Source organism: Homo sapiens, chromosome 3, assembly GCF_000001405.40.
Source record: "Homo sapiens chromosome 3, GRCh38.p14 Primary Assembly".
Classification (NCBI taxonomy): Eukaryota; Metazoa; Chordata; class Mammalia; order Primates; family Hominidae; genus Homo; species Homo sapiens.
The window spans coordinates 42,351,060-42,422,546 of record NC_000003.12 but is presented as its reverse complement, the minus strand read 5'-3'; the positions used below and the strand labels follow the sequence as shown (position 1 = coordinate 42,422,546).

Sequence of the window (71,487 nt, the reverse complement as noted above, 5' to 3'; positions counted from 1 at the left end):
CTGGCCTATACAGTGGCGGATGAGCAAACATTGGGCGGCCAGCAGAATCCCTGACTTCCTGAATGTCTGCAATCACAGATTCATTGAAGTTTAAACGCACCGAGACCTACCACAATTGCCCTTTGCGTTCGCCAGGAGATAAGGTTATCCATGAGCGATCATTGTAAATAACCACCCCTTATTTCCCCTCCAACTTGCACTTTGGATTTTAATCAGGTTCAAAGCCTGCCTGGCATTTTGCTTATTTTCCTTATCTGTATGACTCAAAGGCTAGCCCAGGGATGCTTAGACTTTAGTGTGTATGCCAGTCACCCAGGGATCTTGTTAAATGCAGATTCCGATTCAGTCAATCTGGATGGAGCCTGAGATTCTACATTTCTAACAAGCTCCCAGGTGATACCGGTGCTCCTCCAAGGTGTGCACGTCCTGTGGCCAATGGCTTTCCACCCTGGCTGCACATCGGAGTCACCTGGGGAGTTGTAGAAAGACTGACTTCCGGGTCCTACTCTCAGATGTTCATTCAGATCTAGCTGGTTCAGGGTGTGACTCCCCAGGTGACTCTCAACAGTCAGGCTTGAGAACTGTTGGGCTGACCTGCTCACCCTTCAACCTCTGCCTACTGGCTCCTCCTCAACCTGCCAGTGTGGCCTGCTCATACCCGCTCCGCACTGCACCCCTGGGCGCTCTTCTTCCTTGTCCTTGGCATTCATGGAGAGCTTGTGGTGGACCAGGAACTTTCCATACGACCTGAAGAGGTTAGCGCCACTTTCAGCCCCATTTTGCACGTAGGGATACTGAGGTTTGGAGAGTGATGTTTCTTGTCCTAGGTCACACGGGCTATTAAGAAGCAGCATCAGGACCCAGCCATATCTCTGTCTCTGGAGCATAAAAGCAGCTGAGTGCGTGTTTAAAAGGATGACCTCTGGAGGAGCCATTACTTACTAGTTGTGTGACCTTGGGTCTTCCTCTGTAAAATGGGAGGTGGTACAAGTGCCCATTTCTCAGGACTCTCAGGAGCATGCAATGAAATGACCTGTGTAAACCATGGCCCCAGGGCCTGAACCACAGGAAAGGTTTCACTATTTCTCAACACCATATGGCTTCTCCTTGGTACTTCCTATGGGCCCTTCTTCCTTGGCACTGGGGAGAAAGGTATGAGTATGAGATGGGTGTGATTTTTTTTGATTCATGTTTTCGAATGTGTTTCCTTTGCCCCATGGGGCCTTGCAATGGAGGTGGTGGATTCACCAGTGTCGGTCAGTTGATAAAATTTACACTTTAGTCACTGGAAGATAATCATATTCTGTTTCATATTAGAAACAGAAGTGTCATATACATATAAGTAATTACCCAGTTGGAGTCATTCATTCATTTACTGGTTGACTTCTGTTCGCTTAGACCTCATAAGTGATTGAAGACCACTCAGCCTGAATCCCCCAAACTGCAGGCCAGGCTTGCTCAGCTGCTTATTTTCCCCATGGCAGCTGTGTGAGGGGTGAGGAGGTGGGGGCTCTATCTCAGGTGTATCTCATGTATTCATGTAACTTTTTTTAGAGGCTCCACAACCAAGACATTCCCATTTTTAAAGTCCACATCCTGAGAAACCCTCAGTCCCAGATAAACTGGGACAGTTGATCACCATAGCCACATAGGTCTGGGGCTATGTCCCTTCTTTTCTTGACCCTGACTCCTTAGTGCCTTTCAGCCTTCTTTCCTCATGGAGGTCTCTTTGGGGTGAGGTGGTTCCTGCAAGTTTTTCTCATCCCCTTTGTGATGTGGGCTTATAAGCCCCTCATGACTGGGCACGGTGTTTCTGCCTCCCCCAGGCTGGGACCTCTGGGCGGCGATGGGTCCCTGCTTGCTCCTTCACAGTATTTCTCTTGGCACAGCCTGATGTCTTTCTCCATTTCAGGGCACTGGGGGCAGCTGAGGGTGGCTTTGTCTTGACATGGGTGACAAAGAGAATGTTCATAAAGGTAAACACCTCCACTTCCCTCCTTTAACTGGTTTTTTTCAAGGCTGCGAACAGGCTTTGCTTCTGACAGGCACTCAATGAATACACAGAAGCAGGGCTGTTTTCTTTCTGATGCCAGTGGAATATTTTAAACTAGGCAAGCAACACCACAGCTGAAAATGCTTAGATTAGAAAATAAACATGTTGCAGACTTACACAAATCCTTAGAGTCAGTCAGCAATGCTTTCAGTAGCAAGGAACAATAGTGACCAAAGGAGGCTCACACAACAGAGCTTTGCTTTTCTTGCATAGGAAAGAGTCTGGAGGTAGGTAGCTGCTGATATTGGCTCAGGGGCTCAGTGATGTCAGGCTCTGAGCTGGTATCAATGCCATCCTTAGACTCCTTATGTCAAAAAATGGTGGCAGCAGCTCTAAACATCATGCCTCAGGCAGCTGAGTTCCAAGAGGAAGCAGGGTTGCCTAGAACAGGGACCCTCTCCTTTCTTGTCTCTCTTTTACCAAAGAGGAAACCATTGCCAGACGCTCCCCTCCCCAGCACAATTCTCCTTACATCCTACTGCCCAGAACTGGGTCATACACCCACCCATAGGCCAGGGGCAGGTCCTACCTTCTTTGAGATTAAGGAATCTCTGCCCTGTACTTAAACAATTTTGGGGTTCTTTTAGGGAGGAGTGGCTTTGGCTGTGTGAACAAAATTTATTTCCAGCCCTCTGTCTTTGGGACCCAGAAGCCTTGGATTCTGGTTCTGGTCCTATGACTGCTTTGCTCATGTGTGAACAGCAAGCTGGACAGGATGCATCATCCTCAAGCCCTGATATGGCCCCTCTGGGCCACTTGGAAAGGAAGCAAGGAGGATAAGCTAGTAGTGAAAGATTCTGTGTGAGACTGCTTTTTTTATCAATGGCTTCACAGCAAGAAATGATTTTGAAACATGTAAACTAGATTGTTTTAAAGGGGACCTTCTACCTCAGATGTTTCTGAGTGTCTGTAGGATTGGCCGACCAGCAACTTTTCTTGTCTCCAGGCATTTTTTACAGATATTGTACAGTTATAGATGCAAATACAAATGTAATTATAGACTTCAGTGTCTGTTGATGTCTGTAGAACAGATGTAGATCCATCTGCTGGGGATGTCCAGCTAAGGCCCTAAGCCCTGTGACAGCAAGTGAGACTCAAGCGTTCAGGGCTGGCTGCATATCCCCAAGTCAAAGGTGGCTGAGCAGGGCCCCAATTCAGGGCTCCTGACTTCTGTAAGAAACTTGGGACTTGAACCAGCCAACTCTATCTCACTGTTGAATTATAGCTGACAAAAGGTCTTTTTTTAAAAAAAAAACAAGCTATGCAGGAACAGCTAGTGGGGTCCTCCTTGTGCATGCATTTCCATATTCTGGAGCTAAAGGCAGACTTAATATATATTCAAGTGCTCTCTGCTTGTAGGAGAAGGGGTCCCCTGAGCTTTGCTGGTGGTCTTAGGAAAAAGGAGGTTCATGACCGATGACTTTCTCTGGGATGTCAGGCCTGGGGAATGGAAGCTGAGCAGCCAGTGGTTCTGCAGCTGACAGTCATCTGCCCTCTGGTATTTCCCAAAAAAGCTTGAAGTTAGGAGGTCAGTGTGGTGGTCACCGAGCAGCTTTTGTTTAAGGCTTTGCTAAATGTTTGGCCTTTATAACGTAGTCACCTTACCCTGAGAGATTTGAGACAAAACCTTTCCCCTGATCTTGATTGTCCTGTCTGTAAGAAACCGGCCCACCTTTCCTGGCAGCGTCCTCCTTCGGTTTTTGTTCTTTCCATAATCAAATTATGTCACATGAATTGAGGTGGCTGAATGCTACTGGTTGGAGAGGGGAAGGGGAAGCAAATTCTGTTCCTCCTTTTTCTCCCTCTTCTTCTTCCCCTTTACCATCACCTCCTCCTCCTTCTCCCTCTCCTTTTTCTCCTCCTTCTTCTACCTTTCCCCCTTTCCTTCTCCCTCCTCCCTCCTTTTTCTTATTTTTATTTTTAAAACACAATGTATTGAACATTTAATATGTGTCAGGCACTATGTTAAGCATTTTACATATATTTATCTCAGTTAATTCCCCCAACAAGCTTATGAGGTAGATTCCATTATTATCCCCATTTTGCAGTGGAAGAGTTGAAGCTGGAGAAGAAAAATCATGTGCTCAGGGTTGCACAGCCAGGATGTGGGAGCCAGGACTGGCTGACTTTAGAGCCCCAGTTCTTTTTTTAAACTCTTAAAAAATTCACTTATTTTTCATGTTGAAAGGGTGGTGTGATGAGCACCTCTCTGCCCCCTGGCCAGGTTTGCTGGCTGAACATCTTGGCACTCCTGTTCCATGTGTCTCTTCTTTTCAATATATACAGACACTTCCTTTTTGCCAAGCCACCTTGGCAAAACACTTGTTTGCAGACAAATAAAATTTTACCCTTAAACACTTCAGTTGGGTCTCCCAAAAATAAGGACAATTGCCTTCCTAACCTCAATACCATTATTAACCCAAGAATATCAATTTTATTTCAGTTGCACCACTCAATGCATAGTCCATACTTGGATGCCCTCAGGTATTCCCCAAATGTCCTTGATAGCTATTTTTAAACATTAAATCCAGAATTCAGTCAAGGTTTGTTATGAATTGTCTTTGGCTATTATGAAACTTTGGCTTCCCCTGGTGAAGTATAGTCCCTACCTCCCTCCGTTCTTCATGATCCTGAGTCCTGTGGACAGTGAGTCTTTAGAATATCCAGTTTATAATTCAGTTCTGCAGTTTGTCTCTTCATGATTACTGAGGTTAAATGTTTCTGGTAAGAATGCCCCAAGGTGATGTTGCGTGCGCCCTGCATGACATCAGGGACACATAAGCTCAGGCTCTCCCACTACCTGACATCCTGGTCAGAGGGTGTCCTCCAGATTTCTCCATGTGAAGCACAGCTCTCCCTTTGTAATTCATACAGGCTGGGGAGGGAACAAAACTGTTATCATTTGGGTGTCTTTGGTTGTGAGTGACAGAAAACTCTTTCAAACCTGCTTCCACACAAAATGGGAATTTATTGTCCCAAGTAACTGGCAAGTACAAGGAGATTTCCTGGCTTTAGTTTGCTGGATCCAAAGGTTCAACATCATGTCATCAGGTGTCAGTCTTTTTCCTCCATCTCTTGCTGTTTTCCTTTCTATTGGCCTCACATACAGGCAGGCCCTTTCTCCATGATGGAAAAAGTGATCACAGCTCCAGGCTCACAAATCCTTACAGTTAGCCATGACAGGAAGAGACAGCTCACTTTAAAATGATTCCAGCCTCCAAGGCCCAGGGCTGCCACTGGCTGGGGTCTTATCCTATCTCTGTCACTGATTGGCTAGGCCTGAGTGATCACTTCCTATCCTTGGAGCTGGAATCAGCATGCATAGCCTAATTACTTCGTCTTCTCTGTGTCTCACCCTGAAGGGGGTAGGAGTATGAATGAAGGCAGTTGCCTGTGTGGCTGGACATGCGGAGCCTCGGGGAGATCCCCTGCCCCCAGATAATCCCAACCTTGGGTAGTTCTGGCACCTGCACCTGTTGATCTGAAGCTTAGGGCTCCGGGGCATGGGGGTGTATGTGTGTATGGTGGTAGCAAGGGGGTGCAAACAGTGTGGGCCCATCAGCAGAGGAGAAGGACTCAATGATTGCAAGCACAGGGTTTGGGTTGCGGGTTCAAGGCCTGGCTCCCCGATTTGTGGCTCTGTGGTCCTGCTTGTGCCAACTCTCCACATCTGTCAAATGGATCTAAGAGCACTTGTTGTGCTTTTTTCTAGGTCCACTCTTGTAAGCATCCAAAAAAATTGTGGGCATGTGATACTTTGTAAATGTAAAGGTCTTCTAGGTCTGTAGGGATATGGCCCTTCATTCTACACAGAAAGCCTGGCCATTGGTCTTGTGTTTCCAGAAATCCTTCACTCTCTTCCCATGATAACCGTAGTCAGCCCCCTTCAGGTCAGGTAGCAATCTGAGGGCTTAAAGAAAGGTGGGGTGGCATTCTGCTGTGTCAGGTGAGGAAGCTAGAAGATAGGAGCCTGATCCACCACTGTGTCCCTCACAGAATGAGTTCCCAATTTCACTTTTCAATTGAAAGTATAAATCAGATTCTTCAATTTGTCACTCTGGTTGGAAGGAACTCATTAAATTATATTGGAGATTTTCAGGGCTGCAGTTTTTACTTGTTAACAAATCAAGCAAGTTAAGGAATTATTATTTTTTAGTTACAATAGACGTCATTTGATAAAGACTCAGCCAATTAAAGCAGGGCATGGTGCTGATTACGTGCAGCAGGCAGGGTATAGGGCAGGGGACTTAAGCTGGCCAGTAGATGGGGCGTGCCATCCTGGGTCCTCTGGTATTCAAGTTTTCCCAGACACAGGAAGAACCTGCATGAGAATAAAGCTAGCATGAGGGAAAACAGAGAGATAGGGAGAGGAGATTGCTCAAAGTTTTGAGTTCTTGCATCCAGCCATGTTAAATCTGCTTTGGATTGAGTTTGTGTGTGTGTGTGTGTGTGTGTGTGTGTGTGTGTGTGTGTGTGTGTGTGTGTGTGTGTGTGTATATATAGTTAGTTAGTTTGTGTTGGGTTTCCTATCACTTGCAATGGAAAAGCCTAAGGCACTGGTTATATTTTGATTCCAGATGTAACAAAAATTTCCCAAATGATAAAATCCATAACTCCCAATTTAGAGTGCCACTCATGTACACCTTCCTCCTCCTCCTCCTTTCCTTCCTTCCTTTCGTTTTTCTTTCTTTCTTTGTTTTTCCTTCTTCTCCTCTTCCTCCCTCTCCCTCCCCTCCTTCTCCTTCTCCTTCTTCTTCCTCTTCCTCTTCTTCTTCCTCCTCCTTCTCTTCTTCCTCCCCACAATGATCCAATCTTGTGAACATAAAAGAATCTCAGGGTACATGGTTTTAACATGTGTATGTTAATATTTTAGTTTAAATTTGCATTTGGAAAGTATCTTAAGAATAAAAATGCAACACAAAAGGAGAAACATTTCCAATTATCTGAAAGAGGCAATCTCTGTGCAAAATAGTATATATAAGGCATCACCCAAGCAAGGCAGCAGGGTAGTTGGGGACAGTAACCTCTTAAGTGAGGCAACTGGTTTCTTGCAGCTTGTAACCTTACAGAAGTCATATAATCTCCCTGAGCTCAATATATTTACCTATAAGCTGTTGCTGAGAAGGTTACTGTGAGGATTACATAAGATGAGACATAAAAGACTCAGCCCAGAGTGTAGCACTCCGTAAGTATATAATAGATGCTGGGCATTATTTTTGTAAGTTGTTTCTTTTATGCAGGGTAGTAAGATGCTACATCTGTGTCTCATAGTATGGTAGACTGGGTAACCAAATTGATCCTTCTGTGGAACAAAACCAAAAATGCTGCACAAAAATTTTATGAGAAAAAGACAAAAACAAAACACTCCAGCCTAAAATTCAGTGACAGTGGAATCCCGAGAGGTAAGTGGAATACCGCAGCTGGCTTTTGCCTTGAAGGCACAGCCTTGTGATGCTTTGGGGAGGAGAGGTGGGACCCAGCCGGAGACCCCCTATAAACCTGGGGCTCCAAAGCACTCTATGTTCATGCAATGTGAGCTAGTGCCTGCCCTGGGGACTGCAAGGATGATTGCTTGTCTTAAACCTGGGCGCTGAGTGACAGCAGAGAAAGAATTTTTGTTTCTTCTGAAAAGTCTTTACCACCAGCTAGCCTGAACAAATAGACCATAAGATCGTACCCAACGGCAGACCTCAGATATTGGAACAAAAAGTTGCAGGATAAAATATGTGTGTTTACTATGGTTTCTAGAAAATAAAGCAAGGTTGAAAACCAGAGTAAAGAAAAAGCAGATTGGAAAAAGAGCTAAATGGGATGTATAAAAATGAACAATCAGATTAATGAAACAAAGGCAGGGTGTGGTGGCTCATGCCATCCCAGGACTTTGGGAGGCCGAGGTGGGTGAATCGCTTGAGCCCAGGAGTTTGAGATCAGACTGGGCAACATGGCAAAACCCTGTCACTACAAAAAATACAAAAATTAGCCAGGCATGGTGGCATGCACCTGTAGTCCCAGTTACTCAGGAGGTTGAGATGGGAGGATCACTTGAGCCCAGGAGGCAGAGGTTGCAGTGAGCCGAGATTGCACCACTGCACTCCAGCCTGGGTGACAGAGTGAGACCCTGTCTCAAATAAAAACAAAACAAAACAAAACAAATCCCAAAAAACAAAAAACAAAAAAACCCCCCACAAATTAATGAAATGGAAAACTCAATTCGTGGATTTAACCGCAAATTTAATATTCCTGAAGAGAGAATTCCTGAGCTGCCAGGTAGACCTGAATACATGATCCAGGATGCAGTCCAGGGATACAGACATGAGAAATATGAGACATTGAGACATGGAGGGTAGAGTGAGGTGACAGTGCCTGAGACTGTCTCAGAAATAATGGATGTATCTGATCGACAGATTCAGGGAACTCGACAAATTTCAGGATAGATAAGTAGAAAGAAATCCACTGGAGCAAAGGACAAAGAGAGGAAGAAGCAGCGTGCCCAGAGTATCACACGGAGTGGCATCATGGCTCTTGAGAGCAGGCAGCAGGGGCTGAGAGCACAACTTCTGGAATGGAACCCTTGCCCTGTCACCTGCCCTGATTAGACAAGTCATTCCTGAGCCTTAGTTGTTTCCTCATGAAATGTGCATAATAATCACAATAATAGTTAACTGTTGGGAGGATTGTGAGGATTAAACGACCTAATTCATATGATTCCCTTAGCCCTATGCCTGACATGTTAACAAGATTCAACAAATGTCAGCCTCCGTTCTCTGTTCTCCAGGAGGTGAAGTTTTCAGTATCTCCAAAGGCACTGAAGGGTGGGGGTGCTGGTGGGCAGGGGGCAGAGAGAACCAAAGAGGGGCGGGGCTGTCTCCAGCACACTCCACCCTGCCCTGCTGGTAGCCCCCTTGCCCATCCTCCATAGCATTTCCACATCTCTTGCTCAGTGCAGGCTTCCTTGCCCCACCCTGCTGCACCCTGGCAGGTGGGGCTTTCTTCTCTTTACCCCTACAGAACTGTGAATGGACTTCTTTTATGGTGTTTCTTACAGGGCTGCTGATGATTATTTTTTAACCTATGTAAGTACCACACTGTGCTATGAGCTCACTTTGATGTGCCCAACACTTGCCACAATTTCTAGCACATTTTTTAGGGTCTAAGAAGGATTCTCAGGTGCTTGGATGTGGCCAATATAATAAGCCATAGCTCTAAGAAAGAGAGGATTCTGCCCAGTTTACTCAGTGTATACAGCCAGTGCACTAAACCCCATTGGTAACAAAGCCTATTGCATCCAGTCACACCCAGTAACTCAACAGGGCAAATAACAGGGCAGCAAACCCTGGGGTTTTTGCCTGAGGAGGCCCCTGCACCATGAGGGCTCCTAGGTCAATTTTTCTGGGAAAGGTAAATGTCATATCGGGAAAGAAGGGCAATTCCCTTTCCTCTGGGAATAAGACCTTTGCTGGAAGTTGTGTGATTGCGGCACAGCTTGCCCAGTTGATTCCGCAGAACAGTTGGTGCTTGTCAATAGGCTCCAGAGCAGATGGCCCGTGTGCTAGGGGCCCAGACAGATGGTTGCCTGGAGGCGCAGACCAAAGCAAGAGCATGGAGCTGAGGGGATGTGTCCGTTATCAATTGCTGTGTAACAACCTCCTCACCCCAGACTTACAACAGTGGCTAAATGCAAGAAATATTCATCATTGCTTACTAGGCTGAGGGTCAACTGGACACTTCTGCTTATCTTGACTGGACTTGATTGATCATGGCTGTCATCATTCATGTATCTATGGTCAGCTGGGGGCTGGCCAGCCTAGGGTGATCTTCCATGTGTGGCAGTTAACTGTCATCCACTGTAGCAATAGGGGTGACTGGTGCCACTCATTTCTTGCAAGATGAGGCCAGGCATGTTCATGTGGTGGTGGCAGAGCTCAGGGTGAGCAGAGGCCATCAGGCTTCCTGAGGCCTAGGATTAGTACTACCTCATTCCACTGTGATCTATTGTCAGAGCAAGACAGGCCAACCCAACCCCTGGGGTGGGGAGTGGATGGCATCCCTTGATGGGAGCAGCTAAGTTGCAAAGCCAAGGGGCACAGATACAGAGAAGACTGTAAAATTGTGGCCTTTTTTTTTTTTTTTTCAAACTGTCTACCGCTGTGGATGAGGAGAATATTTCCACTATTATGCCTTCAGAGGTGGGAGTTTCTGCAGATGGAATGTTTCTCGATTAACTGATTTCTGTGAAAACACCTTAGTTTTCTGCCAACCAGCCTCCAGCTGAGCCAACACTAAAGACTGTTGAGAAAATAGGCATGTATGGATTTAAGCCTCAGCGTTTATGGCCTGGTTTTAGTTTTTCTTTTATGATTCTTTACATTATTAATTTTCAATTAATCGACTAATTACCAGTTCTAATTGAGTCAGCCAGACAGACTAATGTGTTTTCAAAAGGCCAATTTGCCCTCAATCATCTCAATATCTCTTAACTTTTGGAGCTGAAAAGGACCTTAAAGATAACCCAGTCTGATGCCCTCAAGTCACAGATGAAGATGCCCAGGCCCCAAGAGAGGATGTCTTTGACCATGGCCCTCTGGTGACTAGGAAAGCTACATAAGGGCTTCTCCCACTGTTCCACCTAGAAGGCAGTCCTATGAGGGCCCGGAAGAATGCTGTAGCAGGCAGAATACTGATCTCCCAAAGGTGTCCTAATGAAGCCATGCCCCAAAGAGTTAAAAAAACCAATGACTAACAGAAATTCTTGAGTTTGCAGGATGGCAGGTAAGAAAAGAAACAACTTGCTGAAATACTGAAACTCCCTCTGCTTATGAGATATAAGAACTGGCTGAAATCAGCTGGAACCAAGATGGCCGACCAGAGTCTAGGCAGAACCAGCTTGCTGATGTCACAGACTAAATTTCCACCATGTGCTTTATACTAACTTTCCCCATAATTGCCCAGGGGACCCATAAAATAGTATGAAGAGATAACTGCATATGACCCAGGACTTTCCAGCCCTTCCCTTTCTTCCACCAAATCACCTACTAATCTTAGAATCCCCTAAACTTTTTCTAATAAAAATACTGCATCACAGGAGACAGATTTGAGGTTGACACTGCTGTCTCCTTGAAAATCGACAATATATTGATTATATATTTAAAATTAAATATTTATATTTCAATAAAAAGCCTTTTCTCAAACACCCAGTGTCATAGCGTTGGCTTCCAATGCATTGAATCACTTTTGTTCGGTAACACTCACCCCTGGAACCTCTGAATGTGTTAGTTTGCATGGCAAAAGAGACTTTGCAGATGTGTTTAAGGTTAAAGACTTTGAGAAGCAGAGGTTATCCTGGATGGTCCGGCTGGACCAATCTAATCATGAGTCCTTAGACAGGGAAGGGGAGGAAGAAAAGAGGGTCAGAAAGATACAATGACAGAAGAAGAGGCAAGAGAAATTCAAAGTGTGAGAGGGTTTGACTCACCCTTGCTGGCTTTGAAGATAGAGGAAGGCAACAGAGCTAAGAAATGCAGACAGTGCTTAGCAGCTGGGAATGGCCCTTAGCCGACAGCCAGCAAGGAAACAGGGAACTCAGCCCTGTGACTGCAGAAACTTTATTCTGCCAACAACCTCAATGAGCAAGGGAATGAATCCTCTTCTAAAGCCTTTGGGAAGGAGCACAGCCCTGCTGACACCTTAATTTTAGGCCTGTGAGACCCATTTCTGACTTCAGGGCTATAGAACTTTAAGATAATAAATTGTGTTGTTTAAGCCACTAAATTTGTGGTAATGTATTTCAGCAGCAATAGAAAACTAATACAAATGTGACAGTGACAGACCCTCCCTTTTTCAGAATATCCTGGTGCATAGCAACTGATGTCATAGAAAGGATTCTAGAAGAGCATGTCATGGAGAACTCTTGGGTGCAGACAAGTGGATGATTAATGAAGTAGCATCTGAAAAACCCAAGGAACCAAATGTAGGTGGAGCAACTTCCCTGCAACACACGTCGAAGCTGCTGCAGTGGCTGTTCTTCCCCTCCCCTTGGAAAGGCACCAAAAGCCAGCCTTTGGAAGGGCTGGTGGACTGGTAGGCGGGTATATGGTGGGCAGGAGGGTAACGGGCATGACAATACCCAGCTGCAGGAGAAGCTCATCAGCAAATTCACTTATTGCTTATTTGATGACAGTTCAGTTGGGAAGAGGAGGTTTTTGTTCATTCATTCATTCAACAAAGTTTCATTGAGCACCTACTCTGTATTAGGTTCTGTTCTGAGTTCTGGGGATAATGAAGAGAAAAAACCAGACCAGGTTTCTGCATTCCTGGTGCTTACACTCAGGTATGGGAGAGAGAAAATAAGCAAGTGAACAGATAAATGAGCAATGGAATTCCTGATATTGATTAATGGTATGAAGAAAATAAAGACCGTCTTCTTTGATGGGGCAGTGATCAAGGAATCTTCTTTGAGGTAGTGAGCTCGTATGTGGTGGTCAGGGCAGTCATGTTCCAGGTAGAAGGAATGGCTGGTGCAAAGGACCTGTGGTGGGAATGAAATTGGCATATTCAAGGAAAAGAAATGTGCAAGGTGACTATGGCAGAGTGAAGGTGAACAAAGGAGAGAGTGATGTAAATTCAGACTGGAGAGGTGCTCAGTGGCTGCATCAGAAAGTCTTGTCAGCCAGGTTGAGGAGTTGGGACCTTATTCAAAGTGCAAGGGGAATCCACTGGAGATTAGTGATGTGACTGGACACATGCTTTATAAAATGCCTTTCCAACTGCTGTGTGGGCAGTGGGTTTAGGGGAACAGAGAGGAGTATGTAGTAGAGGAGTGTAGTTAGAAAGTCTCCACCTTAGAGGTGATGGTGGTCTGGATTAGGATGATGGCAGAAAAGATGAGAGGCGAATAGGTTCTGGAAGAACTGTAGATGGCACACCCTGATGAACCTGATGAACTGGCTTCTGGGGGAGAGGGGAGGAGAGGACTCAGTATGCCTTCTACGAGTTGAGATGATGCCTGCCCTGTGGAAGACAGACATTACCAGAAAATGTTGTTTGCTCTGTTGGGAAATGAAACATGCATTGAGATTCACTTTTTTTAATTATTATAATTTAAGTTCCAGGGTACATGTGCACAATGTACAGGTTTGATACATCAGTATAAAAGGGCAGGGGTGCAACCAGAGCTAAGAAAAATGTCCATACAAGTAAAATCTAGTGCTGTGCATATTTAATTCACTTACTCTTCAAATCAACACAATTAATTAAGTACTGTTTTAATCTGTGTTACAGATGAGGAAACTGAGGAATCAAGAGGTTGAGCAATTTGTCTAAGATTACTGCTGGGATCACTGATATCTCAGCCACTGAGGGGTAAAGCTGGAACTTGGACCCAGGCAATCTGATTCCCAAGTCTGAGCTCTTAAATGCAAGGCCCTCCTAGATACTGTATTTGGTGTACTGGTCATGTCTGCAACTAATCATACAGCTTGAGAGTTTGAACAAACGTTTGAAAGTATGATTCTTCTAATTCATGAATACACTTATTTCTAACTTTTGCCCAAGTTAGACATTTCTCAACAGGGGGCAATTTTGTCCCATAGGAACATTTTTGTCTGACATAATTTGGAGGCAGAGCTACTAGCATCTAGAGGCCAGGTGTACTCCTAAACAATCCAATGCACAGGATGTTCCCAGAACTAAGCATATTCCAGCCCAAGTGCCAAGGTTGAGAACCCCCGGTGTAGGTGTATACAGCCAGGAAGACATGCACCTGTGAACGGTGACAAACAGGAGGGTGCAATGAATTGTCCAATTGATATATAACGATGGAGTGCTAGGGGCTATGGGGTATTCCAGGAGGAAGATGAGTTCCAATTTCCAATTGCACATTCTAGTCTGAGGAATGGGACAGAGCACAAAACAGGACAATCATCTGCAGTGTGTCATGGAAGAGACTCTGAGAGCAATAGGGGCTCAGAGGGAAAATGGAACTTTTATGGAGGATCCATCAGGATTCAAGAAGTTGGCACCCGGGGTGAGGCCTCAAGATGCAGCAACATTTGAATGGGGAAAGGCATGGTAGGGCCCTGTGCATTGGGAAGAACCATGCATGAGGGCACAGCTCCCTGGAGAATGGAGTGGGGAGGTGCAGAGGCATCCAGAGAGGGAGTGCCATGAGAATTCTGAGTTTACTTAATAGATTCGTCCTGATAAAGGGTGGATGGGGTAAAGCCAGATCATGGAGGGCTTGGAAAGCCAAGTGTGGGTTTGCTGTGGTAAGAAGAGGGGATTAGCAGTGTTCTCCAAGTGATATTTTGTACCTGCTTTGGGGACATTCCTCAGTCATGGTAGAAAACACCACCTGCATGAGTTGGCCCGGGGGGTTGGAGATGAGAAGGCTGGGCTATGACTCAGCTTGCTGTGAGGAGGTGGTGGGTTTAGATGGTGGCAGCCACTTAAAATGGAAAAGAAATGGAGAAGGTTAAACTCAAGAGTCCATTCTCTGAGTGCGCTCCCCTCCCAAGTGACCCCACTTTTAAAGATAAGGAAGCAGAAGCACTGTAAAGCTAAATGACTTGTCTGTTGTCTGGCTAGTATGTGGCAGGTCTGGGCTTGTCTCATTGCGTGGACGGCAGGGAAAAACTCAGGGGAGTTTGGTTTGTAGAAAATCTGGGGACAAGACTGTGTAAAGGACAAAGACACAACTGGGAATAAGACGCATAAGAGGCAGTAATGGACATAATTCAACAGGTCGGTAGTGGTTCTGCTGCAGTGGTGGGGCCATGATGCTTTTTTTTTTTTTAATTTCTCTTTTCTGTTTTCCAAGATGTATTTAATCACCAAAGTCTACTTTTACAATAAAGGGAAGAAAGGTCTTGAGCATCTGTATCTAATGTCAGAGTGAAATGAGTGAGATACAAACCCAGAAGGAGCCAATGGGTTTTGCTGGATGGAAAGAATTGGGGTTGGGAGGGGGCCTCAAGAGTGCAATTTCCTTAGAAAATAGGAGGTCAAGAGGAGGAGAAGGGGCAGAGTTTCAGGTGTCCCAGATTTGCAGTGACACGAAGCAGAGAATTAGGATGGGAAGAAGTGTCATGGCTTACCAGGTGAGACTCCCATTTTTCTGATGACACTGAACTGTGCTCCACCCCCACCCCCACAGTGCCCTTCTTTCCCTTCAGAGAACCAGTGTCCCTGTGACTCCACCCACTCATCTGGCCACCGTTGCCCTGACCTGCCAGGAGCCTGGAGAAGATGAAGGCATCCGTGGTTCTCTCCCTCCTTGGCTACCTGGTGGTTCCAAGTGGTGCTTACATCTTGGGGCGTTGCACAGTGGCTAAGAAACTCCACGATGGAGGCCTGGATTATTTTGAGGGCTATAGCCTTGAGAACTGTGAGTAGGCCCCACTTAGTGCTCCCTCCTCTCACCTCCTTGCCCTCCCTTCTCTGGCCAAGCATCCCCAACTCCAGCTGTCCTCAGAGTCACACACCTTCTGTTCCATCTTAGGGGTGTGCCTGGCCTACTTCGAGAGCAAGTTCAACCCCATGGCCATCTACGAGAACACACGTGAGGGCTACACTGGCTTTGGCCTCTTTCAGATGCGTGGCAGTGACTGGTGTGGCGACCATGGCAGGAACCGCTGCCATATGTCATGTTCCGGTAAGTCCCTCTTTCCATTCCGTGCGGGGGCACTGGAGGCTATGGTGCTGTGTTAGAGGCCTGCCTTCCAAATGGCCAGAGTTTACAAAGTTTTACAAAGAAGAGGGTGTGGCAGGAGCCATATCCAGGGTGGGTCCCTGGGAGGCTGAGCATTGCACTGCTGGGGGTACAGTGAGATCAGGCTGTGGGGAGTCAGGCAGGCTAACCTAGGATGGAGTGATGGAGACCCCTGTCCAAATGGGCAGAGAAGGTGTTGGGGAGTTGAGAGGAGGCTGCAGGCATCAGAGCCTGAAGGGCGGGAGCAGAGGGCACCAGCTGGCCTGATTTCACCCACGCTCGGCCACCTCTCCCTTTTTCTTTCTTTCTTTTTTTTTTTTTTTTTTTTTTTTTTTGAGACGGAGTCTCACTGAGTCGCCCAGGCTGGAGTGCAGTGGCGCGATCTCGGCTCACGGCAAGCTCCACCTCCTGGCTTCGTGCCATTCTCCTGCCTCAGCCTCCCGAGTAGCTGGGACTACAGGCGCCCGCCACTATGCCTGGCTAAATTTTTTGTATTTTTAGTAGAGACGGAGTTTCACTGTGTTAGCCAGGATGGTCTCAATCTCCTGACCTCGTGATCTGCCCGTCTCGGCCTCCCAAAGTGCTAGGGTTACAGGCGTGAGCCACCGCTCCTGACCCCTCTCCCTTTTTCAAGGGGGCAGTTGCTGCCACTTTGAAAGGCAGAACTGGTTACTGGGAGGAGACAGGAGCTGGGCATCCCAAGGGGAGCTTGCCCACTGCTCTTAGGCGGTCCCAAGTACCTGTGATTAAGGGGAGGTGGTTGCCAGGATTCACTAACTGCGTGAGCATTTATTGAGCACCCACTAAGTGCCAGGCCTTATATAGTTGCCATTCTTGTGCTTGTTAACTGCCAGCTACTCTTTTAAGCCCTTTATAAGTATTCATCTAATTAATTCATCTAATCAATCTAATTAAATACCCATGAGGTGGGTACCGTTATCCCCATTCTATGAATGGGGAAACTGAGGCCCAGAGAGGGTAAGTATATGCCCAAGACCACACAGCTGTGGGGTGGTAGAGCTGGGAGGGAAACCTAAGCAGTGCGGCTCCTGAGTTGGGGCTAAACCAAGAGGCTACATAGCTGGGCCAGGTCTCCCTCACATCTGAGGCGGTCTTCCTGCCTAAGCACCCCAGCATCCTCCCTAATGAGCAAACCTCTTTCCACGCTGATGGGTGAGAACCATTCCAGAGCCTGTGGCTTCTGAGCTGGGTCTTTAGGAGACAGAGTGGAGAGGTTGGAGTGAAGGCCTGCAGCCTTCTCATGTGGCCTGGGGAGTACCTGTCTGTGTTGGGCCCCATGATTGGCCTTTAGCTCCAGAGAGGAGTAAGAAAGTTGTCTGATTCAAGGAGAGGCAGGACTGCAACATAGGAGGAAAAGGCACAGGAACTCTGTGGGAACCTGGTGGGAATCCTAGCTGCTGCCATTAAGAATGACATGAGCGGCCAGGCGCGGCGGCTCACGCCTGTAATCCCAGCACTTTGGGAGGCCGAGATGGGCGGATCACGAGGTCAGGAGATCGGGACCATCCTGGCTAACACGGTGAAACCCCGTCTCTACTAAAAATACAAAAAATTAGACGGGCGTGGTGGCAGGCGCCTATAGTCCCAGCTACTCGGGAGGCTGAGGCAGGAGAATGGCGTGAACCTGGGAGGCGGAGCTTGCAGTGAGCCCAGATCGCGCCACAGTACTCCAGCCTGGGAGACAGAGCGAGAATCCCTCTCAAAAAAAAAAGAACGACATGAGCTTGTGTAAGTCACTTCTAGAGGTCCTCCAAATGGGGACATTAACAACCACTTACGGTTTCTGTGAACATAAAATGGAATAATGTATATAAAATGCCAGGCAGGGCCCTTAGTGAATTACAACAATCACAGTCTAGTTGGGGAGACATACACATTAAAAGTGTAAGTTAATAACATTTTTAAATTAATTAAATTGATTTAATTTAAATTGAAATGATGGTACATTCAATGTCATCCAGAGCTTCCTGGTAGCCAAGGCAAAAAGAGAAATACAGTAGGCCTGTAATTTATATTTCATAGGCAGAAATATAGATTGATAGATATCTATAAACATAGATAAATATAGATATCTATCTATAAATCTATCTACCTATCATCTATCTATCTATATCTCTATCTCTCCAGAATCCAATGGGAGACACATACAATTTTCTGTCTGTAATAGAGGTGGTACTGTGTATTGTGATGAAAATATGGTGGACTATATATCCTGAAAAACTCTCCCATTAGGTAGAATGCAAACAAAGAAAACAAAAATTCTTTTAAAGTCCCAGACTGAGTTGGCAAGAAAGTAAGAAAAATCCCTAGAGGCTAAAAGGGGAACAAGGATCCAGATAGGTTAAGTGAAGGGTTAGAACAGATCATGATCCTGGGCATCAGCTGATTCTCTGTAGCCTAATCAATATATTTTAATGGAAAAAATTTTATAAGAATTACAAGTTAAAAAATCAATAGATCTGGTAAAAAGATGACTCCATCCTGCTACCTCCTTAGGGTTGTCTAATAAAAATCTAAGGATAGATTTATTCTTGGAATTCACTGGAAGACTCTCTGATGTGAGTACCCTGTACCTTCCCTGACATCACTCTAACTTAACTGTCATATGGCAGCATGGTATCTTCCATTTTCTTTTCCCCACAGCTTTACTGAATCCTAATTTAGAGAAGACAATTAAATGTGCCAAGACCATTGTAAAAGGAAAAGAAGGGATGGGAGCATGGTAAGTCTTACATTTTTATGTAGCCTGTATTAACGACTTTCACTCATGATCTCTAATCTGAATCTTGGCTAAATCTTGGCTGTTGCGCACGTGCAGTGCCAAAACTAAAAGGCTCTGACTCACCAAGGTAAGTAGCAGAAAACCACAACCTCAAGGCCACAGAGGGAAGGAAATAATTATCAGAGAAATTGCCTTGAATTGTACTTTTTTTCCCCCAAATCTTGTTTAGGGTTATATAGAAAGCTAGGATGAACATCTTCAAACTAAATCTGTGTTTATTATGATAATCTCTGATTATTTCTATCCTTTAAGTTCCTACAAGGTTTTTGAATACGTTTAAGGTTCTTGATGCATGTTGTGAAATCCAGCAGGCCCATATTTGTTTATATTTCTACAAAAGGTTTAGTAAAATGTAGATTTACTGCACCTTCACCAATCACAACATTTTTGCGATTTAAAGGTGAATAACTGGCTGGGCATGGTGGCTCACACCTGTAATCCTAGCACTTTGGGAGGCTGAGGTAGTTGGATCACCTGAGGTCAGGAGTTCGAAACCAGTCTGACCAACATGGCAAAACCTCGTCTCTACTAAAAAAATAAATAAATAAATAAAATAAAATAAGTCGGGTGTGGTGGTGTGTGCCTGTAGTCCCAGCAACTCGGGAGGCTGAGACAGGAGAATCGCTTGAACACACAAGGCAGAGGTTGTAGTGAGCTAAGATCACACCATTGCATTCCAGCCTGGGCAAAAGAGTGAGACTCCATCTCAAAAAAAAAAAAGGTGGATAATAATTTTGTCTTATCTTCTTTTGTCTTTTATCATATCCCATTCGGGTGTTTCCCCCCATGTTTGTTATATATTACTATTGTTTTGTAATTTTTTTCTTCTTTGCTCTTTGCCTATTTTAAAATTCAAGTTATATTATTTGAAAGAGCTCTTTGTGTATTTGGTACATTAACTGATTTTTGTATATTTATTGCCAAAATAAATGCAAATCTAGTTTCCTCTTTAGCCAGATATTTGCTTAGAAGAGTCTAAAATTTACAAGTGGTTGGCCTATGTCTGACTTCTTTCACTGAGTGTTGCATTTGCTTATGTTTTTGTGTGTGGTTGTGATTCATTCTCATTGCTATACAGTATTCCATTGTGTGGATTCACCGCAGGTTACTTATGCATTCCTCTATTTGTGGGCATTTGGTAGTTTCTTCATTTTTAGTGCTGCCATGGACAGTCTATACTTAACTTTTGGTGAATATGTAAAAGGATTTCTGTTGTTTTTACTGAGGAATAAAATTGCTAGTCATAGGATAAGCATATTTTCAGATTTGGCATATTGTGTCAAACAGTTTTCTAAAGAGATTTTTATCAATGTACACTGCCATCAGAAATTATGCATTTCAGTTGCTTCACATTCTCAACCACGCTTGGTAATTTCCAGTTTATTCTCATGACTGTGTTGTGGTATTGCATTATGGTTTTACTCTGCATTTCCCTGATGAGGTTTCAAATGTTTATTGGCCATTTATGTATCCCCTTTGGTGAAGTGCCTCTTCAAATCTTTTGTCAATTTTTCTATTGTGCTGTCTTTTTCTTATTAATTTGTAGGAGATATTTATATATTCTGGATAAAGTTTTTTTGTTGGATATATGTATTGCAACTATCTTTCATTCTGTGAGTTACCTTTCTATCTTTTTTTTATAAGAGACATCTCAAAAAAAAAAAAAGAAAGAAAAGAAAAGAAATGGGGCCTTGCTCTGTCACCCTGGCTAGAGTGCAGTGGCATTATCATAGCTCACTGTAGCCTGGAACTCCTGGGCTCAAGTGATCCTCCTGCCTCAGCCTCCCGAGTAGTGAGGACAACAGGCACATGTCACCATGCCTGGCTCTTTTTTTTTTTTTTTTTTTTTAACCTTCTCAAGAGTGTCTTGATAAACAGAAGTTCTTAGTCACAATGTAGTCTAATTTATTATTGCTTTCCCTTTATGGTTATTTTAACAAATATCTGCCTATTCCTTGGTCTTGAGGATATTCTCCTTTTTTTCCTAAAAGCTTTATTGTTTTATCTTTCACATTTGGCTCTGCAATATCCTTTCTTTCTTTTTCTTTCCCTGTTGCATTGGCTAGGATCTCCAGTGAAGGTTGAATAGAAGTGACAATAGTGGCAGCCTTGTCTCATTTCTAGTCTCATAGGTAAAGAAGTTTAATATTGTGTCATTACATCTGATGTTTTAAATTTCTGGAGATACTCTTAATCAGATTGTGTTCCTTTCCATCTCTAGTTTGTTAAAGTTTTTTTTTAAATCATGAATGGGTGTTGAATTTTGGTTACCTTTATTTTTTTGCAATTCTGTGTTAGCTTATCCACCTGACTTAAAAATTCAAACTATTGTCTTTTTTTAATCTCTCTTAACTCCCATGACTTTTCCAAAGGTCATATCTGGTGACATCTTATTGAGGATGTCAGTTTTATAAAATTTACTTCTGGATCCTGCAGTATGTTATTTTCATAATAAATTTTATTATGATGTGCTGGGAGCGGTGGCTCATGCCTATAATCCCCAGCACTTTGGGAGGCTGAGGTGGGTGCATCACCTGAGGTCAGGAGTTCAAGACCAGCCTAGCCAACATGGCGAAACCCCATCTCTACTAAAAAAAAAATGCAAAAATTAGCCGGGCGTGGTGGCATGTGTCTGTAATCCCAGCCACTCGGGAGGCTGATGTAGGAGAATCGCTTGAACCTGGGAGGTGGAGGTTCCAGTGAGCTAAGATTGTGTGACTGTACTCCAGCCTGGGCAACAGAGCGAGACTCTGTCTCAAAAAAAAATATTAATAAAGAAATTTTATTATGATGCCCCCTTTTCTTTTTGTGATATTTCCGCATAGGTCCCGTGTTAGCTTTATCCTCTTTACCCTTCCTTGAATAAGGACAGAGTTACCCATATTCAGTATTTGCTAAATGGACAGGTTGTGTGGCTTTTTCTTGTCTCTGTTCACTGTTACTTGGATTATGGCCAGACCCTTTTCTCTGACGTCTACTTGGGGGTAGATTGGTGTGCACATCTCTTGGCCTAGTTTCCAGTTTGTAGATTTTGCTGGTGTGAGTGTCTTTCTGATATGCTGAACCAATGGAGTGCATGAAAATCCTCCATTTCCAGCTTACACTGCTACCATCTCCATCCACGCTGTTTATGATGGCAGGCCTACACTACCCAGTGAACTCTGCACCACCACAAACTTCCTTCTTCCCCTACCTTTTCTCCCCCCGTCCCACATTTTATAATTACCTGCCTGGTTGATTCTGGACATTGTAATCTCCAGATAGATCTAGAAAGAGTGTCATATTTCCTAAGTCCCAGATGGCACAATTTTTCAGATCTTAGTATTTCTGAAACTAGGCTTTATTTTGTAACCAATGTATTATGCCCCCAAAGCTGTTATTAAATCATTGATGAATCTTAGAATAGAAGATATCTTACAATAGAGGAAATCCTATAATAATAGCTGCAATTTCTTAACTGATTGCATTTATATGCACATCATGATTGAATCCTCACAAATCCCTCTGCTATGAGCATTCTTATCTTCATTTTCAAAATGAGAAAACCAAGGCATAGAGAAGTAGAATAACCTACTCGTGGCCACAGCAATATGATCAATCCTGGATCTGTGCTATTCCAAGCCTCAGGTCACCAGGTTATACTCAAAGAGATGGGGATGGGTGACACAGAAGACCTGTGCTGTGGTTATGTAGAAGGCAACCAAAGGACAGTTATCCAGTACTCCAGTGAGTCCAAACTCAAGGTTTCTGAGCAGAGTCAGTGTAGGGTGGTGGGGGAGAAAGGACAGGCCTGCAGGTGGACAAATTTCACTAGTGGAAGCGTAGGTGGTGTTCCTTACTATAAATCATGTGCCCTGAAGGCAGCAGAGACTTTGTCCAGAATCTGATCCAGAAGGTTATGTCTGTCTCAGAGGCTGAGCCTTTTTGTTGTTGCTTTTTTTGTTTTGTTTTGTTTTGTTTTCTGTGTCTTCAAGGTATTTTGGAACTATTAGGTTGTTGCAAAAGTCATCGTGGTTTTTGCCATTAAGAGTAATGGTGGTTTTTGCCATTACTCTTAATGGCAAAAACTGTGATGACTTTCACACCAACCTAAAAAATTCAATCAGAGATTGTTTTTCCTGCTTCTATATCTCCAGCCTCTAGCTCTGCACCTGGCACATAATGGAAACCCCCTATGTGCTCGTTGAAAAACTGAGGCTGCATTTGGGGCCACTAACCTGAAGTCATTCATAACATTTTTACTTTTAAATTTACCATTTATTATCTTTAAAAATGAAAAATAAACCATTTCCCTCTTATCAGCAGCCTCCTCAAGGGCACCAGTGTTAATATTCTTAGAAATCAGAGAAAAATGTACCCACAGATATTTTAAAACACACATGGAATCCCAGTGTCCACACTGAGCTGCACCTTGCTTTTTTTCAGCTATTAATAGAGCTCATGAATCTTGGCATTATCACTACTTAAAGGTCTCTGCCATCGCTGTAACAGCTGCTAGTACCCCACTGTATAGATGTTGCAGGTAATTTATCTGCCAGTTCTCTAATGAAGAAAATTTAGTTCGTTCCATTTTTGTTGCTGCTGTTGCTGTTTCAAAATTCTATCATGAGCATCTTGCTTTTAGAACTTTTATGTTCTTTCAATTGTATCCTTAGAGAAATCCCTTGAAGGGGATTTATTGAGACCATTTGGTGCATTTAAACGTTGGAGAGACCAGTTGCTAAACTGCCACTGGGAGAAGGGGCCCCTCCACCCACACTGCATGAAGGGGCCTGTTTCTCCTCAGCTCACCAGCCTGAGGTGTTAAAAACCTGTATGGTTTTAGAAAATTGAGATGTGTAAAGTGATGTCATTCTGTTTTGCTTTGCATGTTGAAATTACAAAGGAAGTTGAACATGTTTTCATGTGTTTATTGGCTATTTTTCTGTGAACTGTTTACTTATATTCTTAGTCCATTTTTCTATTGGGTTGATAATGGTTTTTTTCTTCATGTTGACCTTTTATGTGTCCTTTATAAATTAGGCTTATTAGACCTTTATTCATTTTATTTGCATAAACTATTTTTTCAGGTTTGTTATTTGTATTTTGATTTTATGGTATTTTTATCCTACGAGAGTTTCACAGATTCACAGAATCAAATCCCTTGGTTTTTTTCTTTTGTGGCTTCTAGATTTATGTGAAATCTCTTTCTTAGAAAGGTCTTTTGTACGCCAAAATTGTAAGCCATGTATTACAACAGTGCTGGCACACACACAAATTAAGCCCTATATTAAATTTTTGTTAAATAAGTTAAAAATAGAATATGATTTTATGTTTTTAATGCTTAAAATTTTGGCCTTCTTGGAATTTATTTTGGTATAAAAAGTGAGGTGTAGGGACTCAGGTTTATATTTTTTAAATGGCTAGTCATTGATTTCAATACTATTTATTCAGTAACCCATTTTCATCACTAATTTAATAGATTGTAATTTTAAAGTGAAAGTCCCCTTATTAATGTTAACTGACTTTGGAGTGTTTGAAATACCTTTCATATATGGTCCGAGTTTCCAGTTAATGTGGAAGCTTGGCTGATTCTTTAGAGTAAGCCCTAATGAACTAAAACCATATTTAGTGTATGGCACTGAGTGGAGCTATGCTAAGCCAGGCAGATCAAGGCCTTCTTATTGCTGAGGTTCCCAGTGAAGGAAGCTAATTAAGCTAACAGGCAGCCACGTGTTCTCCAAAGCTCGGTTGGTCAGCTCTGCAGGGTTGGGGCAGACAGGAAGGGAGAAGACTAAGATCACACATGGCCCCAAGGAGTCCCTTCTGCAATGTCTGCCCTGAGCTATGGAGAGCCTTGGGATTTCTGAAAATACCTGTGTGTATGTTTCCCTGCCACTCTGTAACTATGAGGGGCCAGAGGTCCACAGCCCTGTCTTGCACTGTGGGACCTCCTATCCTGGAAGACCCGTGGAAACCGGCCCGCTGAGGGGTGGGATGACGAAACAGGATTTCTAATGGCGTACAGCTGGCCTGAGTGACTCCCCACCCTGCAGGTAGGGACTGGAGAACCTGAAGTCTGGGTGCTGGCATGGGGACCCAGAACAAGGGAATCACTTTGACAGGCACCAGGAGAAAAGGTTAGAGAAACTCAGTGCAGCTGACTTAGGTGGGGCTAAAGAGTTGGAAGGAATTTTGGAAGGTGAAGAGCGGAGCAGGTACGTGGAAAGGTGAAAGGGGCCCTGGCCCAGGGGACAAAGGTTCTATTTGCAGGCCTAGGGTCTGCCAAAGACTCATCATGTGACTCTGGGAAAGTCACGGAACTTCTCTGAAGCTTACTTCAGAGAAGCAAATGATACCTCCGTTGCAGGGTTGGGGGAGAATTTCACAGTTCACAGTTCAGCCTCCTCATCTCACCATGTGGGGTTTATGGAATGAGTTGGGGGCTGATGTGGGCACTAGGATGGAGGAAGCACCAGTATTCAAGCCAGGATGTGATGAAGACAGCACTGGAGATGCACAAAAGCCTTCAGAATCGTGCCCACGGCAGAGGTGGAAAACTCAAAGGCTCCAAGGGGCAGGCAGGTGTAAATGGCCTGAATGGGGCTGTGAAGCCCTGGAGACCCTGAGTTCTGACTTTGAGGAGCCCTTCCTGTTCACTTCTCTCCACAGGCCCACCTGGTCCCGGTACTGCCAGTACTCCGATACCCTGGCACGGTGGCTGGATGGTTGCAAGCTGTAGCCACCTGCATGGCCCCTGCAGCACTCACCAGTTGCATCTTGTGAATGAAGGTGCTTTTCTGCTTGCTGCTTCAGTCAATCCTTTTGATGATCTCACCACTTTAAGAGTTCCAGATGGAAAAAGACAAAAGTTTGCTTCATCCGGGGATGCAGGATGCAGAATAAACCAAACTAGTTACTCAACTTGGGCCAAAGGTCTCTGCTTTGATTATGATTATTTCTGTAATCACCATTATTTACTATTATTGTGATTTATTATTATTTAATCTCATATGGAGGAATTGAAGGAAGGAAATTATCTGAAAAACAAGATGTGTCCATGAATGTCAATACTAAACAGGAAAAGGAAGAACAGGTACAGTGGAACCAAAGAGGAAAGAAGAGAGGAAGAGAGGCTGGCACAAGCAGGGCCTTCAGCCAAGGCGTGTCCACACTGGGACACACGGGGAAGGGAGAGACCACAGAATCCTCTTTGCACGTCTATGAAGGGAATCAAATGACAGTTGCTCATTTCTTATAAAAAGTCTCTGAAAGTTATAAATAACACATATTTGCATTAGAGAAATTTGGGAAAATACAGAAATGTTAAAAAGGAGAAAAATTTTCCTATAATCTCAGTACTCAAAGACAATTGCTGTTATGTTTTGGTTGCATTTCCTGCTGATCTTTTTTCTGTATAGGTTTTTTATTCTTTTTCAAAAATGCCATGATAATGTTGTAGTTAGAGAGTTTTGCATCTGACTTTTTAGAAAGAAAACAAACAAATAAGGTAAGACACTTTTCCCCTACATCTGTTTCAACTTTAAGTAGCAAGGGGCTTATTTTAAAAGCTTAGTGGCTTACAGCTTATTTCATGGGATGGAGTACAGCTGTCAGCCTGGGCTTCCTGGACACACCTGCCTGAGATCTGGTAGCAGCAGCAGCAAGAGCACAGGTATCTGCTCAGCAGGTCAGGTCACCTATGGGACCCACACCATCATGGGGGTTGGAGAACATAGTTCTTCACCTTTCAGTCCTCATACAGGAAGAAAAGAACTAGAGTAGTATGGAGAAAGCCTGTCAGTCACATGTGCTTCACCATGGTGTTGTAGTTCTTCAAAGTGAAATTTTAGTGCCAGTGAGTATTTCAGTATATGACACACCATATTTTATTTAACTTTTGCTCTACTCTTAGATGTTTTCTTTTTTTCTTTTCTTTTTTTTGAGACAGAGTCTTGCTCTGTCACCCATTGCTGGAGTGCAATGGCGCGATCTCGGCTCACTGCAGCCTCCACCCCGCAGGTTCAAGCGATTCTTCTGACTCAGCCTCCCGAGTAGCTGGGATTGCAGGCACGCACCAACAACACCTGGCTAATTTTTGTATTTTTAGTAAAGACGGGGTTTCACCATGTTGGCCAGGATGGTCTTGAACTCCTGACCTCAAGTGATCCACCCGCCTCGCCTCCCAAAATGTTAGGGGTGTGAGCCACCGATCTTGGCCATGTTAGATCTTTAGGTATTGCCATTTTAAAAACCATTACAAAGAGTGCTGAAGTCCCTGTTTGGGGCTGCCCCTTTTTATTTCTCACATTTTAAAAATTACCCCAACAACATATATTTAATGAAGAAAACCTGGGTAGCATAAGTAGTCATAAAAAAGGAAATTAAGAATATCCCCTCACTGGAAACAGAAGTTTTCATCATTGTCATGTTGCTAAAGTGGGCAATCCTGACTTAGGAAAAGAAACTTTTCGTGTGTATATCTTCCCTGCTTTCGTGTGTGTGCACATTTTTCCCCTTACAGACATGGACTACTACTAAACATACAGTTTTGTATCTTCCTTTTTTCACTCAATATTTTGTGATCTAATATTTCCAGGTCTACAGCAGGGATCCTAGCACCATTTTTAACAACGGCACAGCTTTCCATTATATAGACAAACTATGATGTATATAACTCTTTATTGTTACTCTTTGTAATTTAGAAAAAAATTGAAGAAATTAGGTAAAAAGTGGCTACGTGAAAGGCAGGCAAGATCCAAATCAATTCAGCCTTTCTTTTTGTCTTAACCTTGGTTACTTTCAGAAGGAAGAAATGGCTGTAAGTTAGAATTTCAGAGACAGAACTTTTACTCAAGTTCAGTAACGACTGTTGAGCTTAATCAAACAGTTTTGTGTGGCTTTCCCTCCTCTCTAGAGAAGAGGGTATTCTATATTCCCCAACCACACAGCATGAATCATACAGTAAAATTACTGGCAGTGGCACTTGCAGTTGAGATCAATGTGAAGCTTTGATCAACTTTTTTATTGAGCTGGGAACCCCACATTGCTTCCGAGGGTAGGTCCAAGAACGATAATGCACACGACCTCAATCCAATCTTAACCCAGAATTAATAACCTGCAATTGATGAAAACACTATCTCCTCGAGTGCCAAATCCAGCGCGCTGCCGCCTCTTTCCAGCCCATTGCTTCTGCTGCGGCTCACCATCCTCTAATGGGCACTTGTGTCAACATGGGCGTGAGGCATGAGGACAAAGCAAATGTTAGTGTATTGATTGGAACAGCCTCTCTCGGGTTGCCCAAGCCCACTGATAATGGGTGTTCCAGTGAGCACTCATTCTGGGGGCAGATCTCCTTGTCTGGTTTACAGAATGATCCAAGCTGGATTAGGAAATCTCAATAACAACAACTCCTATTATTATTACTTCTGTTACCAGCAGCTATCATATTAACTCCAACCATATAAATATTACACAGACCTTTACACGATATTTCCAAGCCTTGCAAAACCTCCTAAGGTACTTATGAAATATACCCATATTACAGATGGTGAAATTGAGGCTTAGGGCTAAATAATGTGGCTTTACTCCAGTTTGGTAAGTGATGAAGTTGGGATTGGTATCTCCTCAAAACCTATATCCCCACACAGAGCTCCCTTCCAAACCCTGGTACTATATTGGTATTAATTTTCTACTCCATTAGCTGGAAAATTGGGTCTCTAGTTTTTTAATTAAGATGCTGCACTTAAGAGGTATTAGGCAACTAGTGCAGGACAATGGTCATCGTGTTGGTGCCCAGTTCACAGGCTGGGAAATTGAGTGAATTTTCTCAACTGCACAAAATAAATCGAGAAGACAGTGTGGAAATCTACAGCATTTCTAAGCTTCTGTCATAGTAAAAATCACTTGGGGCAGGCCGGGCACGGTGGCTCATGCCTGTAATCCCAGCACTCTGGGAGGCCGAGGTGAGCGGATCACCTGGGGCCAGGAGTTCGAGACCAGCCTGGCCAACATGGCCAAACCCCATCTCTACTAAAAATACAAAAAATTAGCTGGGTATGGTGGTGGATGCCTATAGTCCCAGCTGCCCGTGAGGCTGAAGCATGAGAATCACTTGAACTCAGGAGGTGGAGGTTGCAGTGAGCCGAGATCACGCCACTGCGCTCCAGCCTGAGCGACAGAGCAAGACTCTGTCTCAAAAAAACAAACAAAAATCACCTGGGGCGACTGTTAAAATGCTGATTCCTGGGCCATGTGTCTGACCTACTGAATCCATATTTCCAGAGATGTGGTCCAGGGAATCTGTGTTTTCAAAGCTTCTCCAGATAACTCTGATCTTGGGGAAACTTGGAAGAAACCGGCTAGTGCAAAGAGTACAGGGTTGGAAAATGTCGGAAGTCACAGGGATCGTTCCTGGCTCTGCCACTTATCATTGAGCCAGTTAATTCCTTGAGCCTCATTTTTCCTACCGCAACAAAGTGAGTGACCCTGGCTGCGCTAGCTACACAGTGGTGATGTTGAGCGGGCAGCAGTGAGGCCATGGGGGTCTTCTGATTTCTGGGCCCTTCGCCTGCTTCCCAGCACCATGCTGACTTTATGAGTAAAAACGCTGCTACAGATCTGCCACCAGGAGGGCCTGGTTGTGTGTGTGTGTGTGTGTGTGTGTGTGCACGCGCACACGTCTGGTGCCATGTGTATCCTGCAGCATAGCCTGTCCAAGTCCCTTACTGGAGTAAGAAGATTGCATCTCATGCACACTCAGGACACTGCTTTCCACGATTGTCCCTAAGTTGTGGCTGGTTTTGCTTTGTATTTCAAACCCTGCACACTTCTGAGCTAAAGGTGAGCCAGGCAGCCTCTGCTCCCCATTGCTGCTTCCTCCTTCCTCCCTGAAGTGCTCTAGCTCCTTTGAAGCAAGTGTTCCTCCTGCATTCTCCTGTTCCTGCCCCTCATTCACTGAAGATTTTGGCTTTTGGCTCACTATTTTTCCACCACTACTGGAGTCATCATTCTTGGTGGCTTCAGTATTTATTTAGGCAAGTCACCAGCACCCTGGCATCTTGGTTCCTTGAGTTCATCACCTGGAAAGATCTTGTCCTCCACTTCACTTCAGCCTATCAGCCTTGCCATTACTAGTAACTCCACCACCTTAAAAATCTCAATTCTAAGACCCCACTCTTTGAACGCCACCTCATATCTTTCCATTGCATCCCTCAAGCAGCTCTCTGATGCCAATAATTCTTTGGCTCCACTGGAATCTCTAAGGATTGGTCCTATCACCCTCACACTGTCTCTCACCTCATGTCCTCACTTCTCTCCTGCCCTGGCTTAGATTCCACAGCCACCATCATAATGATGTCATGCATGCACCCTCATCCCCTGTGCTCTTCCCTCCGACATACTCACCTGGCTGCCCAATCCTGGTTACAACCAACTTTACCTATTTTGTGTTTGCACCCAAGTAGCTGTACATATTTAAAGAAGAAAAAATCCCACAAAATCCTGTTGACTAGTGTCACTTTAAATTCTTAAAAACCATTATCAAGTGCACCTTTACATTTCTGACCTCTTAGATGACTGTTTCATGCTTTCTCCTCTCTCTTTAACTCTCCCACACCTCCTTCTTCATTCACCTTTAGCTGCTGCTGCTGCTTCCTAGTTCACTGAGGAAATAGAAGCCATCAGATAAGACCATCTGCAGCCCCATCCCCACATCTGTCTACCCCCACACTCTGCCATTCCCCATGTGGTTATGAACTGCGGGTGCTCCCAGCTAAGGCAGGCCTCTCCACTTGGTTCCTGGATCTCAATTTCCCTTGCCTTGTCTCACTGATAGGCCAGGTGCAGTGGCTCATGCCTGTAATGCCAACACTTTGGGAGGCCAAGGCAAGCCAATCACTTGAGGCCAAGAGTTCAAGACCAGCCTGGGCAACATGGCGAAACCCTGTCTCTACAAAAAAAAATACAAAAAGTTAGTTGGGTGTGGTGGTGTGCACTGTAGTCCCAGCTACTTGGGAGGCTGAGGTGGGAGGATCGATTAAGCCCAGGGGCAGAGGTTGTAGTGAGATCGCACCACTGCACTCTAGCCTGGGTGACAGAGTGAGACTCCATCTCAGAAAAAAAAGAAAAAGAGAGAGAAGTGATAATATACTATCACTTTCTCCCTCCCTGCTTGATTGCTTACACCATCAAAAAAACATATTGTAATATCTCCTACTTAAGGCAATCTCTCTCGGCCTCTGATTTCCTACCATTTCTTAAAACTGATATTGTAATATCTCCCACTTAAAACAATCTCTCTCGGCTTCTGATTTCCTACCATTTCTTTAAAAATTCCTCAAAAAACGTATCCAAGTTTCCTCTCTTCTCTGTATTACCTTCCCCTCTCTGTTCAATCCACTTTATTGGAAGCATGTTTATTATAAGTATTATGGTCTCATATTGCAAAATGCTGTGATCAATTCTTAGTCCACATCTTAGCCCTCAGCAGCATTTGACATGATTGATCATTCCCTCCTTGAAACACCAGATTCACTGTCTTTTGGGCCACCTATATTCCTGGTGTCTCCCCTCTTTCTGGTCACTACTCCTTGAGCTCCTTTATTGGTGTCCCCTCCTCTTCCTGGTCAATGTTGGAGGGACCTCGGCTCAGTCCTCAGATTTCTTCTCTGTTTTCATCTACTCCTATAGTTTCAAATAACATCAGTGTTTTTATGACTTCTAAATATGTATATATTTCTTCCCCAATATTTCCCTCAAACTCCAAATTCACATACAAAAATACCTGTTATATGTTTCATTTGACTATTGAATAGACATCTGTACATACAGTACAATAGTAGCAGAAAATGGATATGCATTGAAAGGGGCCCAGATAGCTCAGGTGCAGACTTCTTTATCCTCACAATGCTGGGTCACACTGGACATGTATTGTCTCCAGGTCTCTTATTACCATGGGTACGTATGTCAAACATCTCGGTAGCGGAGAACCTGGTTGTGGTTGGGGTATCTTAAAATGAGCTGGTCATATAAGCATGCTGTAGCTATGTGGCCAGCCTTAATAATTGAAATCCCCCTTCCAAGGCTCCACCAAAACCAGGTGCAAACTATCAGTCCAATTATTCTGGCATGCTGATTCATCTTGTTCCAAAGTAACTCACTGACCCAAGGGTACAGAACATCAGTCTTAGTTAATACATCCCATGGTATCAGCCAAGGGTTATTTGCCCTAGAATATAGGCATGTAGTCAATCTCCACCACTTGCAATTAACCTATGCTATGCAGATACCATAACAATGGGTAAAGCCATGGATGGTGGAGCTGGCAGAAGTATTGCAAGCAGGGCAGGCACATATTCCAGTAAATATAAAAATAACTGCTCCCCTTTCAGTGAGCCGAGATCGTGCCACTGCACTCCAGCCTGGGTGACAGAGCGAGACTCCATCTTAAAAAAAAAAAAATAGCTGCTCCTGCCATGATGAAAGGGGTCCAGTGTAATCCACCTGCCACAAAGTGTCCAGTTAGTCCCTCTGGGGATTGATGTTATATTAGGGTCTTTGCTATTGGTAGGTTGGGCAGGCCAGTCTTGGAGAAGAGAAATCGTTGTTGTTGAGAACATGCAAAAACTTCATCCTTGTCACCATAGCCACTTCGTTTGTTCACCAGGTGTGGCTAGGGAAAGAGGCTGCTGACATCTATAGCTCATCTTGTCCATCAGATTATTAAAAGCCTTGCCTGCTGTGGGCATCTTAAGGCAAGCATTCACACAGCATACAGATATCCTCACGCTGTGCCCATTCCAAAAGGACTATCTACAAATCCCTTTTCCAGACCTTATAGCCACCAATCTCTTAGTCTTGTTCCTTCTAAATCCCTGACCATCCAGCCAAATCATTAGCTACCTCCCATAAATCAGCATAGATCTCTACCTGTAAACATCTTTCTTTCCAGGCAAAATGAACAACCAGTGGTCTTTTTTAAAGTATTGCCCAGAGGGAGAATTTCCCTCCCCATTATGTTCCGTATAATGTGTAGCACTCTTCATCTAGTTGGTGCAGCACCCTGTGCAGATCCATTCGTGAACTTTGTCGGAGCTTTTTCTTCCTCAGTCAACTGATCATAAAGAACTCCCCATGAAGCCATAGGTGAAGACTGAGGGAGTGGAGAGAGGTACTATAGGAATCCCGCTTATGGATTCCTATAAGTAGGAAGGCACCTACTGGTGCCTTCAGGACCTGACTGAGACCAATATTACTTCTGTCACTGGATGATGCCATGCTGCTGCATACATAAAGCCACCTTTGTGACTTGGGCATCAGAGAACATCTAGTTCACAGTAGCCCGTTCAGATCATGTGGTCTCCTACAGTCAGCCCTAGGAGCGAGGTAGGAACTGCTTCTCAAAAGGAAAGTAGTTATTTCTGGAATAGGGCACAGCTTTGCTTTAAGACCCTACGGTGCTATGCTGTGACTCTCCTATCAGGGTTTTCCAGAGGCTCCGTGGAATTAGTTGCTGGCAAAATTAACAGAAGAGCTACAGGAGCAAGTCAGCCACCTGTAGGGTTTACCATTGCGCCTGTGGTGCAGGGAGTCAGAAAGTGGCTGCTGCTTCTAGGATGTCTGAAATGTGTAGGAAACTGCTGCCAACTTCCCAGCAACTCAGCAGCCTTGAGTGAGGTAACTGGCAGGGAAGCCATGGCCTACTATAAGAATTCTGGCCTGTGAATCTAGGGTCACATTTTCTGTCCAGAACAGTTTCTGTCAGAGGAAGAATGTCTGTTACCTCCCTTCTGCCTTCTAGATCTCCATGAATATATATCTGTGGTGAATCCTAGACTGTATGCAGAACCCTGTCATCATGAGCACCTCCGAGGGTCCTGGCTCCCACCACCCAGGGGAGGACATAGAAGCAGGTGCAAGTGGAGCTGGATGCCAATAGACAATGTCTTGGCCATTTGCACTTTGAAGTTAATGAATATCGTTTGTTTTGCCCAGGCACAATCATATGGCTTTCAGTCCCTCAGCAGCCTAAGCTTCTTGGCAAGGCACATAGGCCCTCCTTGCTGGGGCTCTCCAATGCCTCGCAGCCACCCTCTCTTTGCTTCCCTACCTCCTCCCCACAACTCACCCCTCCCCAATTCCCAGTCAGGGCAGCTGTCATCACAAAATGTTTTTATTATCTATTGGTCACCCGTTTTGAAGGAAGATGGAATTTTAAATTCACATGTCAAAAACAGCCTCAGCAGGACTGATTGTCATTTTTACAAGAGATCCCATCTCATCTATGCAGACACTCATTAAAAATAAGACTCACACAACTAGCTTAGCAGTTCTGAATGCTTGTTCAGCAAATGTTCAAAAATTTTACTGGTTTCAGTTTATGTCCAGGTTCCTTGGGAGCCGCCTCTCTAGTGCTGAGCATCTCAAGAAGCGTTCAACTCTGCTGGCATTCATGACTCTCTGAGGGGCCCTCTGCACATCCTGTTTAACTTCCTGAGACAGCCTGTGAATAATTGAAAAACAGCTTCTGAATAACCCCAAGCCTGGTAGAAGGAGCTTGGGTTGAATCATCAGATTGATCTGTGTCTGTGCTGTTGCTCACCAGCCGTGAGCATCCACCAAGTTGCTTGTCTTTTGGGAGTTTTTTGTTGTTGTTTGTTTGTCATTTCCACTTTTAAGATCGGGATAAAATCCAGGCGTGCTTGATTACTGGGAGGCTGATACAACATCTGACCCTTGGACTGGGGACTCCAGAAACAGTTCTTTTCTTGACAAGAGTGCGCATAGCTAGGTGAAGGATGTTTCTAACTGCCCACATTTCATTCTACACATTGTTTCCTGTATATGACTCCCCTTTTGTTTTTTCTTCTGGCCACCCACTGTCACAAATGAGCTCTGGGGAAGGGAGTCCCACTTACAGGATGATGAATGAACAGGGGGGAAAAGGAGAGATGGAGCTGTGAGAATCGCTCTCCTGCTCACGACCCCTGGAGGCTGTGATGACCGACCTTGTGGTTGCAGTGTTTGTTGCTACCTTGGAGCCTGGGAGGTGAAGACCACTGCTTGGCTGACAGGTGGGAAAGGTCTCTGTGGCCCAGTGAGATTTGTCCCAACAATCAGTTGTGGAGAGGCTTCCCCCTTTAGACAGAAGCAGGAGGAGATGGAAAAAGAGGGCCGAGCTGGGTGGGAGGGGTAGCCCTGGCTGGAGACAGGAGGACCTAGAGGTGAGGGAGGTAGGCAGATGATCCATGTTGCTGAATTACTGAGGCAGAATTTCTGAGCTTGGAAAGTGAGGCAAGTTTCATGTTCCTGGCAAATTTTCTCTTCCTTTCTCTTTTGTTCTTTTTGAACCTCCCACCCTGCACACCTGTCTAAAAGGAAATCAATGGCAGCAGGGAGAGTTGGGGTGGTGGAGCAGGGACGGCGATGAGGGGTTGGGGGGAGGCGGCATGTGGAGCACCAAGGGACGGCAGGTGTGGAGATAAGGATGCTTCACCCTCTGTGGCTCTCCCTCCACAGCCTTGGGTGAGATCTGTGTTTCGCCTTCACAGAAGTCAAACTGTTACTGTGAGAGGCAATACATGTCCTATCTTCTCTTCGTCTCTCTTATAGTTGTAAGAAGTGACACACATGAAATTCTCTGTTTGTATGAGGCCCACGCTAGGTGGTTCACATAAGTTATCTCATGAAGTCCTTCATTGCAACCTTATGAACCAGGCATTTGGATTCCAGCTCTATGACTTCCTGACCTCGGGCATGGTACTTAATCTTGTTAAGTCTCACTTCCCTCGTCTGCAAAATGGAGATAAATACAGACAACAATAGCAATGCACGAGGGATTGCTGTGAAAGTTAAATGAAATATTGCACAGTATGTTGTTATTATTATTATTGTCCTCAGGTGAGGAAATGAAGAAATAAAATATGGAGTAAAAGTAAAGTGGGTGACTGGAGTAATATTAAGCCTTGAGGTGGTGGAAGTTAGCAGAGAAATAAAACGCAAATATAAAGGCGAATTTAAAAAAATCTTTTCATTATGGAAAATTTTAAACATATAAAGACAAAGCACAGTGAACCCCCACATACTTATCAATCAGCTTCTTCTATTGTCAACTTGTGGCCAACTTGGTTACTTCTATTCCTACTCATTCCTTCAATATAAGATTATTTTGAAGCAAATCCAAGACATCATAGCATTTTATCTGTGAATATTTTAATACATGTCTCTGAGAAATAAGAAACCAAAAAAATCTGAGCCAACCATTATCAGATCCAAAAAATTAACAGTAACTTCTTAAAATTAACAAATTTTGTGGTTCAAATTTTTAAGAAACATTTTTAAAAGGGAGAGAATAGTGAAATCATCTAACTTTTTGTTACTTCTGAAAACCAACTTCATCCTTGTGATAGGCAGAATAATCGGCTCTGCAAAGATATACATGTCCTAGTCCCCCAAACCTGGAAATATGTGACCTTTTATGGAAAAAAAGGGGGGCTTTGAAGATGTGACTAAGTTAAAGATCTTGAGGTGAGAAGATAATTCCGGATATCCATTTGGGCCCAAAGTAACCACAAGGGTCCTTAAAAGAGGGAGGCGGGGGGGGGGGGGGGGGCGTGGTGGCTCAAGCCTGTAATCCCAGCACTCTGGGAGGCTGAGGCGGGCAGATCACTTGAGGTCAGGAGTTCAAGACCAGCCTAGCCAACATGGTAAAACCCCGCCCCTACTAAAAATACAAAAATTAGCCAGGCGTGGTGGCAGGTGCCTGTAATCCCAGCTGCTCAGGAGGCTGAGGCACAAGAATCTCTTGAACCCGGGAGGTGGAAGTTGCAGTGAGCCAAGATCACACCACTGCACTCCAGCCTGGGCAATAGAGTGAGACCCTGTCTCAAAAAAAGAAAGAAAAAAAAAGGATGCAGGAGTGAAGGTCGGGGGGAGATGTGATGGTGGAAGCAGGAATCAGAACGGTGCAGCCTCTTGAAGCTGGAAAAGGCAAAGAAATGGTTTATCCCCTAGAGCTTCCAGAAGGAACACAGCTCTACTGACACCTTGATTTTAGACCTCTGACCTCCAGAACCCTCAGTTAACACAATTGTGTTTTTTCGAGTCACTAACTTTGTGGCCATTGGGTACAGCAGCAATAGAAACCAACACAATTGTGTTTTCTTAGTTCATGCTTTATAATATCTACTATTTATCGGGTGCCTGACCCTCAATATTATAATCCTTTGAAAGCAGACAGGTGTTAGTATTACCGTTTTACAGAAGGGGAAGCTGAGGCTTAGAGCATTTTAATAACTTAGAGTCCACAGGGCTAGAAAGTGGTGAGGGTAGCATTTGAATCCAGGCTCTTTGTGGTCCCCATAATCCCACAGGGCCTCCCATGGTGCTGAGTGAATGGCATCATCTCTTCCTCAGTAGGGGATTTATTTACAGGCATGCCTTACTTAATGATGTGGATACATCCGAGAAGTGCATCTTGAGGCAATTTTGTCATCATGTGAATATCACGGAATGTATTTAACAAACCTAGATGGCATAGCCTACTATGCACCTAGGCTACATGCAATATAGCCTATTGTTCCTAGGCTACAGACTTGCACACCATGTTACTGTACTGAATACTGTAGGCAATTGCAACACAGTGCTAAGTATTCGTGTATCTAAACATAGCTAAACATAGAAAAGGTACAGAAAAAATATGGTATTGTAATCTTATGGGACCACCGTTTGTATGGGACCACCACTTGTTGACCAAAACATTGTTAATGTAATGCATGACTGTCCTTGAAAAGAGGCAAAAGACTTTTATTTATTTTTTTTTTTTGAAAAGAGGCAAAAGACTTTACAAATCCTGAGAGAGGGCAGATTTAATTAGGTTATTTTTTTAAAGTAATTATCACAGGAAAAACATTTAAGTTAATGTAGTTTGTTTCTTTAAATTATTAATTTCCATCAAGTTATATAAGCTCATAATAGAAAAAGCAAAATAGATTTTGTCGTGAAGATCAACACTCCTTCATTTTTCTCTCTTGTTCCACTCCTTAGGAAAGAAAAAAACATATTCAACTCTTTCAGCTGATGCTTTGGGTATTTACCTCCAATTCTCTAAAGAATTTGCTCTTTTCCTACTTCTTGGTTTGTGTGAAATCAGGGTTTGCCTTACACCAGGAAGATGGAGATCCAGCTGTCTTTTGCTCCTTACCCTCATCACACACACACACACACCCCATCCTTCCAGTATAATGCACCTTTAACTTGGGTTCCATCAATGTTTGGCTTTCACTGTGACTGTGAAAATGCTCTTCACAGCTGAGCCACAGAGTGCTCTACTATAACTTCTTTTTCCTGAACAGTGTTTTTCTTCTTTAGCGAAGCATTGTTTTTGCTTGTTTGCTTAGTTTCCTACGTACTTATCATTCATTCAACCCCAAAAGTTTCTGCAGTTGTCTAATTCTCCTCTCAGGATGTTCAGATTCATTGGGTTTTCTTTCAGTTCATCTTCTCGAAGAAACCTCCTCCTCATGACTTCTGACTGCTTGAGTCTTCACTGGTCTCTTCACCTCATGCACACCTGTCATTCTTGAATCTTCCTTTATCACCATCAATTTCACCTCTCTCCTGAGATCCCTTGTTTTCCAGAGCCTATCCCTTCTTTCTTCTTGGTTTATACCCTTGTTTTATTGAAATTCGCCCTCCACAAGCTTTCTTAGAAAGAGTGCAAGGGACTCTTGAAATTTTTTGAGATGTTGCATGTCTGAAATGTCTTCATTCCACCTTGATACTTGAGACTGATACTTCGGTTGGGTGCAGAACTCTAAGTCAAAAATAATTTTCCTCTAGAATATTGATTACATTGCTCTTGATTAGCCATAAGCCATTTTTGATTCTAGTTCTTTGTATGTCTTTTCTTTCTGGAAGGTTGTAGGATTGTCTCTAACACTTTGAAATTTCACAGTGACATGCCTCAATGTGGGGTCTATTTCCTCCAATATAATGGGGCTTTCAATCTGGAAACCTGTGTACTTCACTTCTAGAGAATCATCTTGGAATATTTTGTGGAATTTTCTTTTATGATTTTTGATTCTCCCTGGAATTCCCATTATTTGTGCATTTTGTATTTGTCATTCATTCATTCATTTAATAGTTTCTCCATTTTCTATTTCTTTCACTTTTTCCTCTACTTTCTGGGAACTTTTCTCAATTTTCTCGACTTCTTTCAAACCTTCCATTTATTTTTCATTTCTATTTTCATGTTTTTTATGTCTAAGGGCTTTCTTTGCTCTCTGAATGTTTCTTTCTCCCTTTTTTATTAGCATCCTATGTTGTTTTGAAGATGCAATTCTGGTTTTTTCTTTTTATGATACATTTTTGTTAGTTTCTTCTGGCAGCAGTCTCTTTCTTTCTACCTATTTATTTTATTTACAGTCTTCTCTAAGATGTGTGTTGATCCCTGTTTGGTTATTTATATTTAAGAAGCTGATTGGAGCTTTCAGTTAGTCAGGTTCATCAAGTTATATAAGCACATAATATAAAGAGTAAAATAAGGTTGGTTTTTTTTTTTTTTTTTTGGTGGAAATCAGTTGTTACTGGAGATACTGGAGATGATGGGGTTCACCATGGAGCCATCCGGCTGGACAGTTTCCCTGCAGGCATCACTGATGTCAGGTCTTTCACTCTGCCCTCCTAGGCTGCCCATGTTCCCCAGAGAAGGTTGCTGCAGCCTCCCACCTGGAGTATATAGGCTTGGCTGCCCCATTCTTGGAGCCAGTTTGGGAGGAAGGTTGAGGAGTAGGCTGGGTCTCATCTTTCACATGTATAAATGTTTATTTAAACCTCTTGTTTTCAGTATAATACTCCTGCCCTAAACTGTGCCTGATGCCCCCAGTTCAGAAACCCCCAGCATTGACCTCTTCAGATAACTGAATGATAGTTTTCTGCTAGAGTAGTGGGGGACAAGCACCTGGTTGTGTGGAGTGGAAAGGAAAGCTGGGGCCTAACTGACTCTTAGGCAGACTTTGAGCCACTTAGCCTCGCTTTACCCTCACTGCCAAGCATCACTGCTGCCGGTTGTTCCTGAATCTCTGAGGCCGCCTAGGGGCAACTCCGGCTGTGTCTGTTCTATGCTGGCCAAAGAGTCAGCTTTCTAGGGTCTGCTACAGCAGGTGCTATGCATGCTCTGCTTTCCCATTTCTAGCAGGCTGTCCAGTTGTCTCTTCTGCTTGTCCTTGAAAGTTTATGTATTTAAAAAATTCCTTTAAGCTAAAATGGAGGCCATTCAGGGAGGCTGTTCAGAGTAGGGACCTTGGGGTTCAGTGGATCTGGGCTCTAGTTCCAGCCCCATGGTTTACTAGCTGTTGGATCCCCTGGAAAGTTGGTCATCTCCATTTCCTGATCTATATAAACAGGGCAATCAGTAGAGAAATTGGGAATTTAATATAATGATTGGGGTTATATAAGGATTAAATGAGATGTCCCCAGTGCATGGTATACACTCAATAGTCAATACACGCTAGCTAGTGTACCTCAATAATAGCAATAATATTTTTCTTGATAAATATTAATATGACATATTAATATGACATATACTCTGGAATAGATTGGAATCCTGGTAAATAAAGATTTGTCAAAGACTGTCTCTTCCCTGGAGCAAAGACTATCTGTCAAGACTACACGCACACACACACAGAAACACAATTTCTATATTGTCTGCTATGGCCTAATTTAGCACATTCTATGATTAAGGAATATCTTTCTAAAACTTTGTTGAGCAAGGGAGAGAAATGGGTCAACCACTGGAACATTGCACAGCCCAATCCACCAAAGCAGGCTGCAAATATCAGTTGTAGTTATTAGTGAAAGACTTTGTATATACAACACTGAGCACCGTTTCTGGCAAACAGTAGGTGATCCGTATGTGTCCTATGACATTGGATCTGTGTTCTTACTTCTTCTCCTCTCTAGAATTGGCCTGCTCTGTTTTGCCATGGTGGATGCTTTAAAAGTTTTAAAGTGCTTGTTGGAATACAGTGTGATCCCTAGGATGTTTTTCCCCCTCACAGAAAGCTACAGTTTTTAGCTCATGTGCTTTAGAATAAGATGCGCAAGTCAGAGTGTAATCCACTTAGATCCTAATGAAAGTCACTGGCCAGGACTCCGCCTTTAGGAGGGAGGTCTCTCCCACTGAGTGTCTTGAAGGGTAAATGTAAATAACAGTTTCCATGACTAAAAGGTAGATTTATTTCTGTAGAATTTTATATTTTACAGTGATCTCCACCCAGTGAAACGGGGCCTAGCAAAGAAGCCAGGAAATTGCTTACCCTTTCCCATGAGACTTGGCCTTTAAAATACTTACAACTTTTGGTCACTTTTTGCCATTTCAGATAGATTTTCCTTCCAGAACATTCCAATTTATTACCTCGGTGGTAAATTCTTGCTCCTTCCGGATGTGCTGTCGTTTCAACGCTGGCTTTCATTTTCTGTAGCTTTTTTCCGAGTTCAGGATCATATGTCAGTTTTAAGCCAGTTGACTTTGATCACTTTACACAGCCGGCAAAGAATATGGCCTAGTTCATCCCTTCTTCATTATTTTTAAGTGAAATTTTAAAATAATCTCTTGGTTTAGTTCATTCCTGGGGGGCAGGGGATGACTTTCTTTCGATGAATTGATATAGATTGAAATACTAAAATCTGAAAAAAATTCAAAATTTCATGCAGGTCTTGGTATAGGCATTTATGAAATGAAGGGGGTCAAGGAATAGTTTAAAGAACAGGAAAGGTCCAACATCAGTCACTGCATCAATTAGCTTTTATCACAACAATGCTATGTAACAAACCACTCTAGACCTCAGTAGCCTACCATAGCAGGCATTTATCTTTCTCTCCCATGTCTGCAGGTGACCTGATCTAATTTGGGCTCACTAGGACTTGGCACTAGCCAGTATTGGGTTCAGGTCTGCAACATTGAGTTTTTCACTTTTCTGGGACCACTGAGCTACCCTCAGAAGCACTTCTCAAGGCAGAAGCATAGGAAGGCAAACCCAACCACACAACTATATTTTATGCCACAGCGGCTAACATTCCATTGGCCAAAGCCAATAACATGGCCAAATACAAAGTTGGTAGGCAGCAGGGGTAGACATCAACCATGGGGCCAAAATAAGACCCAGGGCCCAGCCCCACATTGGTGGAGCAAGGAAGCACACTTCCCCCATGGAAGTGTGGTGGGAAAGTGAATATTTGTTAGCAGCCATCCTTGACTAGTTTACTCCAGAAGCTCCAATAAGAAGAAATCCTGTAATGTAGATGTCTGTTCTTTTAGATCAGTGGTTCACAAAATATGGTCCCTGGGCCAGCACCATCATCATCATCACCTGGGAACTGGTTAGAAAGCTGGTCTCCGGGCCCCACCCTAGACCTACTGAATCAGAAACTCTGAGGGAGGGACAATTATGTATACAGAGAACACTCTGCTGTTTTGATTTTAATACAAAGGGATTGAGTTCACATTGACAAGGGAAGTATTATTTAACATGGTTCAGCTGCCCACTAACCATTTTCACCAAGAGAACTTGGTAAATGCAAGGGCTGCTTAGCTCCAACGTTTTATTTACTCCATGGCCCTTTAGAGGAAGCAGAAAGATCATGAACATAAATATAGGATTTACAATTTATCAGTTATGTGACTTTGGGCAAATAACTTACACTCACAAGATTCCCAGTTACTTATCTATAAAACAGGGCAGTAAACACTGTCCTTTTTTGGGAAAGTGCCTGAAATGCAGACATGGACCCCCTAGCCATAGGTGATGAATCCAGGATGGACAACTGATCTGTCTTAGGTTCCAGCCACTGTTACAGATTACTACAGGCTGGGTGGCTTAAACAACAAACATTATTTCCCACAGCTCTGAAGACTTGAAAGTCCAAGAGGTGGTGTCCGATGAGGGCCCACTTCCTAGTTTGCAGACGGCTGTCTTCTGCAGTTGCCCATCAATTGCTTACACTTTCCTGTGAGACTTGGCCTTCAAAATACTTACAATTTTCGGTCACTGCTCATATGGCAGGAAGGAGAGAGAGAGATCCTGTGTTTCCTTCCCTTTTTGTAAGAGCACTAATCCCAGGATAAGGGTCCTACCCCCATGAGCTAATCTAATCCTAATTACCTCCCAAAGGCCCCACTTCCAAATACCATCACATTGAGGATTAGGATTTCAACATATGAGTTTTGGGAGGGCACAAAGATTCAGTCCATAAGAGGATCGGAGTGAGTCAATCTGATTGTCTTTTTGAGGAGTTTGGGATTTTGCAATGAGAAACACAGAGGCTGGAAGACAGCAGAGCTGAGTTTCTTTGATGGCAGAGTTCTGGAGAGGAGAGACATAACTCCCAGTGATGAAGCAGCTGGGTCTTCTCTTGGTTCCTGGCCTTCTGGAATTTGTGAGATAACATGAGGGCTTCTAATAAACTTCCCTTTTGCTTGAGCTAATGTAGTAGTTTGAGAATATGGCTGGCCACATTCTTTGATATCCCTCCTCTCAAGAGGCAAGGTCAATGCCCCTCCCCAGATTCTGTTAATTGGTAATTGAATAACTATTAGAATACAGTGGAAGTTACATTGTGCCATTTTCCAGGCCCAGGCCTTAAGAAACTGGCACTCACACTTTCTTTCTCATGGTGCTTTTCTCTTAGAACCCAGCCCCTATGTTGAGGAGATGTCCGAGCTGCCCACAGGGGCACCCAAGTGGAGAAGAATGAACAGCCAGCACTGACTAACCAGCAATATGAGTGAGGCAGTTTGGAAGTAGATCTTCCTGCCTCAATCCAGCTGTCCCAGTTGATGCCATGTGGAGCAGGCATAAGCTGACCCTGCTGAGCCCTGCCAAATCACAGACTTGTGAGCAAACAATCATTGCTATTGGTATAAGCCACTCAGTTTGGAGTGGCTTGTTATGCAGCAATAGGTGAATAGAGTCACCAGCTGCAGTTTTCTTTTCTGTTGCTCACAAGCAGAAGAGCAGCAGCACAGAGATTAAGCACTTAAGCTCTGGACTCAAATCCTGCTTTGCAACTTGCTAGGTGCGATTTTTGGGCCACCTGTGACATCTTTATGTAATTCAGTTTTCTCACTTGTCAAATAAAAAGAGAAATAGAAAAACAGTGGTTTTTCATCAGATTGCTGCGAGAATGAAGTGAGATTATGCATGTAAAGTATTTAGTGTGGGTCACCAGCACAGTGAACAGTAAGCACTAAATCTACACGTTAGTTGCACTCCATCTTACTAATATAGAGATGAGTTTCAGGAATGGGCTGCAAGGTAGTGCACCTTAACACGTGGAACCAGCTGAGTTGAGGTGCACTGGGAAGAAGTGAGGCATCCCTAACCCCAGCCTGGGGTGCTGGCAGTCCTTTTACATACAGGGACAATGCAATCCATTAAACAACCTTTTATTGTCTCCCAGAAGCCAGACCATGTGTTCAGTGGTGGAGACTTGGGGACAGACCAGCAAAATATCAGAGTACTTCAGGGATTAGAGATCGTCTACAGACTTTAGTAAGTGACTCAAGAAGGATACAAACTCCAGACAAGCTGGGATGGCCACTTGAAAGCAGTGTGACAGCAACAGAATGGATATATAACTTTGGCAAAGGAAATTCTTGCTGTCAACCCTCTGAGGCCACTGGGAGTTAAACAGTTGGGCCTTGCTAAATTTCAGAGGCCACATTCTCTGCTACCTGTAAATAAGTGCCTTGATGAACACTGTAGGCCCCTGTAATAGAGATGCCTGGGAGAAACTAGGGGAGATGGGAATGGAATGCTGATTTTGTACCAATCTCAACACTTCCTGTTGGGACACTGGGGACTTTGCCACCACCAAAGTGGCTGTTGGCTCACAAGTTCTGCTCCCCTGGGAACAGCTCATGAATCCTGTGTGGATGAGCCCTCATAGGCTTTGTCTACAAAAAACATACCCACCCCCTTGGCCATCCCTGATAGATCCAGGGGAGAACCCAATCTTGGCTGTATCTATCACAATCTTTGTCCTTGAACTGAGAGACATAGACCTTGGCGAGCTGAGTCATGGTAATGTCAGTGCACCAGAAAGGCAGTCAGCAAACCCACTGCTGAGTCCACAGATCTGCCGAAGGCTCCTGCCTTTCTCCAGCCTTGGTTGGAATTATGGTTGAAGTGATTCTGAGGTCCTTTAAGATGACTAAGCTGCACAGGACCTTACCATGTATCTGTTGGCATGTATGACTTGGGGTGAAAAATATCAGGCCCAGATAATAGTCAAATTACCTCACTTTCTGCAAGCTAAACACAGTCTAACTGCATTAGTGACACACACACACACACACACACACACACACACACACACACACAGAGAGTCATGCATCACTTAATGATGGAAACATGTTCTGGTAATTTCATCGTGTGGATATCAGACAGTGCCTTTACACAAACCTAGATGGAATAACCCACTACATACCTAGGCTTTTGTGTTTTTCCCTATCACTCTGTGGGACATAGTATTTGCCTAGTATCCCTACATGTAAGGAAGAGAGAATAGGATAAACTCAGAATGGCACCTGGTATACCCAAAGAACTGCTTGGGGGATAGTTGATTTTCAAGCTAGCTGGAATTGGTTTCTCTCTTTTGCCACCTAAGGAAACTTATTATAACAGAGATTTTTTCAACCCAGAAAATGATCTACCCCATAGGCAGACAGTGAGGGTTAAAGGAGATTGTATAGTCAAGTTGACTAGCCTAGTTCCTGGACAAATTATGCTCAACACACACCCTATTCCCTATTCCCTGCTTCTCCTGGACACATGCTCGGGAGACTCACTTGTCACCAAAAGGTCAGACTGCTCTGGAATACTGTCCTACTGCTTCAGGATCCTGCAGCCCTTTGCCCCATCTCATTTCCATGCCTAATGCAATTTTAGAGCATGATGTGTAGTAAGCATGGCTAAAAATTCTGGAAGATTTATTACATTCCCTTGTTCTATAGATCAAGGACAATTTTTAATAAATCCTTGCTTTTGCTGAATGATTTAATATGCCATTGTCTAGGCAACAGAATTGTCTTCAATTAGATTTTAAAACTAATATAGGAAGAAACTTTCCCCTTTCCTTGCCAACATTATTAGATAAGGCCATAAGTCCTGATCAAGAACAAAATTTGCTGGTGCCTCATGGGGACCTTGAAACCGGATTCTCTTTTGCAGCAGTATGGCTCCCTACCTTTTATTCCAGGGCAGGCACCCTGTTGAGGTGGTTGAGGCTACCAGTGGGAAGTGCCCACAGCCACATAGGGCCAGGTGCTGCTCATATAGAGAGATCCGCCCCCGCCAGAGGAAACTGACTTTGGAGAATGAGTCACTCGTTGGGGTCTGGCCCTCAGCCATGTAAGCTCAGAAATTCAATCTTTTAAGTTCCAGAAGTTATTGGATGCTTGAATAAACAACCACTGAGGGACCTGAGAACAAACTGGAAAGAAAATTGACTAATTCTGAGCAGTCTGGAGGTTCACATCAGCCAGATGAGCACATGTTCTCCCTGGAGGCATTGATCTTGGGAAGCCATGTTATCCCAGAGTGGCTTCCTACCCAGGAACTGGCAATGAAGGGCTATTGATGTAAAGTGATGTTTTAATGGCCCCAGGCTTCCCAGGGCAGAGGGTGGGGGGGCACCAACAATGTTCAGCCTCTACTTCCCCACCTTCAGGCTTCCCTGGTCAGCCATGGCCTCCATCAATGGTCCCATTCTCCCTGCGAAGGGTGGATTCCACTGCAGGCCTGGAACTTGTTCTTGGGCCTCTGCACTTCTGCACATTCCTTAATGAGCTGATTTTATGGCTTAACTCTCAGGACATCCTTAATTCCTTCATTTCCACAACCTTGAGGGGTCTGTTTTAGTCGCCCTTATGTGGGTAGAATCTTGGTTTTGATGGCACATGAAGGTGGGGAGGATTGTGGATTTGGGTGGCAGGCGGTGCCATTCTGAGTAGTGTGATAACAGGAGTCACTGTGAGGTGCTGTCGATACACACCTCAGAATCATTAGCTCCTTTAATCCTTCCCACAATCCTGTAAGGAAAGTACTAGTATATTTCCCAATTGACTGAATTCATTCCATCTTTATAACAATGTCTTAAAAGAACATCCAATGTCCCCGCTCCTGCTTTCTGCTGCTGCTGGTGGAGCCTGAAGATAAAGAGGGGGAGTCAAAGGGCTAAAGAGAAGCATAATATATTCTTTAATAAGGAGAACTCTGATGAGCATATTCCTCATGCTTTCTTGTTCATATTACAGAGCATATTTTCATGAATGTGTTCTCCTTATGCCTCCTCAGCCCCCAGCCTGCCTCTCTAGTCCTGTCTCCCCGGCTCTTCCCTCAGCTTCCCTCTCTCTGGGTACTTCAGTCTTCAGTCGAAGAGCAGAGTGCTAAGGCAGACACAAGTTGCATATTTCATAAAATCCTATTATGTAGACAAGATGAAAGCTGGCTAATGAGAACAGAATACTTAAAAGAATCAGATAATTTGGTGGCTCGCTCATTTGGCAGGATGGCTCCCAGTGTACTGGGCAAACTTAGCCATTTGGCTTGACTTTTGACTGTCTTTAGGTAAAGTAACCAGGGCTTGTTTTCCAAATAAGGAAAGCAGAAGCTAGAGAGGCTGAGGAAGTTGCTGGATGTCACAATAACAACGGTTAGATCGACTATTCTACAAAAGTCTGTCTGAAGCTGAGTTGGTGTCTTTGTGCCATTCAGCAGGATAAGAGCACAGGAGAGAAGACAGGATAGAACTCAGAATGGCTCTTGGTGTAGCTGAAGAACTGCTTGTGGAGGCGGGGGGATCCTTGATTTTTAGGCACCAAAAAGTCAGATACTAGGCCAGGTACAGTGGCTCACACCTGTAATCCCAGCACTTTGGGAGGCTGAGGTGGGCGAATTGCTTGAGCCCAGGAGTTCAAGACCAGACTGGGCAACATGGTGAAACCTGGTCTCCACTAAAAATACAAAAAATTAGCTAGGTATGGTGGTGCACCCCTTTAGTCCCAGCCACTCAGGGGAGCTGAGGTGGGAGGATGGGTTGAGGCTTCAGTGGGCTGTGATCATGCCACTGCACTCCAGCCTGGGCAACAGAGTGAGACCCTGTCTCAAAAAAGTTTTAAAAAAAGTCAAATACTATGAATGCCAGAAAGGAGAGAAAATAATTGAGGAGCAATTAGAAAAACTTAATTTATTGTAAGAAAATACACAATGCAAGGTGTGATGCTCTGTGGCTCCTGTCACTTGGCACCAGTGGCGAGGATACAGCAGGGACAGGTGGGGACTGAGGTGAGCTGAAGGGAGGGCCGTATCAGTGTTGTTGATTCTGTAATTTTTCAAAAACAGCTAGAAATCCTGATTTTGATATTAAATCTCCCAAGTCGTAAGTGTAACTTCAAATTAATTCATACTGGCTCAGGATATCGGTGGCCTCGACAGTTGGTTGGCATGAAACCATCACTAAATCCCAAAGCTGGGTGAAAAGTACTGTGCTGTGGGGGATGAAAATTCTGACTACAGTGAAGAATAGATGAAGAGGTCAAGAAGTACTTACAAGAATAACATTTTACCACTAAAAAGAAATCCATTTCAACTATGTCACCCCCTGCACTTGGAGTGAATAATTTAAAGTACAGGTTTTGGAACCAGAAAAGTCTGTTGCTGAATCCCAGCTCTACCACTGATTTGCTCTGCAACCCACAGCAAATCGATCAACCTTTCAGTGCCTTTGTTTCCTCACACCTTAATTCCTGAGCTTTCAATGCAATAAGATATATGAAAAGCAAGATAAGGAGCAGATGGAAGGTTCTTAAACAATGGTACTTGCTAAAATAGCAATACTGAGAATTATCATTGTGATAATAATGATAACTATTATCAGTAAATTTATAAACCTCGAGGAACGCTCTACTGGGAACTCGGTTTCTAAAAGTTATTTTCCTGGGTGTTTTTTCCATGAGGATGATGAGGCATTTTGGTCTTACTTTTTCATTTCATTATCCTTACATTTAGAAGTCACAAAGCCTAACCCATATATATATACATATTAGCAAATATATACATGTATTTTTATTTCTGTCTGCAAAGCATTCAGGGAACTCAAGTAATCCATTGAAATTCAAACCCAGTGGGAATTTCTGACACTGGACTTTAACAGCTTAAGGCATCTCAAAAAGCTTCTATCTACTGACCTTTAAGGGAAGGTGTGCTTTGGGAGGATTCACACAGAATTCAGCCACTTTCTGATGCACAGGGCTTCTTAATTCCATTCTTCATCCCTTCCTGATTGTGCATGTCTTAGTGTGCTATTCAGCTTAGCCCAATCTGTAGTCATTGCCGGCAATGAGAAAAGTGGTCGTTCTTAAGGTTCTCCCCCAAGGACCTGCACACACACATGCACACCCTCCCCCACGCCCATGCTATGGCTAAAGCTAAACAGCTTGTACTAAGAGCTGGGTAAGGGTGTGTGTGTGAAATAGTAACCCTTGTGTTTTGGAAAGAGTAAGAAATTCTCTCAACACAGTCCCATGTTGCCCTAGGTCATCCCAATAGAGAGAAAGCTGATCTGCTACAAATGTGGCTGGCACCCAGGAATATAGGGTTTGGGGCTTCCAAGGCAGCTGATGACAAATGTCCAGGACCCTCACCTCATTCCTGACTCAGTTTCCACCTCCCCAGGCTCTCCGCACCAGCTCCAAGCTTTTAGGTTTTGCATCCTAACTCTTTTTTTGTTTTTATTTTGAGACAGAGTTTTGCTTGTCCCTCAGGCTGGAGTGCAGTGGTGCAATCTCAGCTCACTGCAACCTCTGCCTCCAGGGTTCAAGCAATTCTCCTACCTCAGCCTCCCGAGTAGCTGGGACTACAGGCACTCGCCACCATGCCCTGCTAAAATTTTTTTTTGGTTTTTGTGGAGACAAGGTCTCACCATGTTGGCCAGGCTGGTCTCAAACTCCTGACCTCAAGGGATCTGCCCTCCTCAGCCTCCCAAAATGCTGGGATTACAGGCATGAGCCACCACACCCAGCCATGCATCCTAATTCTAGCCCAGTTCAGACATAGTATGACAGCCCTGGTTTCTCCTGATGAGCTTTGGACCCTTGTAATACATGCTGTGGGTGCCCCACAGTGATCTTTCCCATGCACATGGACCCCATATGTCAATTGCCAGCAGCTGCAACTTGCTGCCCAAAGCAGGCTTTCTCAGGCTTCTTAAGCCCATTAAGCTGTTGCAAAGAGCAAGTTGTGCTGGAAAGTTAAGCCCCACTCCCCAGCAGCCATGACCACTGGTGGGTGGGAGTTGGGGTGGATAAATACCTCAACTTCCTCACCCTTTGCTGGGGGGGACAATGCTGAGGCATGCTCCACCCTGACTCTTAAAGGTGCCCAGTGGGACTGAACTCTCACTGTTCTCAGGGTAACCTACACATTAAAGCCTGCTGCATCACTGTCTTCCTTTCTGTAACTCACTTCCCCACTGTCATACTGGTGTTTCCCAGAATCACCTCCAAATCAACTCCTTGTCTCAGGGTCTGCCTCTGGCAGCCCTCTTTCTTATTTTATGCAGTAACACAGTATTCACTAACCATCACTATATGTCAGACACAGTATTCATCTCACATCAACTCTTTGAGGCAGGTGCAGTGATCACTCGCACCTGACAAATGAGAAAATGGAGCCCACAGAACCAGCAAGTGGCAGAGTTAGGATTTGAATTCGAATCTTTCTGGTTCCAAAAGTCTTTCCTATCCCATCACATGATGCTCACCTGATTCTTTTCACTCTGGGTCTCTCCCCTGCCTGACCAAGCCCTGGCTACCAGGACAGAAATGGACGTGGCTGACCAGTTACTATGACACCAATTATCACCAGAAGTAGGAAATTGTAGTTCAGGAACCAATTGTGCTGAGACAGCTGGCTCCAGCCCACAGAGGCAGGCAGCACTATTATTTTAAGAATCCTCCTGGCCACAGAATAGCAGCCTTTGTGACTGTGGAGGTTGGCACAGGAACGGTGATGCCCGCCCTATTAACAGGCTGTGTAGGAAGACCCAATGGAAAAACCCAGCTTGGAGGCTCTCTAGTCTGTTTTGCCATGGAAACTTCTACTACTTGTAAGGAATAGAGAACTGACAATTTGGAAGTCTGGAGTCCAGTTCCCATCCTTCCCTTTATTGTCTGCATGGGTTTCAGATTCCTGCTTCCCTACACCAAACCTCAGTTTCATGGATTATATGTACTGAGCCTGCAAGCATAGGCCATTGTGGTCCCATCAACTGTAACATTAAGAACTGAGTGAATTTTAAGTGTTGGGTGCTTCATTTGGATGTTTCTCAATAATATTTGGTCTGTGGTTGACACCCAGGTCTTGGCAGTTGTCCAAGACCCAACTTCATCTTTGGACAAGGTGAAAAAATCATGGCTATGTTTCATCCAGATCAAAAGAACCACGTGATTGGCCAGGAATATATTTCTATTATGTACTCAGATTCTAGAAAAGATGGGCATTTGTTCATTCCTGCATTCAAATAACCCTTTAGAGTACACCCTTGTTCCAGGCCCTGAGCTTGGCATATGAATGCAAAAGTAGACAACACAGGACCCTTGATTTCAAGTGTCAGGAAATCCCACTGGAAAGTGATTAATGGGGATGAGTGACATTGAAAAAGATTTGGGATTTCTCTGCCACCCCTGAGTGCTGGTCTCCATAAATTCTCCTCTAGTAAGGCAATAAACCACAGCAGCTCTTTAGAGAAAGATAGGCACCATCCAGACTAGGACAACTAGGGCAAGTGCATCCAGTATTACAGAGGGGAGATGGGAGTTCCAGGGGAGAATCAGGAAGGACTTCCTCGAAGAGGTGATGTTTAGAAGATTCACAGGACTCAGCAGTTGAAGATAGAGAGAATGCTGCCACCAGACCAAATGTGTGCAAAGTCCTCCAGGGAGGAAACAGGGAAACCTGTTCAGGACACAGGTTGTTTCGGTTGGATGCAGCCGAGGCTCCCTAAAGACAAAAGGAGATGGGGAAAAGGCTGGAAATGACCATTCAGATCGTATGAGGAAGGTTCTGAATTCAGATGGAGGCATAGTCAATTCTGGAGAGGAGATTTAGTAGACGAACTCTACCAGTCAGCATTCTGAGTTGCAAGCAACAGAAATCCATTCCCACTAACTTTAGCAAAGAGAGGAATTTATTAGAAGAATGTAGTAAAGCCTGAAGATTTGAAAGAAAAGCTGACTAAGTGGGCCTCAGAAGATACAAGTATCGGGACATGTAGAAGGAAATAGTGGTAGTGAGTAATGAGCAGTGTATTAGTTAGGTATTGCTGCAATAAAGCTGCCTAACAAATAGTCCCCAAATCTTAGTGGTTCACAACAACAAACATTTCATTTTTCTTTTTCATTGGCCTGGAGATTGGCTGGCATGACTCTACTTCAGGCCACAGCTGAGTTTAGGTCTGTAATACGTATCTCTTTGTTCTCCCTGGACCAGGGGCTACCTGGGACTTTTATTTTCATAACAGAGGGCAGAAGAGCAAGCCAAACCACAGAAGAATATTTAAGGCCTGTGTTCTGATCAGGCTCAGTAATATTCCCTTGGCCAGGGCATGTCCTGGAGAAAGAGAAGGAAAAATAAGGAGGTGGGAGTCCATGGTTGGGGGTGGGTGGTGTCTGTGTGGGAAGGGGGTGGGGTTTCAAGGGAAAATGCTGTAACTACTAAATAGGGGCAGTGTTGCCAGTGGGATTGCAGTATACTGAAGTCCAGCAAGCCAGCTAGAGTCCCTTCCTCTACTCAGAATCTTAGTGACTCCAGAACTCTAGTTACTCCAGGTTTTCCTTACATCTGATGATGGATGCAGAACATCCTGGAAGTGTTAATATTATCCCCCAGCTTCACAGCGTGGGAGCCCCTGGAGTCTTTGTTTTGTTTTGTTTGAGATGGGGTCTTGCTGTGTTACCCAGGCTGGATTTGAATTCCTGAGCTCAAGCAGTCCTCCCACCTCTATCTCTCGAGTAGCTGGGATTACAGGTATGCATCACCACGCCCAGTACATATTCCTGCTCAGACCCAGGTGATAAAACTGAACTCGAAGGGAGCAGCCTGCATCCCCAAATGCTTGCATGAAGCCTCAAGCCTTGTGGCCCCCCAGAACTGACCAGGGTCCCAAGAGATCAGATCATGCAGGGGTTGTGGGGTAGGGGAGTTAAAACCTCTTTTCTGGATCCAAGTCGAAAGCATTCCACTTGCCATTGCCCCTCCGGATGGGGAGCAAAGCTCCCAAAGTTTGATGCTGAAGCCATCAGCCCTCCCCAACTCTGTGTCTGGGCCTCCGAGAGCCTGGGGTTCCTCTGGGAGGACAGCTTGGCGACTGCATCCTGCTAGGCGCTGCACCTTTGGCTGCTCTCTAGTTCAAACATAAAACTTTTTATTCCAACTGGTGATTTTCCTCTCTTGGCCAGGGCCAAGTCTTCTGTTTCTATAAGCAGAGCCCTGGTTGCTAGGTGACAGCCTCACTTCAGGTTCCAGAGGCAGCTAAAGCAGAAATGAACCAAAGAGATCTGAAGCCTTCACTTTAAAGACAAAATATGAAACCAAAAGAGAAAATAAGACCCTAAATTAATTGGAGAGTTACATAACAACCAGACATTGTTCTGATGCCCTCCCTACCATGCCGCCAAGACCAGTAGGATATATTTAAATGTATTATTTTTCAAAATAGGAAAAAAGTAGGAAGTTAAACTGATAAATATAGTTGGCTTTTGACTGAGAAAGGAAACTTCTAATTACATAGCTTTTCTAAGCCCCACAGATCAGATCTATACCTTCATTAGGCTTTGAGTCTTTGTGGAACTTATTAAAACAATTAAATCTGCAGAGAACTGCAGCCATCAGCATTTCTCACAGCTGTGCTGGGGATTTAAGCTTTTCATTAAAATTGGATGGAGGCTTGCAAATCAATAAGAAATAGATGAACATTCCAAGTGAAAAACGAGTAAAGAATGTGAATAGGCAATTCACAATAGAACCACAAGTGGCCAATAAACAAATAAAAAAATTGCCAAACTCATTAGCAGCTGAGGGAGTACATTAAAACAATAACGAGAACACATTTTTAATCTACTAAATGGCAAGTATTTTTTTAAATGATAATATACAGATGGGTGAATATACTATGGGTGAACTGCCATTTTGCTGTACTTGGTTAGAATGCAGTTAGAGAAGACCTTTCTAGAAAGCAATCTGGGCGCATATTGAAAGTCTTAAACATATGCACACCTTTTGGCTGAGCAATACGGTGCCCTTATTTACAAAAATGTTCTCATAGCATTATTGATAGAAATTTGAAAAAAAAATCTATCCAACAATGGAATATTAGCTAAATAAAAAGAAATCACTTAAATACATGCATAAGTATTCTCAGATTGTGAAAGGGAAAAAAAGCAGGTTATAAAATTCCATATATGTCATGAGTTCATTTTGTAAGTGAAAAAGAAGGTGGTATACACCTGCATAGAATACTATCAGCTGGATGTTCTAAAACGTTCTCAGCCCATGGAAACTTTAGTATCTCAGCAATTCTTTACAAAGCCCCTAGACACCCCTCGACATCCTCGCCCCACCAAATAAAAACCCAACAGTTTTATTTGTTAAGTAGTTGGATCCAAACAACTTAATAGTAGTAGTTAATCTGTGACCGATAGCTATTACTATATTTCCATTAACTATTTGAAATACCCCATAAGTTTACTGCAGAGCCCTGGGGCTCCGCAGCAACTAGTTTGGAATGCAGCTGTAAACCAAAATGGTCCTAATGGTTAAGAAAGAGTGTCTGGAACTCAGGCTGCCTGTGTTGGAATGTGGGCTCTCGTTTGCTAATGAGTGGTCCTGTGCAAATTGCTTATCTTTCCCATGACTCCGTTTCCCCATCTAGCAAATGCAGCTAAGAGTACCTGCCTCTTAGGATTCTTGTGAGACCTGTGAAATGCTGGGTGCTCCACTCTCAGCAAGAAATATCAGCCACTGTTAACTCTTGCAGAAGACTGTAGGTGACTTTTATTTTTTTCCTTATGCTTTGTTGGGTGTTCCAAATATTACATAATAAACATGTGTTTCTTTTGTAATGAATATTTTTTAAATGTTTAAATTAAAGAAAGATAGCATTTTAGTTCACCCTGTCCCGAGCACTGTACCCAGCAGAGCCAAGGACAGAATAGGTCACACACCTTGGCAATCATTCAAGAAAGCCCCTCATATCCTGCCTCGGGAAGGCAGGGCTTCCTTTGGGCATCTTATTCTTTAGAAACACTGGACAGCTTAGCTGCCTATTCCCCAGCTACAGGCATCCCAGCCTTTGCCATGGCTCCCATTGCCACCTCTGCTGGGAGCACCCTTGACCCTCCTGTGCCTGGCCCGTTCTCATGCCCTCCAGCCAACTCAGTCCTCCAGCCCAGTCTTGATAGGCCTTGGAAGCTGTACTTGATGACTTCATCTTTACTATATTGAAATTTTCCATGTCTGTGTCCGCTTATTCTTCCCACCCCATGCTTCCTTGATGGGGAGCTATATGAGTTTCATCTGCCTGTACTTAATAAACATTTGTTGACTTGAACATTTGCTTCTTGGAGGGGCCCAAGTGTCATATCAGGGATTTATATTTGTTGTTGTTATAGTCCTTGGGGACAAGGTTGCCCTTGGCACACTCAATTTTGTCAGAAGGGTAGGGATCCTGGTAGGGGGTCAGTGGGCAGGCAGCTGTCTTCTAGGGTATGTGTGTGGGGTGCTTTATTGGGTCATCGAGGCAACCGGTGCTTCAGCCCTGGGCTTAGGGAAGCATTGACTATTTCTGAGAGTGAATGGCTAGCTAGAAGGAGCTGATCCCCATGGCACTGGTCTAAGGCCACCAGGCCATCATATCCACACAAGCCATCCACAACTGATTGCTGTCTATTCACTTGATCACTCGGCAAATGGTGATTAAGCACAAGCTATAAGCACAGCCCTGTACCAGAAACTAGAAACAAGATCAGAGGTGGGGTCTAGGTCTCATGGGGAGACAGACACAGACACCAGTGTGGGTTGTTCATAGGTTAATTATTTCCCAATCACTTCTTTGTGTTTTCTGTCTCTCCCACTGGAATGTTGTGTTTGCAGTTGCATACCCAGGGCCTTAAAGCAGGGCCTGGCACATAGTAGGTACTCGGCATGTTCGTCTAATGAAATGAGTAAACAGCATTTGAGTGTGAGGGCTGTGAGCCCCAGCCCAAGCCATGGCTGCTGGGATGGAAGTGTGAACAAAGCCTGCTGAAAACCAAGGCTGGAGATGGAGAAGAGACAGAGAAAGGAGGGGATCGTTTGGTGTGAGGAGGATTAAGACATTCCTGCCTGGAGGGTGACACTGGAGTCAAGATGTAAGGAGGAAGAGAGAAAGGGGAAGCAGGATCCCAGGCAGTGGGAACAGCTTGAGCAAATCAAGAGTGAGGGCTTCTGGGGAGGGAGACCCAGCGCAGCAGTGGCATAGCTTCTGCCTGGTGCCGCCACAACCTCCCCTCCTCAGGACGTGTGCCAGGGAAGAAAGGCAGCCTCAGGCCCACTCAGTGCTCACTGCTCTACTCCCCGTGTTCTGGCAATGGGCAGTGGCTTCCAAGGCTGGGGCCTCACAAGGTGGATTCTGAAAAGATCAGGTCAAAGTTTTGACAAATGGGAGACACACACGAGGGCCTGCAGTTCAGAAGCACTTCCTGGAGGTCCTGAGACAAGCCCCAGGGACAGGCCAACTGGTCTGGCATCCTTTCTTCCCATCAGCCTCCCAATGTGGACAAACATGGCCTTTTATCTAGTGGCCTGGGGAGAGAGAAGTCTCCTTCCCCTACCCTTCCACAATCCCCCACTCCCTAACCCCAGTGCCTGGAACAGAGCAGCCTCTCCAGAAGTAGGTACGTTTAATTCAATAGAGTAAAATCTTCCCAGTTGATATGAAATTGGAGGTAGAGGGCTTGGAGTGATAAGGTGGAACTTCTAAGTAGCTGTTTTACTTGTTTAAGTTTTAAACAAAAGTTGTCATTATTTCAATATAGAGTATATGTTTATTACAGAAAATTAGAAAAATGCCAATAAGTAAAAATTTAAAAAATGTAAACATCATGTTTCTACTACTTAACTGTTACTGTTGTAACTTTTGTCTAGAGCATACCCTTTGTGGTAGATTAAAATATTGGTACCAATTCTCCATTCCCCTGTAGTAGTAGTATATATCCACACCGTGTCGTGGCCTTGTGGTGGGTGGACTAAATCACCCTGCCCCTTGATTTTGCACCTAGCTACGTGACTTGCTTTGGCCAATGGGATGTTAGCAAACAGGGTACAATTAGAGGCTCGATGTGTTCTCACATGGTTGACCTTGCCGATTTGCACTCTAGCCTCTCACCAAGAAAAGGATGTGCCTCAGGTAGGAGTTGGTCCAAGGAGGATGAGATGCACATGGAGTAGATCTAGGTTCAACCTTCAGCCCAGTCAAGGCCAGCCTAGATAACTACAGAGAACCTACAGATGAGAGAGCGTGAAATAAACTCTTATTATTGCATGCCACTGAAATTTATTTTGTTACACAGCATTTTGTGGCAATTGGTGACTGATACACCCTTTAAGATATTTTTCTATACACATTTGTAAGCCAAAATAAAATCATACTATGCAGTTTTGTAAGCCACTTGGTTCCAATCTTATATTTAGATAAATTTTTATTAATACTCAAACCATATTCAAATTTCCCCAAATTACCATAAAATACCCTTTATAGCTGGTTTATCCAAACCAGTTTCAAATCAAGGACCTGACATTGCATCTGATTATGTCCTTAAATCTCTTTTAGTCTAGCACAATCCCCTTTTGTATGACACTGACATGTTGAAGATGAACATAGTTTGGCTAGAGTATGCTGCATGCTTCATAGCACAGCACTTTGGGGAGCCATAATGCCCAGATGACCCTTTTGTCTAGCTCTCACATACAAGACAAGGCAAGACCAAGGCTAAAACCTGACTGGTTATATCAGTAAAGTCACAGTAGGCCACTTTTAGACTTAGGCAGCTTATTACCTACTAAGACAGTGAAAGGAAGTATGCTAAAGGTACCAGTTACCCATGGTTCTTGTCTCACACGCCAAAAAGATGACACTGAGGCTGGGCGTGGTGGCTCATGCTTGTAATCCTAGCATTTTGGGAGGTCAAGGTGGGAGGTCCACTTGAAGCCAGGAGTTCGAGACCAGCCTGGCCAAGATAGCAAGACCCTCTCTCAAAAAAGAAAAAGAGGCAAGCACAGTGGCTCATGCCTGTAATCCCAGCACTTTGGGAGACCGAGGCGGGCAGATCACCTGAGGTCAGGAGTTTGAGACCAGCCTGGCTAACATGGTGAAACCCCGTCTCTACTAAAAATACAAAAAAATTAGCTGGGCGAGGTGGCGAGTGCCTGTAATCCCAGCTACTTGGGAGGCTGAAGCAGGAGAATCACTTGAACCCAGGAGGCAGAGGTTGCAGTGAGCCAAGATCGTGCCACTGCACTCCAGCCTGGGCGACAAGAGCAAGACTCCGCCTGAAAAAAAAAAAAAAAAAAGAAAAGAAAAAGGAAAAGAAAAGGTGACACTGAAACAAAAGGGGCCAGATAATTGCAATGCAGGTTGTAGGACACCCCATTGCTGAGGAGCCAAATGTAGACTGTAGCTAAGTAGAGTTATATTCTGCAGCAATGTTCTGAGGCAGGGAGCAACAGGGGTGGAGCAGAAAGCCCCATACCTCATCAGTGCCGGGGAGGCCATGAGAAGCTCTCCCATGACTGCCTCCCAGGGGAGATAGGGAGGTAGGTGGGAGATGGCCCCACAACCGCTCTTTTCTTGCCTCTTACCGTCTTGTGTTCTGGGAGGGTCACAAGGTGTTCTACCAAGACTCAGATTAGCTGTGGCTCAAGCCTTTGCCTGTGTGGGTCATGCCAGGTCACCGCATCACAGTGGAGCTGTTTTCCTATACCTTCCTGACTGAGCCTAAATTTCACTGTTGGGAAAGGGTGATGATGGTCTGAGTCCTTCACTAGAGATGATCCGTGTAATGTTCCTATGGCACCATACGAATGCTTAGTCCCATCAACCATTCATCTGATGATTGTAATAATAAATACTTCTTGCTTGAATCAACCATTTTCATAGTGCTGGTGAAATGATGCTTTTTCTGTCCGCCCTTCCTTCTACATCTGTTACCTCAATTCTTCTGTGACATAGAGCTTTCCTTCAGCAACTTGGGCTATCTGGTTCCTCTGAAACAAAGTTTCAACAGAGAATGTGGGATTGATGCTTGATTTTTACAACTGCATTTTCCAACATTTTATTATAAGGAAATTTCAAATACACAGCAAAGTTGAAAGAATAATACTGTGAACACTCCTATACCCACCAACTAGATTGAACAATTGTTAACACTGTCTATATTTGATTTATCTCTGTGTGTATATATTTTATTTTTGCTGAAAATAGATTGCAGCTATCACGATACTTCACCCCTAATTATTTCAGCATGCATCTCCTTAGAATAAGGATATTTTTCTACATAAACACAATGTCTTTGTGACTCCTAAGATAATTAACATTAATCCCTAATGTCACCCAACATTAGACCCAAATTTAAATTTCCCCAACTGTTCCCCAAAAATGTGTTTTATGGCTGTTTAAAATAAATAAGTGAAGTTTAACCAAGTTTCATGTATTACAATGGTTATGTCTATTTATTTTATCGTAGAATAATCTACTTTTTTTTCCCATGGAATTTATTTTCAAAGAGACCATGCCAGCTGTTTTATAGAATGTCTCACATTCTAGATTAATTTAATTGCTTCTTCACAGTTCACTTGACTTGTTCTTCTACCTCCCTGGGTTTCTTTTAGATTCAAATTTTGTCCAAAAGCTTGACTGGATCTCAGTTAAACAATTTTGGCATTCTGGGTAATGCTGTTTCCTTCATGTTGCATCTTTCAGGAGATATGTAGTGTTAGGTTTTCCCATGGTAAAGGATGCTAGGTTGAATCACTTAGTTGAGTTAGTGACTACCAGATTTCTCCATTATAAAGGCACATTTCCCCTTTGTAATCTATGGGGTGATACTTTGGCAGTGTAGATATGTATTCTCCATCAGCCTTTCATTATCTGCTATGGCCTGAATATTTATGTCCCCCCAAAATTCATAAATTGAAACCTAATTCCCAATGTAATGGTATTAGGAGGTGGGGCCTTTGGGAGATGATTAGGTCGTGAGGGTGGAGCCCTTGTGAATGGGATTAGTGCCCTTATAAAAGAGGCCCCAGAGAGCTGACTTGCCCCTTCCAACATGTGAGGACACAGCTAGAAGGTTCCATCTATGAAACAGAAAGCAAGCCGTCATGAGACCCCAAATCAGCTAGTGCCTTGATCTTGGGCTTCCCAGCCTCCAGAACTGAGAAAAATATAATACATTTCTGTTGTTTATAAGCACCCAGTCTATGGTACCTTGTTATAGCAGTTCAGTGAACTAAGATAACCTCCATGAATTGCCCGAATTGGTTATTACACTGGGGATTGTCAGATGGTGCCTTTCTAAATCTATTGTTTCTTCTGTTTATGAACTGGCATTTTTCTGTAAAGAAGAGCTTCCCCTAATTAACTGAGGATGAACTAATGTTCCTACACACAAATAAGCAGGATGGATGTCTTTTTTGTTTTTTAATTATAATTTTCAGAATAAGGACTTGGTATATTCGTTATCTTCAAGGGCAGCAATTAATATTTTTTCTTTTTTCCCCTCTCTTATGGTTCTCTGTTTATTCAGTGTTTTATAATAAATTGTAGTCATTGTCAAACTGTTTCAAATTTGGCCACTGGGAGGGCGTGCCAACTGGCTCTTGTGACATGTTCCTAATGTACACCTCACCAAGATCCTCATTAGTTAAAATTCTTTTAATTAAAAAAGGAATACAACAAAAGGGAACCCTAATAGAAACTATGGACCTTGGGTGATAATGGTGTGTCAGTATAGGTTCATCATTTGTAATAACTGCACCACTCTGGTGTGGGAGGTTGATAGTGGGAGAGGTCGTGTATTTGTGGGGCAAAGGGTATAGGAGAAATCTCTGTACCTTCTCAATTTTGCTGTGAACCTAAACCCTGCTCTAAAAAGATAAAGTCTATTATTTATTTTATTTATTTAGAGACAGTGTCTCACTCAGTTAACCAGGCTGGAGTGCAGTGGCGTGATCACAGCTCACTACAGCTTCAACCTCCTGGGCTCAATCCACCCTCCCAACTCAGGCTGACAAATAGCTGGAACAACAGGTGTGCACCACCACACCCAGCTAAAAAAAAAAAAATTTTTTTAAGAGATGGGGTTTCACCATGTTGCCCAGGCTAAGTCTATTTCTTTAAAAGAGGAATACCTTAATTTTTTTATTAGAAAACATTAAATAATAATTATATAGAATACAATATAGAAGTATAGAAGTCTTTCACCTCTCTTCTGTCCTTCCTACCCTCCCTTTCTCTCAGTCCCTTCTCAGAAGTAAACACTGGGAGCCATAGAAGACACCACTGTATCTTCACCCTTGGTTTGCTATGAAGATGTGACAAAGAATGAGGAAGACCTACATGTGTTCCTATGGAGTGACTACAATACATGTTGTCAGATGGAAAAAATCAAGCTGCAGAATAGTGTATATCGTATGTTACCATATGTAAAAGAAAGGTGGAGAAATAAGAACATATACACACATATGTTACATACACATATTCATTTGCTTAGTTTTACAAAAAGAAACACTGGAAAGATAAACTAGAAACTAATAAAAATTGTTGCTCATGGGAGGTGGAATGGGAAAAGTGAAGGAGGGGATACGAGTGGAAATGAGACTTCTCTGAATATGGCTTTTCACATAATTTTGACTTTGCATTCAAATTTTACATATTCACAAAATAAATTAAATCAAAAAGAAAGAAAAGACAAACTTGAAAATTGAAAACATATCAGGCTTGGCTAAAGGAACCTAATTGCGTACCAAATTAGTAACACAGATATGACGAGAAAAGAAAAAAATTCAGACATCTCTGATACAGTTCTCTGGTTCTAGTCCTCTGTGAAAAATATTCCAAGAGTAAAAAAAAAACTGCATATAAATATTTAAGGTTACTTTGTAATTGTATTAGTACTGGTAATAGTGGTTTTTAACTTTGGAAAATTTTTAAGTATATTGTAAGATTAAAGCAAAGAAGTAAATTCCTGAAACTATTCTATCTATGTATATTAGAGAATAAAGAAAATAAGTAAATATATTCTAATAGTATTAAGAATCAAAAGATTTTTAGAGTAAGAAAAAAGCGATTTATATACAAAATACAATAGATTTAATGAAAACCTGAAATGTTACATTTGAATTGGAGTAAATATAAACTCATAATTGTATATATTATATATAATACGTATATTTTTATTTTTTCTCTGTCAACTGAAAGGCCCTAGAAGCAATAACACCTCAGTATACCAAGTCCCCAAATCTTAGCTTCTAATAACAGTACTGACCGGGTGCCACTGGTGGCTCACGGCTATAATCCCAGCAATTTGGGAAGCCAAGGTGGGCAGATCACTTGAAGCCAGGAGTTTGAGACCAGCCTCGCCAACATGGCAAAACCCCATCTCTACTAAAAATACAAAAATTAGCTGAGCGTGGTGGTGGGCACCTGTAATCCCAGTTACTCAGGGAGCTGAGGCAGGAGAATTGCTTGAACCCAGGAGGTGGAGGTTGCAGTGAGCCGAGATCGTGCCATGCACTCCAGCCTGGGCAACAGAGCGAGACTCCATCTCAAAAAATAAAAATAAAACAGTATCCTTCCCCACTCAAATGAATGATGGCTCTTTTGGGAAATAGCTGATTCCAGGGAAATACAAGAGGAATCTCATAAGTCTGGTTGGTCCAGAAATGCTTAAAGATGAATGGGACAAAGTTTGTCTGAGACTGAGGGAATTTTCTGCACACGGGACTTCCAGTTTTAAAACTGGAACAAGTAGGTCACTCTATCAAATCCCCTGTGGATGGACATTTGGATTATTTCTAATTTTTGCTATTATAACTAATGTCACTATAAAAAACCTCCTGCACATGTTGCTTTGTATCCGTGGACGTGTATCTTAAAGGTGAATTTCTGGAAGTGGGATTGCTTAGGTTGGCTAAAGAGTAAATGAGTCTGTAGCTTTGTTAGATGTCGACAAGTTCTCCTCTGCAGGAAGTGTACTCTCTTGCCTGCCATTATTTGCCCCAGTGCAGGGACCTGATCCAGCAGGAACAGAATATCTCATGCCACACTTAGGAAGAAGGATGCAAATACCCCTGAGATTTACTTGTAGAGAGTATAAATGACTAATATCAGCCTCTTTCCTGAGTAATGATTTTGATGGTGGGAAAGGGGGCAGGGAGGAAAAGATGCATTGATATCCTTGTGGGAGGCCCTAAATCCAGACTTCTCCTGCTTACAGGTTTTCCCTGGACTAGACCTGTGCTTTCTGCCTGAATTTCTTACCCTCTGATAACTTAGGCAAATGAGATCGCAGATTCCAACCCTTTAACTCTATAACCCATTCTCTTTGGCATCCAGACCCCCTCTACTAATTAATACAAGGCATTCTCATTTCCCCAGGTCTTCCTTTTTGGGCCCTTTGCTTATTGGTGCTATTGGATTGGTACCTAGGCAGCACAAGAGGGCCTCCCTTCTCCATCCCAGCCTTCCCACCTGTACTGGGACATGGTGTTTCTTCTCTTAGGACTGTCAATAGATATTCAAGAGAGGACCCTGTGTCCATTTACAAAATAGCAAAATGCTTCCCTAGTCCTGCTGTTCCCAATTTTTTGTTTTCCTCCCAGCAAATATAACATTTACATATTGATAGTGAAGGAAATAACGTATACAGTGGTCCAAGACAAAGTGCCTTGAATCGGTTTAGGTTAGCAAACTACAGAAAAAAACAGGATACACTAGGCCCCTGCTTGGATAGTCAATGCCTGCTTGTCGCGCACCTCCCTGCACCACCCCCGACCCCGTTAGTTGCCCCCACCCAAACCAAAAAAGTTTAGTCTAAGATGAAAGTTTACTAGCCTGCAAGATAGCTCACTTTGTCTATTCTCATCAGCCTGCCCAGCTACTTAAGTCATAAGTCAAATACTTAAAGAGCCCCTGAGCTGACTAGGAATGCAACGCATTGTGGGCTGCAACAAAATGCAGCAAGACAACCCCAAAGAAAACACCTAAGCCCCAGCCCAGCAACTGATAGGTGACGTGTGGGAAGATTGTGACCCCATAGTAGTCAGCCTATGAGGAACTGGGGGAGGAACCTGTGCACTAGGGGGTAAATTGTTTGTTGTGACTGTGCTGGGTGTGCCTGCCCATCAGACACCTGATCTTGCAAGATGGTCCTTAAAAGTCTCACTTTCGCTGTTCTCCGGGTCTCTGAGTCCATTCTTTAAATTTGGACAAGTGAGTTTGTTTCTCACAATAGGCATTCCCAAATTTTATGAAACCTCAAATTATGCAAGTAAATGAAGCAATAGGCATGACAGCCTTTTTTGGCCCAATCCTCACAAAAGCATCTCATATACTTGTGTGAGATTCAAGGCCCAGCTATGGCCCTGTTAGGACAGGCTCTGTTTGTATGACACCCAGGTTCCTGGACATAACTTCCTTCCTCTCCCCATCAAGAAAGCATGATATTATCGAGAGTGAGCTAGACTTATCAGTATTTACAGGAAGCAATCTCCAAGCATAATGTTGAGTGAAAGACAAGTTGCAAAAGGAAATAGAGTGTGCTAATATCTCTTGAAGACTCACAAAACAATGCATTGTTAATGAAAGACTACTTATGAACAGAACTAACATTCAGGGGTCAATGCTGGGTAAGCTGAGTGGTATATGGTTGGTTATCACTCTGGTTGGTGCCATGCTCCATACATGCTCTTAAATATCTTCATATTTTGTCCCCCCAACCATAGTAGCAAACTATGAAAACAAGGATGAAAAAAATATACAGCATTAGAATGGTGAGTACTTCAAAAATGTCAGGAGGAGAGAAATGAGGCACAGGGAGAGAATTTAGCTTTACTTGCAACTGATTTTTGTTTCCATTCTCTTTTCTTTTTTTTAGTATTTGAAGAAATACAGGCATCATGGAGATATTGCAGGTGTCAGAACAAAATGAATTGTACAAATTTTTTGGTTTCCCAATGCATGTAAATGTTACATTTACACTATATTGTAATTTATTAAGTATACAATGACAGTATGTCTAAAAAATGTACATGGCTTAATTTAAAAATGCTTTATTGCTGAGAAAATGCTAATGATCATCTGACCCTTCAGCAAGTCATCTTTTTGCTAATGGAGGGTGTTGCCCTGATGTTGATGGCTGCTGACTGATCAGTTGGTGGTTGCCAAAAGTTGGGGTGGCTGTAGCAATTTCTTAATATAAGACAACAATGAAGTTTGCCTCATTGATTGACTCTTTCACGAAAGATTTCTCTGTAGCATACAATGTTGTTTGATAGCCCTCTAACCATAGCAGAACTTCTTTCAAAATTGGAGTCAATCCTCTCAAACCCTGCTGCTGATTTATCAACTAAGAATATGTAATATTCTAAATCCTTCGTTGTCATTTCAACAGTGTACACAGCATCTTCACCAGGAGTAGATTCCATCTCAAGAAACCACTTTCTTTGCTCATTCACAAGAAGCAACTCCTCATCCACTCAAGTTTGATCATGAGAATGCAGCAATTCAGTCTCATCTTCAGGCTCCACTTCTAAATCTAGTTCTCTTGCTATTTCCGCCACACCTGCAGTGACTTCCTCCACTGAATTCTTGAACTTCTATAAGTCATCCTTGACAGCTAAAATCAACTTCTTCCAAACTCCTGCTAATGTTGATATTTTGACCTCCTCCCTTAAATCGTGAATTTTTTTTTTTTTTTTTTGAGACGGAGTTTCAATCTTGTCACCCAGGCTGGAGTGCAATGGCATGATCTCGGCTCACCGCAACCTCTGCTTCCCGGGTTCAAGCAATTCTCCTGCTTCAGCCTCCTGAGTAGCTGGGATTACAGGCATGCACCGCCATGAACAGCTAATTTTGTATTTTTAGTAGAGATGGGGTTTCTCCATGTTAGTCAGTCTGATCTTAAATTCCCAACCTCAGGTGATCTGCCCGCCTTGGCCTCCAAAATTGCTGGGAGTACAGGCCTGAGCCACCGTGCCTGGCCAAATTGTGAAAGTTCTTAATGACATCTAGAATGGTGAATGTTTTCCAGAAGGTTTTCAATTTATTTTACCCAAATCCATCAGAGGAATTACTATTTATGGCAGCTATATCCTTATGAAATGTATTTCTGAAATAATAGAATTTGAAAGTCAAAATTACTCATTTCACTATTTCATGAGCTTCAGAATGGATGTTGTGTTAGCAGGTATGAAAAAAACATTAATCTCCTTGTAAATCTCCATCAGAGCTCTTGAGTGTCTAGGTGTATTGTCAATGAGCAGTAATATTTTGACAGGAATTCTTTTTTTCTGAGCAGTAGTTTCAATAGTTGGTTTAAAATATTCAGTAAACCATGCTGCAAACAGATGTGCTGTCAGGCTTTGTTGGTTCATTTATAGAGCACAGGCAGAGTAGATTTGGAATAATTCTGATGGCCCCTAGCATTTTCAGAATGGTCATGAGCATTGGCTTCAACTTAAAGACACCAGCTGCATTAGCTCTTAACAAGAGAGTCAACCTGTCTTTTGAAGTTTTGAAGACAGACATTGACTTCTCCTCTCCAGCTATGAATGTCCTAGATGGCATCTTCTTCCAATATAAGGCTGTTTGGTCTACACTGAAAATCTGTTCTTTAGTGTAGATGCCTTCATCAATGATCTTAGCTAGATCTTCTGGATCTCTTGCTGCAGCTTCTCCATCAGCACTTGCTGCTTCACCTTGCACTTTTATGTTATGAAGATGGCTTCTTTCCTCAAACTGTATGGACCAACCTCTGCTAACTTCAAAGTTTTCTTCTGCAGCTTCCTCACCTCTCTCAGCCTTCACAGAATCAAAGAGAGTTATGGCCTTGCTCTGGATCAGGTTTTGGCTTAAAGAAATATTGTGGCTGGTTTGATCTTCTACCCATACCACTAAAACTTTCCCCATATCAACAATAAAGCTATTTCCCTTTCTTATAATATGTGTTTACTGGAGTAACATTTATAATATTCTTCAATAATTTTTCCTTTGCTTTCACAGCTTGGTTAACCATTTGACATAAGGGGACTAGCTTTCAGCCTATTTCAGGATGAGGAGGAACATGCCTTCCTCACTAAGCTTAATCATTTCTAGCTTTTTATTTAAAGTGAGAGATGTGCAACTCTTCCTTTCATTTGAACACTTGCAAGCTATAGTAGGGTTATTAATTGGTCTCATTTCAATATTGTTGTGAATCAGGGAATAGGGAGGCCAGAGGAGAGAAAGATTGGAGAATGGCTGGTTGGTGGAGCAGTCAGAACACAGACAACATTTGTTAAGTTCACTGTCTTCTATGGGTGTGGTTCATGGTGCCCCTAAACAATTACAATAGTAACTTCAGAGATCACTGATCATAAATCATCATAACACATATAATAATAAAAAGTTTGAAATATTGTGAGAATTACCAAAATGTGACATAGAGACACAAAGTGAGCACATGCTGTTGGAAAAATGAGACCAATAGACTTTCTTGGCACAGAGTTGCTGGAAACCTTCAATTTGTGAAAAACACAGTATTTGAAAAGCAAAATAAAGCAAAGCTCAATAAAATGAGATATGCCTGTATTTCAAAATATTACTGCTTGTTAAATGTGCATGTAGATGTTTTATATGATTCTCTACACTTGTCCATATTTTAAAAATATTTCAGAATTAGAATATTTGTATGCATATATATTTTAGAGTGAGAAGAAAGTCAGAATGCAAAGGAGTGAGAATGACATTTTAGGAATGGACTTAAGACCTCTAATTTGTATAAAGGATGAAAAGGAGGAGGTGGGAGAGAAGGAGGAGGGAGAAAAGGAGGAGGAGGAGTGTGAGGAACAAGAGGAGGAAGGTAAGGAGGAAGAGGAGGAGGGTGAAGAAGAAGAAAGGAGGAGGAGGAAAAGGAGTAAATTCATTCCCAAACACCTGCACTCTAACTCCATTAGTTACAAATTCCCTTGACCATCCATAGTGGGCTGGTAACAGATGGGGCAGTTCAGCAACCACTGAAAAGAGTTAAGCTGACCTGTAAGTCCTGGATATGGAAAATGTCCAAGATGTATTCTATTAAACGAAAGAAGCAAGCACTGCATAACATTCATTGTGTGGTCGACTGTTCCCAGTGATTTCCTCGGGGAAGGGGTGGGGAGTAGGGAGGCAGTGGTGGAGGAGTTCCTACTTTTTTCTAGATAATTATTCATTTCTTAATGTTTTCTATTAAGAATAAGCTCATCTATTGCCTTTTTAATTGAATCCATTTTAAAGTGGTGAGGATAATGGGAGAAGTACAGGCAAAAGGCCTTAAAAGAAACAAGAAAGACCTCATAGAGGAGGCAAGCCACCCTGAGGCACAGGTAGAATCTGGGATGCACAAGTAGGGTGGGAGAAGGGACAGCAGACCAGAGACATGGAGCCAGAGAGTGGGGATGGCTTCTAGGAAGGGTGTGTGGACCTGGGATGTAGGCTGGGGCCAGATTACACTGGATTGCATTATCAGACTAGGAAGCTTGGTTTCCACCTATTCCTTCCCTCCCTCAAACAGACTCCTGTCTTGAGGAGCCAGGGCTGTCCAGGCAGAGCTGGGCCCACAGACTGCAATGAACTCAGCCCAAGGGCTGCTGGGAGATGGGCCAAGGTAAAGATCAACCCCAAATGCCATGTTCTGGAACATGGAGGTGGGTGGGAGGAGGAAGGTAGGCAGGGCCAGTGCATCCTTACCCAGCTATGATCAACTGCTGGGCACTTGGCTTGGAGCTGGGAATGAAAATACAATCTGCTAATTAAGCTAATTGTTTGAAAGGCATTTTTTTTTTTTGCATAGTCATCAAAAAGAGGCATAATGAGCATAAAAACAAAGGGATCTTTTATTTTTCATTCATGCCTTAATCATCATTTCAAGTACCCTAGCCTGGTCAGTATAATTATAGGCTCTTGGTACAGAACTAAAGCTAATTTCCCAAAGGACATTGAGTTCACATCTCTGTTCTGCCAGAAAGCTGGCCCTGTTCTCTCAGGAACTTCTGGAATTAGGAATGCTTCTTCTCTCTGTGCCCAGACTTGGATGCCTTTTGATCGCATGGAGATGGATATTTCAGATCACCAAGAGACAGAGACTCTAAGAAGGCTTCTTTCTCCCTACACGGAGAAATCATTTTGTGATAGAAAAACTCAGTGCTGTAGTGAGGGCCATGGGGAATAGGCAGCCAAAAATGACAACTGTCCCCCCAGTCGGTGTTGGTCTGAGGACTGCAGAGCAGGATGCAGGGTGGTCTCGCCATAAACCTGGACGCTGATGGGTGGTGATGGAGAATTAGGCAGAATGAACACTTCTGCTGTCACCAGACTCATTGATAAGACCATCCTGAGGCAGCTGAAAGTGTTCACCCATATCCCATCAGAGACCCTTGCTATTTCAGCGCATGGTGTCAGCCTGACTGCCATCAGCCATCTTTGTTGCCTGCAGGAGGGAAGGAGTGGGAAGAACCAGGGAATTACCATCTGGGCCAGTCCTTAAGCCATGACTGGCAGGTGTGAATTCCCCAGCTTTGTTACCTTTCACTGTTTCCCAGAGTTTCCTCTTAAGCTTAAGCACCAGTTCCATATTGCAGTAGCTGGTGTGACAGCACACACTTACTAGCTGCCTTCCCTTGCTCAAATATCTTTCTTCTTCACCTACCCATGTTCCTTCCACTTCCCAAATAAACTACTTGCACTCATATCCTTATCTGAGGGTCAGCTTCTGGGGGAGCTCAAACTAAGACCCATGTGTGAACCTTGCTGTGAGCAACTATGTCCATATTCCCTCACACTTTAGAACATTCATTTCCTCCTAGACCTTCTGAGTCCTTGTTCACCACCCAGCCTTCTGAACTTTGCTACAGGTTTTCCTGCTGTGTCCCGCATCCTGGGGATGTGCCCCAGGAGCCTCTATGGGCAGAGGACTAGGTGGTTCTGGGGACCCTTTGCCCTGTATTAGCCTGAATGGCTCTGCTTTAACCTGTTTACATATGAATTTAATTTGAAAAAAGAGTTCTATTACTGCCACTGAAGAGAAAAGGTGATTCCCAGATGAGAATCTGCTTTTAATGAGTTGAGCTCCTCAGGATCCTGAGTTTACAAGCCTGTGCCTTTCCACCATGTAGGCCCTCATGGAGGTGTCTGCTGACCTTGCCCCATGGCTGCCGCCCTGGCATCACAATAGCAGCCTGAGCAAAGGATGTGGTCCATGGCCACTTAGGCCCTCTGAAGAGAATCGAGGAAACGTTTCTCTCCCTTCCTGAATCTCCAGTCTATACTTCTGGTTCCACATCTTTCCTCATACATTCCTTCCAATCCAGGCAAATGGACTATTCACTTTTCCTATTTTGCAAGGACACTGTCCTTACTTGGCATGTGTGGTAGACGAAATAATGCCCCCCACCCAAGATATCCACTCCCTAGTCCCAGGAGCCTGTGAATGTGTTACTTCACATGGCAAAGGCGATTCTGCAGATGTGGTCAAATTAAGGATCTTGAAGTGGGGAGGGTGTCCTGGATTATGCAGCAGGGGTCCCAGTGTAATCACCAGATCCTTACATGAGAGACGGAGGTGACAGTGGTCAGTCAGTGTGATGCAATGTGAGAAACACTCGACCAGCTGTTGCTGGCTTTGAAGATGGAAGGGAGCCTTGAGCCAGGGAACGTGGGCTACCTCTAGAAGCTAGAAAAGGCAAGAACTCAATTCTAGAGCTTCCATAAGGGGACACAGCCTGTTGACACTTTGATTTAGCCCAGTGAGATCCATTTCAGACTTCCGACCCCCGGAACTGTGAGATAGTAAATCTGGGTTGCTTTAAGCCACTGAGTTTGCAATAATTTGTTACAGCAGCAATAGGAAACTCATACAGTATCTTATGCTGCTCCCTCTGTCTGGGACACCTACCTTTCCCCACTCTCATCTCCACAAGTCCTCCCCAACCTTTCAAGGTCCAGCTTCAGTTCCCCCTCTTATCACGGAACTTCACTTGTCCTGCCTCTCCCCCCGAGCTATTATCCACCCCTTGGGAATTGTCCAACACATCCCCAGCTCCACAGCCCAGGCCCAGGACTGTCCTTCTGCCCTTAAAACACTGTGGTCAATGGCACCAGTTTTTCCCTTCAGCACAACTGGTGCAGACATTTTCAAGAATTCTACTAAAAATCAAAGGGGAAAAGGAATGATCTTCCAAACCACAAACATGAGAAAAATGTGTTATGCTCTCAAGTACAATTTTTTAATTCAAAAAATCCAAGTAGCAGTAGAATGCTGCCAATAGCAACCCTGAGGCACTGTCCTGGCTTCCTGCCCTCCTCCTCCCTGCTGGCTCTCTCCCGGATGATGTCTTGCCCACCGTGGAGCCATCTGATCCCCTCTGGGGCCTCCCACATTTATAGGTTCACACCTTCTGGAGCTCATTTGCTCACTCAGTTCTAGTACGAGGGCCTCAACCAGTCTGCAGCCTTTGGAAGGGCTCTCCTGATGGTCACAGTGGCAGGAGTGCCATATAATTCATGGTCCAAACTAAAACACTTTAGAGAGTAAAAGGAGGTATTAATTGTGCTTGAGTC

At 43.6% G+C, this 71,487-nt stretch overlaps 1 protein-coding gene across 3 annotated transcripts, besides 2 other annotated features; it reads left to right on the top strand.

Moving 5' to 3' along the window:
* The first annotated feature begins 11,936 nt into the window (after nucleotides 1-11,936).
* On the top strand, nucleotides 11,937-61,783 carry LYZL4 (lysozyme like 4). 3 transcript variants are annotated; one of them, XM_011533355.4, is made up of 5 exons: nucleotides 11,937-12,130; nucleotides 15,204-15,434; nucleotides 15,549-15,701; nucleotides 18,423-18,501; nucleotides 61,153-61,783. In XM_011533355.4, exons 2-5 carry the CDS (start codon nucleotides 15,296-15,298, stop codon nucleotides 61,220-61,222), a joined length of 441 nt encoding a protein of 146 aa, XP_011531657.1. In that variant the 5' UTR covers nucleotides 11,937-12,130; nucleotides 15,204-15,295; the 3' UTR covers nucleotides 61,223-61,783. The 3 variants fall into 3 exon arrangements, with proteins under 3 accessions (XP_011531657.1, NP_001291315.1, NP_653235.1); NM_001304386.2 differs by lacking the exon at nucleotides 61,153-61,783 and adding an exon at nucleotides 25,213-25,464 and having other exon boundaries at nucleotides 15,223-15,434; NM_144634.4 differs by lacking the exon at nucleotides 61,153-61,783 and adding an exon at nucleotides 25,213-25,464.
* Nucleotides 36,683-37,190: an enhancer, noted in NCBI's record as "NANOG hESC enhancer chr3:42426849-42427356 (GRCh37/hg19 assembly coordinates)". NCBI's record gives its function as "activates a minimal SCP1, AML or CMV promoter by ChIP-STARR-seq in primed H9 embryonic stem cells {active_cell/tissue: H9 hESC(primed)}" and the evidence as "EXISTENCE:reporter gene assay evidence [ECO:0000049][PMID:30033119]".
* Nucleotides 52,280-52,908: an enhancer, noted in NCBI's record as "OCT4-NANOG hESC enhancer chr3:42411131-42411759 (GRCh37/hg19 assembly coordinates)". NCBI's record gives its function as "activates a minimal SCP1, AML or CMV promoter by ChIP-STARR-seq in primed H9 embryonic stem cells {active_cell/tissue: H9 hESC(primed)}" and the evidence as "EXISTENCE:reporter gene assay evidence [ECO:0000049][PMID:30033119]".
* Nucleotides 61,784-71,487: the final 9,704 nt, after the last annotated feature.

What these genes read in the sequence shown, in the direction of transcription:
- LYZL4 (XM_011533355.4), top strand. Translation starts at nt 15,296, where the DNA reads ATGAAGGCATCCGTGGTTCTCTCCCTCCTTGGCTACCTGGTGGTTCCA. An exon ending in GGGCTATAGCCTTGAGAACT is followed by an intron (nt 15,435 to 15,548) that starts GTGAGTAGGCCC and finishes GTTCCATCTTAG; the next exon opens with GGGTGTGCCTGGCCTACTTC. An exon ending in AAAGAAGGGATGGGAGCATG is followed by an intron (nt 18,502 to 61,152) that starts GTAAGTCTTACA and finishes CCTTTCTCTCAG; the next exon opens with TCCCTTCTCAGAAGTAAACA.